This window comes from Peromyscus eremicus, chromosome 20 (genome assembly GCF_949786415.1).
Source record: "Peromyscus eremicus chromosome 20, PerEre_H2_v1, whole genome shotgun sequence".
Classification (NCBI taxonomy): Eukaryota; Metazoa; Chordata; class Mammalia; order Rodentia; family Cricetidae; genus Peromyscus; species Peromyscus eremicus.
In genome coordinates, this window is record NC_081436.1 from 60,393,811 (window position 1) to 60,447,320 (window position 53,510).

Consider the following 53,510-nt stretch of genomic DNA (forward strand, 5'->3'; position numbering starts at 1 on the left):
CAAGAGACTGCGAACCCCCAAAGTGACATTTCACAGTGGTGAGAAACATGCTATGTCTGGATCAGTCTAGGCTCCAATTACAGGAAATTGCTCACGTCTCTGACTAGTCAGGCTCTGTAAAGTGTGGGACGCTGAACTATCACCATGGAAACCAGGTGGTGGCAGGAGGTAGTGCCAGTGACTCAGCAGGCAGCACTTCTCTCCATCGCTGGAGCGCCCGATGCTCTGGCCGGACACCGGGCACCCACCACGGTGGCTTCACTCACTACACAGTGAACTGACAGCTGACTGTGTGCTACAGCAGTCCTTACATCAGCCCAAACGTGAGTGCCAACGCAGGGGAAGAAGGGAGAGAAAAACACACGACTGCAGTGTTTACTATAAACCAGAGCCAGGACTTTTATTTACAGAGTTCCCAAATCCGAAGTAGCAAATAATTATAGATCAAGCTTGGTAGGAAGACAAAACATTATTTCACAACTGCCACTACGTGTTTCTTCCTCTCTGACACAACTGGCACAGATCCAGGCTTGCTATGTTTACGACGATTCATTTCCCTAGAAATAAACAAAATACATAAAATATGAGCAAGTACATAAGAAATCATCTCAGCCAACGGAAAAAAATTTAAATCATAAAGCATTTTCTTTCACTAGAAAATCTACTGGAAAAAAGAATTTCTCAATGAGAGTAAGGTAAAAAGTTCAATTCAACTTTTGTTATTTAGTTGCTTTGTATTTTATTTTGTATTTTATGCATGACCAGTGTCTAAGGACACATCACCTTGAATGCACCCGATCTTGTCTGATCTTGGAAGCTAAACAGGGTCAGGACTGGCAAGTACTTGGATGGGAGCCTGCCTGGGAATACAGGTACTGCAGGCTTTTAAACCAGGTGTGGTGACGCAAGCTTTTAATCCCAGCACTCAGGAGGCAGAGGCAGGCGGATCTCTGTGAGTTCAAGGCCAGCCTGGTCTACAGAGTGAGTTCCAACACAGCCAGGCTACCACACAGTAAGACTGTTTCCAAAACAACAAAACAAAAACAAAAACAAACAAAAAAACCCAGCATCCTTTATGAAGTTTAAAAATGTAGCACAGTTAGTTACTGAGACATAAATATGATTAAATCCCAACTAGTACCCACAGAGCAGAATAACAGTAACCTATACAGTTGAATAAAACACAACCCCCAAGGCTCTAAGAACTCCAACACTGCATTAATCTACAGGTTCCAAGAGTGTATTCCACAGCAGGACGGGTGGCTGGAGAAGCTCTGCTTTGGACCACCTGAGCCCAGGAGCTGAAGACACTTTAAAAATCATAGTGAGTTCCTTACCTCAAGAAACAAGACATTTGATCTCGGATATTATGATAAAACATATGAGAATGTTTTAAAGAAGTGATTGCTAAATACGAATTTTTTTAAAATTTTAAAATTCTTTGCAGTCCAGGCTTTGAACTCATGATCCCAAGTATTGGGATTGTAGGTATTTGAATTCATTTACAAAAAAAAAGACAAGATTTTGTAATGACAGCTACATTAGGACTGATTTTTAAAAGCACTTTGTGTCTGTAATTAGCACTGGAGAGTCAGAGACAGGAGGATCCCCGGAGCTCACTGTTCTACGGCGGTCAGATGATGGTGATATGGTGGGACACCTACCATGGGCCTCTGGCCACATACTCACAGACATGTGCACATTCACTCACACACATGCACAGACCACACACATGCACGAGAGAATTTGTCTGGGTGGACATTTCATGAATTTGTGCACCACCCTCGAACAGGAGCTAGGCTAAAGTTCTGTGTTGTTCCCATATTACAACACCCACCGCCAAAACAAGCACAACAAACCAATTTCAACACCACCTGAAATAGTTTAAAATATGAGTTCTTCCCTCTATTCCTTCCTTTCTCTCATCCACGCTGGCAACTGAACCAGGGTCTCATGCCCCAGGTACTTACTCAACAACTGCACTCTTCCCAACTGAGAAGAGTTTTCTGATTTTCTTCATCTGCACTTTAAACATGTTCTCAAAAGTAAATAATGGGAATTCTCATATTCTTAGATGATATTTCCCCCTTTTGGTAAAAGAGGAGGAAAGCCCAGAGCAGTTGATAGAGGTATGTGCCATACGTTAGTATACAGACCACTCTATAAGAAAGCTTCTGTTTGGTTATGTGATGATAGAGAGGGAGGCACTTGGAAGGACTGAGGTGAGGGTCAAATGTTCTAACACGTACTTTCGGCGACGAGCCTCCTTCATGACACGCTGCTCCTGAATCTGGCTGTAGATAGGTTTCGGTAGATGGCGATGTCGAGCAATCCGCTTTACTTGCGGATGATACTGAAACTTTTCCTTTAACTTCTGGTTATAATCATTCGCTGCTTTTTCTCGTGATGTAAGCTGAAAACAAAGTACATTTGGTATCTTGAATTCCTTAGTTTTTTTGAGTATAAAAATCTAGGAAGCACCCCTTTCACATAAACACGCTGCACGTTCCACACAGAAAAGTGGAACATTAGAAATTTCATCAACAGGGGCTGGAGAGATGGCTCAGAGGTTAAGAGCACTGGCTGCTCTTCCAGAGGTCCTGAGTTCAATTCCCAGCAACCACATGGTGGCTCACAACCACCTGTAATGAGATCTGGTGCCCTCTTCTGGCCTGAAGTCATATATGCTGTATACCTAATAAATAAATAAATCTTAATAAAAAAAAAGAAAAGAAAAGAAATTTCATCATCAACAACAACAACAATAAAACCACAAGTCAACCATTGCCGTACAACCAGATGTAGCTGTATTTTTATGGCATCTACTTTAAACTTAGGTTTTCAGGTCTCTGACATTAGATGATCTCTCAGGACTTGCAGCCTTTGACGTGCTCAATCACTACTGTGTAACAGTAGAGGTGATCTTCCAAATCCTAAATTTCTAGTCTTTCTATCATCTCTCTCTCCCAACAAAGACGAATAAGAGCCAGGAACGCACAAGTAGGACCAATTTGAACTGATAAAACGTTCCAACGCTGGGTGGTGGTGACACACACCTTTAACCCCAGCACTCAGGAGGCAGAGGCAGGCGGATCTCTGTGAGTTCGAGGCCAGCCTGATCTACAGAGCAAGTTCCAGGACAGCCAGGGTTACACAGAGAAAGACTGTCTCGAAAAAAAACAAAAAACCCACAAAAAACAAAGACAAAACCCCCACAAAACAACCACCCCCACCTTCTGAAAGTGCCTTTGTGTACGTGCACATCTCCAGCAGGTGCCTGTGAAGGCGGACGTCCACATGGGGTCCTCCTCCACCGCTCTCCGCCTTATTTATTGAGACAAAGTCTGACTCTGAACCTGGAACTTGCCAATTCAACTAGCTGGCCAGCCAGCCTAGACAGTGAGCCCCCCTGGTCTTCTTGCCTCCTCCAGGACACTGAGTGTACTGGCCTGTTGCTATGTCTGGCTTTGAAAAAAAAGACAAATGTGTGCTCTAAGGATAAAACTCAGGTCCCCCAAACAAGACATCGCCCCAGCCTTGCAAGAAAACACTACCAGTAATTTGTCTGTTTTGTTGCTAACTTTCGATCACAACGGTGTTAATCTGATTAATTATAAGTACCTCAAGAAGCTTTTACAGTGATATTCACTAAAACTGAACCCCTGTCTTGTGGCCATCAAAGGAAAACGGGCCTTACCACACCGAGCTTTTCCGAAGCGTTGGCCTTCCATAGGCGGATGTTCATTTCGTCTGATCCACACATGATGTACTTGCTGTCAGAGGTCCACTTGACACAAATGACGTGCTGCATTCGCTTTGTGTGGTACACTTCCCTGTAGAAAGGAATTAGGTGAACATCTTCAGGATTTTCACAAGACTTTTTTTTTTTGAGATCGTAATTACATCATTTCCTCCTTCCCTTTCCTCACTCTAAACCTTTCCATATGCCCTTTCTTTGCTTTCAAACTCATGGCCCCCTTTTCTGCTGTTACATGTTATGCCACATTCTTGACCTGAAATTTACCCTCTAATCACAGCACGTCCTTCTTTTTAAAGATTTATTTATTATGTATACAGTGTTCTGTTTGCATGCATCCCTGCAGGCCAGAAGAGGGAGCCAGATCTCATTACAGATGGTTGTGAGCCACCATGTGGGTGCTGGGAATTGAACTCAGGACCTCTGGAAGAGCAGTCAGTGCTCTTAACTTCTGAGCCATCTCTCCAGCCCCTATTTTTTTTTTCCCCTGAGGAAGTATACAAGGAAAATTCAATTGCATTTCATTGTATTTTCATTGAACTTAACTAATAAGGTTCTACTCTAAGTACTTGGAATTAAAACAAACAAACAAAAATGGATGAACTAATAGAATATATAGAATAATAACATATATTATATATAATAATAATAATAGAAATAAATATAAACACTAAGAAAAACCAGACATAGAAAGCTTCGCAAAACTGTTGAAAGCATAAGATACGAACAAAATTTAATTTTCATTCAGGGATAACTTTGACCCCCTCCCACACCTGTTTTCAAGACAGGGTTTCCCTGTGTAGCTCTGTAAACCAGGCTTGGTCTCAAAGTCAGAGATCAGCCTGCCTCTGACTCCTGAGTGCTTGGGATTAAGGGAGTGAGTGTGCTACCATGCCTGGCAAGAAATGGCTTATTCTTAGTAAATACTTTCTCATCCCCAATTTAACTTAGGTCAACAGCCACCATCCCCTCAATGACATTTTACTGGAAAATAACATGAATGCAATGGCCTCCAAAGAGCATACTCCAGCACTCTGAACCTAGCTCTGATTTTTGCTCGGGCACACTGTTTTAAATGCCTAATTGAAGTGAGAGTTGATTTCCATGTGTGAAAACAAGGGAGGGCTGCAAGAGTGTCTGATAAGCTGAGGTAAGAATCATCTAATAAATGGCGACGTCAACTCAAACCTATTTGGAAACACTGTGAAACATGCTAAGTGAATTCACAGAAGATACTATATCGGGGAGTGTTAAGAAGGGCATTTCAAAGCAAGTAAAAGGTCAAAGAAATTAAGATGAGACTTCTTAATTCCAAATATGGAAAAAATGAGTCAAAATGCAGACAGCATGATAGAAAGGAAGCAAGTCCAACAAATTATTCACAGTAAAATAAAAACCACAGACAACCAAATCAGATACAACTCATATTTACAGACTATCTCTAAAGTGCACTCATATACTAGCCTTGTTCATTGCTTTTAAGATATATACTAAACACTAAAACTGCAAGAGATTTAATTTTAAAGAGGACAATGGTTATTAAACGAAGCTCAGATGAGACTTCTTCTAAAATGCCCAGCTTTTTAAAAAAACATGTTGATCTCTTATGATTTCCACTTTCTTAAAAGCCATCTGCCACACACACAAAATTCTTCACAAGGTGGCATGAGTTTATGTCTGGAATTTCAATTAAGTTTCAGTAACAATCAAAAATTACTTGCTCAGGCCCATCAGTCAAATCTATGGCTAGGCATTGAAGCAACTCACAATCCTGCTTAGTGGTCAACTATGTGGCTTCAACCTCTTGTTTATGCTAGATGTATTATTAAGTTCACTAAAAGTTGTATTAGGAGGCATTTTAAAAAACTTAAAATAGTCTAAATAAACCCATTTTCTCTTGTGAATGCCACTGACTTTATTTGTTTGCTTAGTAAAGACTGAACTGAATCTCATTCACGTGAGAGCAGCGTGATGTTTCAGTGGGTAAAAGAGCTTGCTGCCCGTCTGACAACTGAGTTCAATCCCTGGAACCCACATTGTGGAAAGACTGAACTGAGTCCCACAAGCTGTTCTATGACCTCCACAGGCACGCCATGGCAGACGCACAGGCATATATATACACAACAAATAAACAATTTTTTTTAACTATTAAAATAAATTTCCTCTTTGAGGACCAGCATGATCTATATACCCCACCCCAAATTTATGCAATGGGCTGGGAAGATAGCTTGTCTGGCACACATGAAGCCATATATTTGCTTTCCAGCACTGCATAAAACCAGGCATGGTGGTACATGCCTGTAATCTCAGCATTTGGGAGGTAGGACTGGGGAGTTCAATATCATCTTTGGCTACATAGCAAGTGTAAGGCCAGCCTGGAATACAAGATTTTTTTTCCCCCCTTTTTTTCTGAGACAGGGTTTCTCTGTATAACCTTCCCTGTCCTGGAACTCGCTCCATAGACCAGGCTGACCTTGAACTCAAGAGATCTGCCTACCTCTGCTTCCTAAGTGCTGGAATTAAAGACGTGCGCCACTACTGCCAGGCACAAGAGACTCTTAATTTAATACAAGACAAAACTAAACCTCAAAGCTAAAGAGTGAACTTCAACCACTTTAAAGTCTTTCAAGAGCAAACACTTTTAAAATAGAGGCATTCAAAGTGTTGTCTAAGCTTGGTTACACATGCTCTGTAATGTCAGAAAGGAAGAACAGACCATGGAAAACGAACCAGAGCTGCTCTCAAGCAGAAGGAGGAGGAGTGGCGTGTATATCTAGACAACAGGAAGTAACACTCCCAAGAGTGCATCTTCACATGACACCAGGGCAAAATCCTCCAGTAAGAATTCTGTTTACAATTCCTTCATCAGCTGAGCTTTCTAGCTAGACCTGCATTAATTAGCCCATGTGGCTCTGAAATAACTCATCCTGAACCTGAGCCCGTGGGCTCCTGATCTACACCTAGCCCAGCCATTCCACTTCTCTGACTCTTTCCGTCCATTCTTTGCTTACACATCATATTAGTACAATCCCACTTCCTTTAAAGGACAAATGCCAAACAAACCAATGGAGTCTTCTGGTTCGTCATACTGTTACAAGTGTGAGGATCTTGTAGGAAACTGTGCATGAATGTGGGGGAGTTCCAAGGTCATCATAAGAGCCAACAGCAGCAGTGTACAGGAGAAGTGTGCAATGGAAACGGAAACCATCGGGGCACTCTCATTAGTATGCATGACTCAATCATACCTGCAATCGCAATTATCTGCTGGTACTGAACACAAGCTAGAGTCATCTGGGAAGAGGAAACCTCGACTGAGAAATGCTTCCATCAGATTAAGCTATAGGCAGATCTGTGGGGCATTTTCTTGATTACTGACTGATGTGTGAAGGCCCATCCCATTGTGAGTGGTGCCATCCCTGGAGAGGTGGTTCTGGTGGTTAAAAAAAAAAAAAAAAAGCTGGCTGATCAAGCCATTGGGAAGTAAGCGCAGTAAGCAGCACTCCTCCATGGCCTCTGCTTTACTTTTTGCCTCCAGACTGACTAGGATGTGTAAATCAAATAAACTCTTTCCTCCCCAAGTTGCTTTTGGTCATGGTGTTTCACCACAGCAATAGAAAGCAAACCCAAACAGCCTGGAACCTACACTCTTCCGGCTTCTACCTCCTGAGTACCACCAAGCTCAGCTGTCATAATTCTGATGGGATCGTTTGTGTCACTCTCCTTTGGTTTATGTGTACTTACAGCACATGTCTAAGCATTACTAAAGGACAGTGAGAATGTGCATGCAAGTTCTTTGTAAACCACAGCACATGAGTCAGGCTTTAAGGCGGAGTAAATGATCTAGGGGAAGAACTCACTGGTACAGCACTTGCACCAAGGGCCCAGGCTGAATCCTCAGCATCACAAAGTCAGCCAGCAAAGCAAAACATAAAGTACAAAATTTCCCTGAAGTCTCTGAAAATGCCACAATTTTCTATAAATTACCTCAACATAAAAAAAATGCATGTATAAATGCTACACTCAATTACATATAATAAGTAGTAAAGTTAAGCAGTAGGAAACACTCAAATCTTAAAAACAGCAATCCTACTAAGCATGCTCACAGACTGCGATATACAAATGGGATGGGTCAGCACTCACATCTCCCACCTCTCAGTTCAATAGAGGACAGAGGTAACACGACCAAGTAAATGCCATCTTGTCCCCACTATATTTCATGTCTACCCAGACTCTGCTTCTTAGCCTTCCATCCCCGTCAGCAGCCACAGCAGCCTTGGCAGCACTTTGGGGACTGTCCATGACCCTAACCGTGGTCTAGACATATTAAACAAAATATCTGGTGTTTGTGCAAGCTTAAACATAAAACTAAAATAAATTAGAAATGATTGTCATGTAGTGTCTGGAATATACTGAGCTTCGCAGGAGAGCAGATGTTACCAGGTAATATAACCCCTGCCCCCAATGGCACTCCCTACGCACTGATGTAATTAGGATTTTGTCTTTTAAAATGTTGTACCTCTGAGCTTGGTCACCAAGAGATGTTTCAGAGACACAAGTCTGCTCTTGGTCTGGCCATTAGTAAAATGTCTTAAAACTTTTAAACGGTTTAATCAGCCTCATAACGACCTTGTATGGACCTCTTCACAGGTACTAACTAACCTAGGAAGGAAGGGAATGAGCTCAACAATCTAAACTGTTTCTTCCCCTCATCTTTGCCTGGGAGAGTAAGTTGGATTTGAATGTGTAAAAAACAATGCCAAGAGTATTATTCATTGCTTTTAAAACTACTTTAGAAAAAAAAAAATCTGAGTTCTTAACCATCAAACTAAATTTTTTAGTAAATTTATGAATTATATGGAAATAATCTCCTACTCAATAAAACAAAGCACCTGATTTGCCCTGACATGATTCAGCAGATGTCCACACTCCATGTCACAATACTTGGGTGTAAGCCCTATCATATACACACAACTACCCACCTTCTAAGGAAAAATCAATGATTATCAGGACTAAAGAAATACCATGCAAAAATAAGTGGCTTGCTGGCAGTCACATACCTGCTTCGGCTTTTGTCGACAGGAAAGATTCTAATAGATTTATCAAAACTAGCAGACACAAATTCTTTCCCAGTGGGGGAGTAGTCCACATCTAGTACCGCAGAGACGTGATCCATGTGGACCATAACAGGAGTGTCCAGGGCACGCATATCAAAAGTGTACAAGCTGTAAAACATTGTCAAATATTTCATTCAAATTTATAAAGAAGCCACAGGTAGTATTACAAGACATTAGTAAAAAACAAGAACATCAGCTAAATGATGACTCTCTCAATAAGCAGTCTGATTCTGAAAACAGTTAAGGCAGGTAAGACACAGAGAAAAACACCAACGATTCTTACTGCTTTGTAATGACACTGAGATGGCGGAGTAAAGGTATGCATCAAGACAAGTGGACCTGAGTGCAGCCCCCAACCACACAGTAGGAGAGAACCAACTCCCACTAGGTGTCCTCTGACCCCACACATGCACTATGGGCTGTGCGTGTGCACACGTGTGCCCCCTCTTTCTCTCACACAAATGTGGAAGAGGCCAGAGAGCAGCCTGCCCTGTGAGGACAGGAGTTGGTTGCCTGCATTCTGGAGAGGGCCCTCAGTGATCCTGCTTATGTTGGCAATTCCCAAACTAGTACAAAATAAATCTCTTTGCTTAAACCACTCAATCTATGGCAATTTGTTAGTTGTCTAGACCAAGATAATGACAGAAGACAATACATGCAGGCAAATGCTTACAAAAATTCCTAATATTCTTCTCCCAAGACAAACCACTCTGGGTAGGGTACTTCCTTCCACCTTCATGCCTGTAGCCTCCATAATCAAGAGACTGAAGCAGGAGTTCACAAACTGAAGGCAGGCCAGCCTGAGGTAGGGAGCAAGGTCTAGGCCATGCCGAGCCTGTCTCAAAGATCAAAACAAACAGTCCAAAGCACTGCTCTTTTCAGAGCCTCCAACAACCCCTAGGTGTGGGAGCCAGGGTCTACTGATTCTGAGGTTAACTTCTGACTTGACAACTACAACATACTGCCTGTCTAGTAGAGTGAGGCTCAAAATTTCTTTTCTTTTAGCAAACTGCTTTTTAAACAAATTGTATCAACAATGTGTGGAGGAAGAAAAACTGCAAATTCCAAGCAAAACAATCCATCTGGACAGGCGTGCCTACCATTGTGAGTTACGACAACTCTTCAGGCCGACATCTACTCTTCACTGTCCTACAGACAGTACAGCCACAGCACTGAGCGGGGTTGCACGGCCTGCCCACTGCTACAGCAACTGAATGCCTTCGCTCTGCATCTGAGTTGTAATGAAAACTTACTGTACTACTCAGAGAAGTACAGAGACACAGGAGAGAGCTACCACAGCAGAGCCTTCTGTCTTAGGGGCTCTCATGCAGCCCTTGAGCCATGGAGCCAACTTTCTCCACAGCAGATAACCCTAAATTCCTCACCCTTCTTGCCAGTGCCTCCCCAGTGCTAGGATTACAGGCATGCACCATCATACTCACCAAGAGGTTTTAAAAATAAGGACAATTAGGAAAACTAGCAGTCATTTCTTATAAGAGCTATGTCTTGTTTTAGGAACCGTATATAACTCTTCCCAAGGCAAGAAATGAGAAATTCCAAGAAGGCTCTGAAAAAAGATTATCTGGGCAAAACAGCTAGTTCACAATGTACTTTAGAAATCTTAGCAGAGAGGGCACTATGCTGCTGAATTATTCTTGTCTTTTATTGTCTTCAATTGCAACAGCACCATTTCATTTCAAAGCATCTATTACAGTAAGTAAACTTCAATGTGGTTAGTACTGCTAATGACTCAACTGCGCTTGTTCTCAGTACAGGGATCCTAAGAGAACTTCAGGCAGTGCCACTAAAGCACCTGTAGTCCCATGTATGAGCTAATACACCATTTACACTCTCACACACCGGATACGTGAGAAACAGCCTTCTTACTTATGTGTCTGTGTGTGCACTTCCTTGTCTGTGTGTGCACTACATATGTGCAGATGCCTCCAGAAGCCAGAAGAGGGCATCAGACACCTGGAACCAGACTTACAGGTGGATGTGAGCTGCCCAGTGGGCACTGGCAACAGAACATGGGTCCTCTGCAAGAGTAACAAGTACTCTAAACTGCTGAGCTATCTCTCTAGCCCCTATGGGCAGATTTTAAATACAGACAATCTAAAGTTCAAATCCACCAACAAGCTTGTACCTTCCCAAAAAGTATATATTAAGAATGTACTTAAAGCCAGGCAGTGGTAGTTCAAGCACTCAGGAAGACAGAGGCAGTCAGATCTCTGAGTTCAAGGCCAGCCTGGTCTACAGAGCAAATTCCAGGACAGCCAGGACTACACAGAGAAACCTTGTCTTGAAACCTCCCCTCACAAAAAGAATGTACTTAAAAATAATAATAAAATGCATCAAAATATAGCAAGACTAATATATAATTTTTGCTAGATTGACCTCTCTGGTTATACATCTTACCTGACAATACTAAAAAGGTGAAATGAGACAGCCAATGTATAATACTTCAACAAGAATAAAGCATTACATAAGGAATCATAAAATCTCCTAGTTTAAAGTCTGCTGTCAGTTTTGTTTGGTTTTTTATTTACTGAAAGAAAAAAGACAGCAAATCCAAGTTATGAGTAGGGAGGCATTAACTAACTTGGTGTATCTGAATATCTAAGAAATTGTCTGCCCCGTATCTGTCCATGACGATTTCATTCAATTCGTCCTGGTCATCGAAAGGCAATTTATTCTGGGGAGGTCTAGTGACAATCAGAGCAGTACTTCTGCCCAATCTGTGTATCACTCTCCCAACGCTATGTCAGCTTTACAGGCACAGAAAACACATGCACTATTAAGCTAACAATGTAAACTATCACTTTCTGTTGGCTTTAATAAAGACAGCAAACAGTTAGACTACATGAGCTTCAGCTATTTGAGGAGTCACAATCACCTGTAAAGCACATATTGCTTCCAAGAAAACATGTATGGGCCAAGCATTACTTGCTCATGTTTGTTTGTTCTGAAACAGTGTCTTCCTATACAACCCAAGGTGACTTTGAACATACCATGTAACCCTGGGTAGCCTCACACTCAATCTTCCTGCCTCAACCTCTGGAACACAGACATGCACCACCGCACCTGCTGGTCCAGTCATTATTTAAATGGCCTACATCAGAGATCATCCCATTTCTTCTCTTTGGTCAAGTGAGCCATCGGGTCTTTACTGTAACTATCCAACACAGGCATCACAACATAAATGCAGCCATACCAGTAAACACACCCAAGTAAACAAGCATGGCCATGTTCACAAACTACTGTACAAACAGTGCTTACCCAAAGATACCAGTTTACTATTCTTTGTCTAAGTTACTTTAAAATCTGAGAAAATATTTTTTCTAAAAACCTCTTCTCCAATTTGGGAAATTATTTTTAGCAAAACAAATGAGAGCTTCCAAACTTGCTTATGAAAATGTACTTACCAAGGGAAACATACTATATTAACAAGGCAATGCAATGCAATGGAGCCATTTTTGATAGGAGTAAGTTTCTAAAAAGAGAGACACTTACTTATAATCTTCATTTGCTGCAGTAAAATTGAAAGCTTCCATAGGGTTCCAACAGATTGTATTTGTTCTCATATCCAAGATAACCTGAGAAAGGAAGCATACATTTTATCTCATTACCACAAAATTAACATATACAAAATGAATACATTTTCTACTTTCTTTTTTTTTCTGATTTAAGCAAATATTTTCATATGCACAGTACACAATTCAGAGTAGTCAGGAAAGAAATCAAGGATTGTTTTCCTGAGAACAGAGTGGTAACTACAAAAAGACAAAACAATGTTTAACACCTAGCCCCTGACCTTCAAATGACTTATTAGTTAGGAAACTGAGGCATATATTTAAATAACAACAACAAAATGAAGATACAAATAATAAAGCAACAAATGGTAACATAAAAGGCACAAAATTAACAGTGAGCTTAGGGTTCAGAAGAAATGTTTCAAGAGGGAAGCAAGATTTGAAAGACCCTTTGATGACTGGTCACTTCCAGTGTTTCATCTACAATGGTGTTGGTGTGCGGGGAGGAAGAAAGTAAAGAAATCCGTATCTACTGTACAAAGCTTAGCTCTCAGCTTCTTTCCCAAAGATAGAGAAAGGTAGCCTAGTAGATTAAAATAATAACAACAATAATAAAGTTGCACATAGTGGTACATGCCTTTAATCCTAGCACTACGAGGCAGAGGCAGGCAGATCTCACAGTGAGTTCCAGGACAGCCAGGACTACATAGTGAGATCCTGTCTTGAAAATAAATAAATAATTAATTAATTAAAAGAAAAGGCAAACAAGATAAAGTAGCAGTGTCCATTACTATCTACATGTGACAAATCCAATTAAGCATTGTTTTACTGTTTAAAACAACCAATAAATGCAATGTAAATTGGGCTCAGACTTTGAGGGCACTGACAGACTACAGTTATTTCCTTCAATTACAGCTAATATAACTCCACTAAAAATGGACTGTGTGTGAAGATGTGTGTACTTGTCAAAGACTACTATTTAGTAAACCAGACCTTCATGTCAGCATTCTGGTAAATGCTAAAAAGCATCATATCTCATTTCTATAAATATACTGCAAGGTACTGGTTAATACCATCATTTTACAAAAGAAATACAGACAGCGAAGTTCACATATCACACGAATAAATAGCTAAATTTGTACTTTTAATGAATATACTAATCTCATTCTTCCTACTTTTAATATCTGAATCTATCAACACATTACAAAAAAAAATTTTTTTTTACATTCTTTTGACAAAGTCTCATAAGCCCAAGCTGGCCTGGAACTCAGTGTGTTTCAAGGATGACCCTGAAGTCCTGATCCTCCTGCCTTCACCTAGCAAGTGCTAGGACTACAATCCTGGACCACCACATCCAACTGACAAAGATTTTATACGTGAACTGTGCCAACGGACTCATGGTGCACGAATGACATCTAGCCCTTCTTGTGCCCTGACAATACTATAAATGCTTGATACCAATTTCATACTCTTCTTAAACTGGTGGTCCATTCCATGTACAACAATATTTCTCTCTCTTGAAAGTCAGCATAAGAGTGAATTAGCTTTGATATCTAAGTCCTGAAATGACCATGGTGAATGCAAAGACCTGAAAAACCTCTCCTTGACAAGATAGTGCTTGTCTAAGCAAAGAGTCAAACTGGCATCAGCATGTAATTAAAATAGTTGGTTATATGAATGAGTCCAAAAACTGTTTTGAATAAAATAATGGATATGTCATATGATAATCAATCCTCCCCCCAATTAGTGCATATTAAGCAATGCAATGAAATACCTTTCATTTTACAAGTTTCAATTTAGCAAGTACTAATTAGATGTCTAAAATGTACTGGCATTATTGAAGTCACAAAGAAAGAGAGTCTAAACCAATGGAGAGTTGAATGTTATTACCATCATTCTGGGGTTAAAGAACAGCTCTATGAAGAAAAACCTAACTGTGAAACAGTGGTTTCATTTTTTCAGTCACTTGATACACAGAATGCCTTAACAATTGTATAAAACAAGACAAGACTAAAACCCACCTTTTTCAGAGGAGTAGCTTGCCGCATATCATACAGTACTATATTTCTATCAGAAGCACAACTTCCCAAGAGAAATGTCTGAAAATAATTGTAACAATCACCAATTAAAAGCCAGGCTTGGAAGCAAAGCACAAATGATTTATCTTTAATATTTACATTAAGCCTTCAAACTGTAACACTGAATATACCCCATTTTATGAGGATATAGTAAATCACTCATAATCTCAGCTAAATCAAGTATTTTCATAGTTAAATCTCCATGCATGTATTTAGGCACCAGCAATAACAGTGTGTCCTATTTATACCAGAACGTATTTTACTTACCTGCTCTCCAAAGTAAGAGTTAGTTACTGCTTTTGACTACTATAAATAACACTTCAGTAAACATTTTCAGACATTTAAACTCTTCTTCTGAATTGTTCCCTTAACATAAAATTTCAGGAGTGGTATTAGTGAATCAAAAATGTAAACAATTTTATGACTTTTGACATTTAAGGCTGCTTATTTTTTAAAAGTGATATCAATATCACTGTAATGTGAGAATGGACCTTTTATTACAACTGGATGAATCAGGCAGTCATTTAAATGCTCTATATGACAATATATCCTAAACACTCAAATTTTCTGCTTCATTAGAAGGTAAACATTTCCTTTTATTTGTGAATGCTGCAGAAATTTGCCCTGTCCTTTGTCCAACTCTATGTGTGTGTGTGTGTATACACACGTGCGTACACTCGTGAGCTTGTGTGTATCTATGTTTAGGTACACATGTTGTCTACATGCACGTGTGAGTAAAGCGGCATGTGGAAATCAGAGGTCAATGCTGGATGTCTTCCTCTTGTTCTCTACCTTACTCTTTGTAACAGGACCTCTTCCTAGGCCTGAAGGTCACTGTTTGGCTGCCTGGCTGGTCAGCAAGTTCTGGGATCTGCCTGTCTCTGCTCCCCACAACACTGGGGTTTCAGACATGCACTAGCATTCCTGGCTTTTCCATGAACACTGGAGATGCAAACTCAGGTCCTCATGCTGCTCAGCAGGCACTTGACTCACTGAGCATCTCCTGAACCACGGTTATGTGTCCTCCCTCCTTCTGTCCGTCCGTCCCTCCCTCCACAGGAGTCTCTAGCTCACTACGTTGTCTAGGATGGCATCAAGCTTGTGAGCCTCCTGTCTTGGTCTCCAGACTCTTGATTACAGGCATGCACTGCCACACCTTGCTAAGTCAACTCTGAGCACACAAAGCCCTTACGACAACCCTTGCCACTGAGTGAAAACCAACTACCGTCCAGCAGAGCCCTGATCCCACTTATGCGGTGTGGGGTGGACTTGCCCGGCCGTGAATGCCAGAGGCAGCTGTGTTCCTCTATTGCTCTCAACATCATTTATTTAGTGCGTGCACGTCATCTCCAAGGGTGTGGTCATCAGGAAACAACTTTACAGGAGTAAGTTCTCTCCTTCTGCCGTACGGGTTCCAGGAACTGAACTCAGGCTTCAGACTGGTGGCATGTGGGCAGCGTGCTTACCTACTGAGCCAGCTCCCCATCTCCTCAGCCATATAAACATCTTTGAAGATTCATTTTTTTAAATGTGAACGACTGTTTTGCCTCCATGTATGTCTAAGTACCACATGCATGCCTGGTGGCAATGGACGCAGAACAGAGTGTTGGAGTCATTGGAACTGGAATTACGGATGGCTGTGAGACACCATGTGGGTGCTGGGCACCAAATCCAGGTCTTCTACAAGAACACCAAGTACTCCTAACCACTGAGTCACCACTTCAGGCCCTCTCCCCACCTTATTTTCTGAGACAGTCGTTCACTGACCCTGAAGCTCACCATTTTGACTAGAAGAGCTGATTTGTGAACCCCTGGGAACCTTGTCTCCATGCCCTAACACAGGTTACAGGCGCGCCACCATGCTCAGGTTTTACAGGGGGCTGGGGATCCAAATCCAGTCCTCGTGCTCATACAGCAGGTAATTTCACCCCCTAGCATCTCTCAGCTCCTGATCCCACTCTCCGCAACACTATTCTTTCTGATTCACGGTTCTAGATACCACACTCTTGGCTTCTGCCTAATGTTATTTCCCATTGCAAACAAAGCAGGAAGAAAGAGTTGTTTACTAAACAGCTGTATGGCCAGCTAGTGCCTACTGTGTACACACAGTTTAATGGAACATCACAGACTAACATTAAAAACACGATCTGGATTCCACTCCTCAAAAGCCTGTCTTAACTGCTGCTTCTGAGACCTCTATTAGGTGCCCCTTAACCTCTTAACCTTTAGTGGCTTTTCATGATGTTACCTTTGTGTAAGACCATAGTCAATTTCTAAAACAAAGACTTTGATCTAAACAGCAAAAAGTTCCAGCTAGACTGAATTAAAACTTTCACACTGCAAAACGTGGCAATCCTCAGTATTAACTTCTGCCTTTACCAGAATTTTAGGTTTCAATATTTTAACAGACAATTAATTATTAATGAATAAAGGAAATAACTACTCTATTTGTTCACAGCAATCTGCCCTGCCCTTTCCATTAGCTATAATACAGAGGAAGAGACATCATTTGCTTTTATCACTAAGTCAATTCATAAGATTAGAAAAAAACAGGCGGTGGACAAATAGAGCTACTAAATAGGCAAGTTTGAAAACCATGGTCGACAGGTCATGACCAATTATGGTTTTACAATTAGCCATTAGCTCTTCTGACATGTTCATCAAAATAGGAAAGCAAAACATCTGTCTGTCCCTTCAAAAAATGGCAATCACTGTCTGTCTGTGTTTACTGTTGTGTTGATGATGACAACCAAAGTGAAGACAGATGGAAGTAAGATGCAGGATGCACCAGGAACACAGCTCAGACAGAAATCAAGATCAGCGAACCTTTCCACTAAAAGCCAGAAAGAATTTTAGGCTTTATGGGCATGTGATTCCCAGAGCAATTATTCCAATTTTCCACTATGGTCTACAAGCAGCTGCAGACGGTATAGTAAGAGGGTCTGCTTGTGTTCTAGTAAGCTTTTGTAACGGCAGTGGACACACTGGCAGCCCCTGCTAGACCTGTATAAAGTCTCATGCAGCAGTGTGTACACAGGCACACGCTGGCGGCTGGGGAGCCTTGTCCGCTTGCCTCCTGGCAATACTTGGAGCCCGAGTTCACACTGTACTGCAGCACATCATGTCCCAGTACATCACATGAATATTGTTATACTCTGCTACTCTGGCTTAACCTTTCCTCCCTCTCTTACCACGCTGGGTCTCAGAAAGTATGAAATTTGCATTTCAAGTTTCTCTTACAGAAATTAACATAATAGCTTCCTATAAACACTGAAAGAAAAAGCATCTTGACTGAGTCTTCTGGACAATGAGGGTAATTTATTGTCATGTATTTAGAAAAGATCAGGGAAAGGTCTGGAATCCAACAGCCATATTAGCCTCCAGGCCACCCTCTCTTCCCAAGTTCACATACAAATAGATAGTATGCAACAGCCTACCTCCACCTCTGCACTAGACCAGGAAGGAACTAGGAATAAACTCAGATTTCAGAGCAGAGCACAAAGCACCTATAATTGTAACTGCCATGCAGTCCAAGAGTGGCTATGCATATGACTGTGAGGCACAGGCACCCATATGACTTACAATACAGAACAGCATGTTCAGTGCTCATTCTCGTGATCTCCAAGAGGGTTAAGAAAAAGAGACCTCTTCCTCAAAGTACAATGGTACAATCTGATGGAACACGAGTGTGGAAAGCATGTAAAGGAAAGCCAAGGCTTAGGCAAAAGGATCACAAGTTTAAGACCGTCGGAGCTAGCCAAGGCCCGTTTCAAAACCAAAACCAAAAAGAGGCAAGTATTTACTTGGAGTCTACTCTGACGACCAGCTGAGAGTTCACAGAACCCAGATAAAACCTGGAAAATTATCAAATGCTTGAAAACTGTTCAAATGTAGAAAATGGTTCCTAAACAGAGCTAAAAGTTCATGCTAAACAATAAACAGAACATAATAATAGTTTAAAAAGAACATTACCTCAATGGGGTTAAATTTAACACTGCTTATACTGTCAAATCCCCAGTTCATTGAGCATATAGGGCTGGTTCTTTGTTCATCCCAAATGTCTACTTGCTGTCCACATGTGGCAAAGGCAGGGTCTTTCCAGTGATGATCAATGCCAGTGTACACTGTCTTTGAAAGCAAAGAGGGTGTTATACATGTCACCTCACTAATTCTTTAAATCAGCATATTTTAAGTGGTTTGGTTTTTTGGTTTTTTTTTTAGAAATTCTTGCTACAAAGAAACTTCTTTCCTCTTCTCCCACCACTCTTCACCACAAACTGTGCAACCGAGTTTCCTGTATTTGGGGGAAGTCACAGGTTGGCATACCCAGAACATAACAGGTAAACTTTACTCTGGGAAGGCCACCTTACTTATCATGCTATCTCCCTTTTGGGTAAATCTAAAGAAACTTCTTTGAAGCTCTTCATTAAAGGGCAAAAAAGTGCTGGATGGTGGTGGTGGTGGTGGTAGCGCCAATCCCAGTACTCGGGAGTAAATAGGCAGGAAGATCTCTGAGGCCAGCCTGGTCTACAGAAGGAGTTCTAGAGCAGCCAGAGCAATACAAAAAAAAAAAAAAAAAACCCTGTCTCAAAAAATCAAAAGAAAAAAAAAGTATCATAGAATGCTAAAAACATTTTATGCAAATGAAGTCAATTTTGCTTTTTGAATTACTAACTTATTATCACTTGGAAATTTTTTCCATCTTGTACACATATCCTACCCCCATCTCCCTTTAAGAATATTCTGAGCCTGGTGGCGCTAGTGGTGTACACCTTTAATCCCAGCACTTGGGAGGCAGAGGCAGGTGGATCTCTGTAAGTTCAAGGCCAGCCTGGTCTACACAGTGAGTTCTAGGGCAGGCTCCAAAGCTACACAGAGAAACCCTGTCTCGAAAAACAAAACAAACAATATTCTGAACTTGTTGAAACCTGAAACAGCACCTAAAGAAACGCTAATATGTGCAGCAGCTTTTAAAATGCATATATTTAAAGATTAAACTTAGCTTCAGAATTTTGTCTGCTTAATGTAAGAATGTCATCAGCATCACATGTATAAGCTAAATGTTCTAAATCACACTTAGGCTGTAACTTAGAGAACAACTGTCACAAGTGTAAGATTATACAAGAAGCACACACTACTCATGTCTTCACAGCCTAATCAATTCTTTAGGAAATTCTGAGCTCTGTATAAGATCTATGATGACATAAACCAGACAGAAACTAAGCCATTGTTCTTCTAACATTTATTTTACACAGTTCTCCCATGGCCTTCCTATAAGAAACCCTTCACTACATCCTCTCTATGACCTATACTGTCTACTATGGCTGGTCTAGCTAAAGAGAAATCAAACTCTACTACAGTAAGAACCACATCACAGCATCCTCTCTATAACCTGTACTGTCTACTATGGCTGGTCTAACTAAAGAGAAATCAAACTCTACTACAGTAAGAACCACATCACTGCATCCTCTCTGTGACCTGTACTGTCTACTATGGCTGGTCTAGCTAAAGAGAAATCAATCAAACTCTACTACAGTGAGCACCAAAGAGCTGGTCATATTCTTAATCCTTAAGCTTCAAAGGACTGTAATTACATAAAATGTTGCTTTTAAACATTGCTTTCGCAGGCCAGTTATTAAAACTAACCCCTCTTGGTTGTTACATTATTTTTCCTTTGGTAATTACAAACAAAGATAAATGATTCTAACAGGCTAAGCACTAATCAATGTATCTGTGTACCTTTCCTAATATTGTATGCAATGGCTCCTCTTCTTCTCCATAGGCTGGTCCATCCATTTTCCACTGCTTCACAGTTTTGTCATCACCAACCTGGAGACAGTTATTTTACAATGACTAAAGACCAGTAGTTGTAAACACATCTATCAAATTATATGTATCTCATTTCAAATAGTAACACATACCATTCTTTCATTTTTACATTTACTGACACATTTATTTTCTACTACTTTATCATAACAAAAATTTGTAACAAATACATAAAGCATATAAAACCAAAACCAAAAACAGTATGAATAAAGCAAAAAGCTAAGAATAGATCAAAGTTAGGTCACACAAGAATGGTATTTCAAATCAGGAAGAAAAATGTATTATAATAAAATGGGTATCAGAATAAAAGATTAATTACTTAGAAAGTTTTGAGCCTGGTAATGGTGGCACACATCTATAATTCCAGTATTCAGAAGGTAAAGGCAAGAGGATGTGAGCTGGAGGACAGCTCACTATCCTATCTCAAAAAACAAGCATGGCGGGGGCGGGTTTCCAGTACCCGTGTCAGAGAGCTCACACCTGCCTCTAACTCAGGGATCAGATGCTTCTTCTGGCCTCACCTGCACGCATGTCATCCACCTGCATATACTCAAGGCACACACATACACAGAAGATAGTTTTCCTTTTCAATCTCTTTTGCCAGTGTGGGGGAACACACTTTTTAATCCCAGCTCTTAGGAAGAGACAGAGGCAGATGGATCTACCTGAGCTTGAGGCCAGCCTGGTCTACATACTTAGTTTCAGGCAAGCTAAAGCTACATTGTAAGACCCTGTGTCAAAAACAGCAAAACCCACTCACACAAAGCAGGGGCTGAGGAAAGAGCTCAGCAGTTACAGCATTACCCTGCAAGCAAGACCAATCCCTAGAACCCATGTAAATGCTGTGTGGGCACGGCAGCTCGCTAGTTATTTCAGCCTTAGAACTCAGAATCAGAGGATCCCGAGAATAAGATTGCTAGTAGGACTAGTCCTTTAGTCAGAGCTATTGAGGAAGATTCTTAGTATTGATACTTTATGATACTGAGCCTCTACACATATGCTAATTCACATGAACACACATACTTGCACACCACACACACACACACACACACACACACACACACACACACACACACACAAACAAGTTTGAACCAATAAGATGCCATATACAATAAATTACAGATTGTTTCAAATGCAAAGAAAAAGGAAAAAAAAGATGCAAAATGCTTGCTAGAAGGCATTTTATAATCTTAAGGTAGACAAACGCTTCTCTTCAAATCACGAAACTCCAGAAACGATTAATTTAGAAGCTTTCAAACTGAACTACAGACCTCTGGAGAAGTTCTCAACATCCTACAAGATCATTTTTTTTTCACTGTGCTAAAGTTACAGAGATACTGAAAACATGATGACATCACCAGTGTTACCTCAGCCCAAATTAGTGAATCAAAAACTGTGGTGGATTAGACTTGGATATCTGGCAGACATGTTCAAGACAGATGAAGTAAAAACTCAAACTAGAATGTGTACTCTAATGTAGCTTGTGGTTAACAACGTAAAACCATCATGTATGTGGTACTACACAACACTTAGTAGCCTTTGGAGCACTTACACACAGGTCCCTAACGAGGTATTTGGGAAGGAGACTCAAGGCCCAACCTCACACCCATTACCTGCAGACAACGTCATACAATCGTTGTATGCTCTGTATCTGAAGCAGATTTCAAGTATTTGGGAAGGAGACTCAAGGCCCGACTTCACACCCATCACCTGCAGACAACGTCATACAATCGTTGTATGCTCTGTATCTGAAGCAGATTTTAGGTATTTGGGAAGGAGACTCAAGGCCCGACCTCACACCCATCACCTGCAGACAACGTCATACAATCGTTGTATGCTCTGTATCTGAAGCAGATTTTAGGTATTTGGGAAGGAGACTCAAGGCCCGACCTCACACCCATCACCTGCAGACAATGTCATACAATCGCTGTATGCTCTGTATCTGAAGCAGATTTTAGGTATTTGGGAAGGAGACTCAAGGCCCGACCTCACACCCATCACCTGCAGACAATGTCATACAATCGCTGTATGCTCTGTATCTGAAGCAGATTTTAGGCACGAGTCTCCTACTGGCATCACGCTGACTGTTCCAAAGATCTGGGGTTTTTGAGTGTTCTAGACTTCAGATTTTTTTTTTTAATTAGAGATGTTCAAAATGTACCATATTCCTGCTTTTAACTTAAAATGTGCATTTCTATTAATATATTACACGCATTTACTCTTTCTGCCTATCTGAAAGTTTATATTGTTAAAACAACATCTTCTCAGTCTCTTCCTCTCTAAAGCCACTGGAACCTAGGAGTAAGATGTTTGATCTTCCACAGTCTATTTAAAAGTGAGATTCTGGCCAGGCAGTGGTAGAGCACGCCTTTAATCACAGCACTCGGGAGGCAGAGGCAGGCAGACATCTTTGATTTGAGGCCAGCTTGGTCTATAAAGTTCCAGGACAGCTAGGACTGTTACACAGAGAAACCCTATCTCGAAAACAAGAACAACAACAAAAAGAGATTCTGTAGTGTTCTTTTTGTGCCTGGCTTCTATCACCCAGCATCACATCCATCTACACTGCTGCACAAGACAGGATTTCCCCCTTTCCTTATGGTTGAATAGTACTGCACTACATCTATACATCAATTTTTCTTTATCTATTTGTTGATGGACACTTAGACTTCATTCATTTTGAATGCTTAAAAAAAAGCAAACCACACAAAACATCATACAGTAGGGTTGAAAATGATGTTTAGTGAGAGCCTTGTGTGGCATGCACAATGCTTGGTTTAATCTCCAGCTCCATAAAAAAGGGAAAAACGTATTGTAAATATTCTGGCTGGGATACTATTACTCTATCAGTTCAGATATCTGAACGAAAGCCACCGGAAGAACAGAAGTCTTAGCCGCCAGCAGCTCCAGCTTGCCACCCAATTCCGTCTACCACATATGGTATATTCACTATGCCATGCAGGTCTATCTGCTATACTGCTACGATGTTCTCCCACTCAGAGGCATCCTGAAGTGCCACTTCCATGACACCTTTCTATTTTTACATGTCCTCATACCGACGTCACACTATAATCTCAATCATTAGTTCTATACTGATGACGCCATGTCAGTTCTGACTTTTCTTCTGAGTCCAGAAGGACAGTCAACTTCACTCAGATAACCTGCAGTGAGCCTAGCTCATCTCAGTGGAGCGTTCCCCTCCTCTAACCAGCTGGTAACTGCTGACTTCTCCTCGTCCATAGCAGGAACGGCTATCTTCTGATGTACCTTTCAGTCATCTGACAGGCTCATCAAGCCTCCAAAATGTTTCTCAACCTGACCACTATTTTTTACAGGTTTTATTCACCAGGTAGGCCCCCTATTATTTTATGCACACAATGAGAACTGCCTACAAGCTGAGCATTCATTGCTTTCAAAGCAATCATCTCAAAGCACAGCAAGGAATCTGCCGTTCACCTGTTAGAAAACCATCAATGAACTTGAACTAGTATTTATACACCAATATTCATAGCCGTATTACTCATAATAGCAAAAAGGTAGAAACAAGCTAAAAGTTCATTGGCAAGTGAATGGGTTAAAAAAAAGTGGTATCTATACATCACTGTTAATATTATGCAACTTCAGAAAAGAAATTATAGCATATGCTATATCACGGATAACCTTGACTTCATCATGCTAAGTGAGCAAAGGTTAGGCAATTATGCATACAAAGATCGTATGGTTCTACTTATGGGGAGCATCTACAATAGTCAAATTCAGAAAAACAGAAAATAGATAGTTGTTACTAGGGCTGAGAGGAGAGCACAGGAGCTATTATTTAATGAATATAGTATGGCAAGTTAAGTCTGAAAGTGGATAATGATGACGATAGCACAATGATATGAACATACTGAATGTCACTAAATTGTATACTCAAAAATGGCTGAAACAGCAAATATTCTATGAATTTATTCTTCCCCATACACATATTTTTCAGTGATCCCTAACCAACAAAATACAAATTATTCATCTTAGCACTAAAAATTTTCCATAGTAAGTCACGTGATCATTCTCATTTTAATTTCCATTAACTCCACTTCTCAGTGTTCAGGATAACAGTTCAATGGTATTACATACTTATTTATAAAAAGGCAAAAAATAGTAAGTATGGGTAAGGCTAGATTAAAGAAAAGTAGGACTTCTCAAGGTTTAATAAACTCTCCGAAGGTCCTTGGAACAAATAAATGAACTTGAAAATAACTTAAGCAATTAGATCTCCTGTGCATGTTGGAAAGACTGACTGAGCCAACAGTATACTTACAGTAAAAAAGGAAGTCCCACAAAAGCGAGTGCATATCCCTCGTACAAAACCTTCATGTGCTTGTATTGTTCGGACACATTTTCGTTTAGTCAGGTTCCAAATTTTAACCTATAATAAAACATTGAAAATTTCAGTGAACTCTAAATGTGAAATATTTCAGAAACCCCACACTGAAAGGCTATGAATCACTCTACTCCTTTGGATTAAAATAATGTACTGCATGTGGATAAATGTATCAACAAGCAGAAAATTCAAACTGCCAAATCCTCTGTTGACTCTAAAGCATTTCAAAGTCTTTTTTCCATTACCAGAATGGGAAATGAAGTGTCAATCATCATTAACAACTTCTGTGAAAAATTCAAATACCTTTAGCAGAAATATGATCAGTTTATGTACTGTCAAATTGAACCTTACAGCACTGAACTGATACCATGTTAAGATTAGATAAAAAACTACTAAATATTATTTCAGAGTTTAGGCTCATGAATTAAACTGAAGTCAAATGAGAGTAGCCAAAGGAAAGAGTTGTTAGAGAATGTGCCAGTTTGAAACAGCAGACTCAAAGTGGAACTTGCCTCTCCATCACAGGCCCCAGAAAGGACGGTAGTCAGGCTCTTTGGATGCTTTGCCAGGCAATTGACTCCATCACGGTGACCATCCAGGGAAGCAAGGAATGGTTTTGCAAACACTCGTTCCAATTTGGTAGCATTTAAAGCTCTTACATATTCTCGTGGGACTTCAAAAGGATGTAAGGTAGGATCATAGTTTCTTGGAACTGGAATAAGAATAATCTCTCTTAAAATAATTCACATTTACTATTTCCTGTGAAAGGCCCCAGCTAATCATGTAATCTGTTACTCAGTAAGTCTTTAATTAGGGATATTGTTTTCTGTCTAGCACTATGAAAGATACAAAAGTACACCTGTTACCTACAAACCTTTTCAAAACTACGGGAAAATCATGGTATATATAGTCTTGTACAAGTAGACTATATATATATTTATATATATACATACATAGCAATATATACATACATACATAGACTATAAACACACGCACACAGCTTTCCTTCTATACATCCTACCATATTCAACCGGGTTGTGACCGTCATGGGGAGGGGGCTCCAACACACTGTTCATTTGGACTCCTATGCCTAGCACAGTGTCTGGAGCAAAGCCGGGTACTCTGATGAACTATGCTCCACTCCACTGCCTGTGCTAGCTGCTCCAGGACACTAACACTGCACTGACACACACAGGTTCTGACTTTTAACTACACAACACAGCGACTAGTGATTGAACACTTCCTACATTTGTTTACTTACATGAAAAGCACTGAAATAAGAGTTCACTGAGTCCCAGACACTATTCCAAATACCTCATCTTAACTCACATAATCTGCACAGCATCCTACAGGTTATGCTCTACTGCTATCTTCCACTCTATAGTTGGTGAAACTGAAGCACACAGATGCTAAGTAACCTGCCTGTACGCATGTTCTTAACTAGTCTGCCAAACAAATTGTCTCGTTCTAAGCCTGTGGCTAACCAAACTCAACGTGTAACAGGAAACACATTGCAAACCTTGGTTATTCCCCAATTCCACCTTCCACAGTCTCCAATCCCCAAACTCAAACACTCTTCCTCTTTGAAAGTCATTCTTCCCTTTCCCGTACATCTACTAACTTAGTGTTGGGCCTTAACACCTTATACCCAGACTACTCTACTATCACCTCTACTTGATTTGGCAGCAGAACTGTCACCAGATTAATAATTAATCATGCCAATCCCACAACTAGACATTTCTAAAGGCTCCCTGCAGTAGTTGTCAAGCCTTTAGATTTGTCTCATTGTAACATGGTCCTTGAGAAGGTATATTTAATATAAGCATGTATTAAAGATGCTTTGTTTTCATTAAAATTTTATTTCCAATTAAGCCTCCTGAGAGAAAAATTAAAGGCCCCCAAATGTGTGTTTCAACACCTGGTTTTAATGGACAAAGATTCACTGATTTCCACACAGTGCCATGTTAATGGTATACAAACGCACTTACATAGTATTGACCTCTGGACAGTGCCATGTTAATGGGATGCTAACATACTATAACCAAGCGCATGCTGGCACATTTTTCTGTGGTGATACATGTGACTGCAGTCACTTTGAACCTCTCACTGGTTCAGTTAATATGGTGCTGGTCAAAGTGAGGACTGTACTTCACAAAAATAGGCAGATCCAAAGAGAAGATGTCTAGAGCTGGCAATATTCATTTAGCTATATTTACTTTTTGGTCATATCCACCAGGTTTTCCAAAGTTATTTTTGAAGTATGTTTTGGAATGTTCTATCTACTCTTATTCCTACAACTAACTGATATAATATCTAAGTTAAAAAGAAGGTAGATCATGCTGTTTCCAAGTATTTTCACATAGACAAAATCGATCATCATTATAAACAACACGTTCAGTATGAGTTTTTAAATAGTAAAAACATTTCCAAACATATATTCTCAAAAGAATCTCTGAACAGCCCAATTTTTAAAGCATTTCCTCACTTATCATTAAATGGACTTGGAAAAGTTGACCATGGTGCTGCACCTCTAGTCCCAGTGCTCCAGAAGCAGAGGCAGGCGGCTCTCTGAGTTCGACGCCAGCACAGTCTATATGGAAAATTTCAGGCTGGCCAGGGTTAGGGATGCTGTCTCAAAATCAAATAAACAACAGGGGAAAGGGACTTGGAGCAGATTATATGCTTTATTTTCTTTTAAAAGTTAAAGAAAGCATCTTAGTTAATATCTATAACTAGAGAAAAGTTTACCAGTTTCAGAAATACTTAATTTTTTTGTTTGTTTGTTTGTTTTTTTGTTTTTCAAGACAGGGTTTCTCTGTGTAGCTTTGCGCCTTTCCTGGGACTCACTTGGTAGCTCAGGCTGGCCTCGACCTCACAGAAATCCGCCTGCCTCTGCCTCCCGAGTGCTGGAATTAAAGCTGTGCGCCACCGCCGCCCGGCAGAAATACTTAATTTATAGTTAGGTTCTTCAAGAACTTTGCCTTAATAAAGTCAAGGTACTTCTGTGAGAGTGAACATTTTTATAGTCTTTCCCTTCATTCTACAAATTACTACACCCCACAATAAATAGAAACTATAATATGTTACAATATTCAAAAGGTAGAAGCAAGTCCTCCCTTGTCTGCTCCCGTGCCCGCCCCCTCCCCATACTTAACATTTGGCTGAAATGAGGTTGTAAGTTCATTATTACATAAATAAAAATTAGAGGATCTTGTTTGTTTGTAAACAGGGGTCACTGTGGAGCCCTGGCTGGCTGGGAACTCACAGAGACCTGCCTGCCTCTGCCTCTGTTTGTTTGTTTGTTTGTTTGTTTTTTCAAGACAGTTTCACTGTGTAGCCCTGGCTGTCCTAGAACTCGCTCTGTAAACCAGGCTGGCCTTAAACTCACAGAGATCCACCTGCCTCTGCTGAGATTAAAGGCATGTGCCACCATGCCCAGCTCTTGCCTCTGCCTCTGGAGTGCTGGAATTAAAGGCTTAAACCACCAAGTCTGGCTCAGTTTGTTTAAGATAGGAAGTAGACACTGATGTTCTAATTGTTTTCCCCATATTGTATTGGATACTCTAAACACCTGCTTTTAGAGGTACAGAGTTGAGTTCCAACCCCTTTCTGGTCTTCTAAAACTTGGTCTCACTGTTTCATCAGCTTCAAAGCCTTTTGGAAGTTGAGCTCCAACAGGTTTATTCACTGTCATTTAAAACTACCTGTGCAGGCAGGCGGTGGTGGCGCACACCTTTAATCCCAGCACTCGGGAGGCAGAGCCAGGCGGATCTCTGTGAGTTCGAGGGCAGCCTGGTCTACGGCTCGCCTTCCAGGACAGGTTCCAATGCTACACAGAAAAACCTTGTCTCAAAAAAACAAAACAAAAACCAAAAACCCTACCTGCGTTTTTCTTCTGAACATCCCTTCCATTAAGACTTAACTTTCATATAAATTTACTCCAACCTCATGCACCCATTTAAAATATTCACTTGAAGCCTTCTAAATCACAACTACTGTATCCACCTCCAACTTCATTCATCCAGTCAAGGACAGACTACTAACACTAATGTAGCATGTGACATACATCATAAGCACATGACAATACAGTTTAAAACTCCCATAAAAACCACATATATTTGTGTAAGGTGCTCCTACACATGAACCACCCACATCAGAATTATGGATATTTTAAAAATTAAGGCTCAACAGTACTTACCCCAGTATTTAAATACTGCATAAAATTTACAAAGAAACAACACTAAATAAAAATAGACAATAACAAATGTATTTCTTGTTTTACATTTTACAGTACTCCAAAAGTTCTATTTTTCCATTTTACTATTAACATTTCCATTACAAAACCAAAATAGGGAGACATTGTTAAAAAAAAAAAAAAGTTAATAACAAAAATGGCTATATCACCTAGAATAAGATTCTGTGCCCAGGCTGTCACCCGCTCATTCATTCATTCAGACATTTAGGAAGCAGCTATTTATGTGATCCACTGTCTAAACACAGTGCATATAGTCAGATGATTCTCCCCTCTTTGTAAGCTTGGTCTGATAGGAAAGCCTGCTAACCAAAATATAATCATGAGACAATGTAATAAGCACTGACAGAAACCAAAAAATATGTACTGGAAACACAGAAGAGGTACTGAAATGCAGGAGGGCATGTGCAGGGTATAAGTATGGAAAGATTATGGTTGAAAGAAAGCTCCCATAGGTACAGCTCAAAGAGAAAGGCTGAAACGTACCGGTGCTGGCAAGGGTAGCATGAGCTACTTACCAGCTATACACTGATTGGTGAACGTGGTGAAGAAAAAACCAGTGAGGTTTGAAGACTCAAGATAATATCAAATCCAAGTAACAAATCTAGTTTGCATTTAAGAAATATTATCTTGTTAACTTACCTTGGGTGCAGAGACCATATACCACATTTTAGCAATGCTCACACACACACACAAGACCATAAACCACATTTTAGCAATTCTCTCTCACACACACAGACCATATGCTACATTTTAGCAATTCTCTCTCACACACACAGACCATATGCTACATCTTAGCAAAGCTCACACACTCACACACACACACTCACACACACACACACACACACACACACGCACGTTGATAACCTCTAGTAACAAGCTAGCTGTTCCAGCTCCATCTTCTATCACTTACTCTCATTCACTCTAAAGACATGATACTTCTTTCCTATGCCTTAGTTATCATTATTCCCTTCAGTTAGAATGATCTGTTCACACAAGATTGGTCTCCTGTCATTTACGTTACCAAGAACTAATTCATAAAGCGTCGGCATGCTAACGGGGAGCAGACCAGGAAAGATAAATAAAACTCACCAACTTCACTGTAACCGTTCTCTCCTCAAACTCCCAAGAGTAGTTATGGGAAAACTGACCGCTTTCAATCTCTCATCTTTTTTCCTTTCCTTCTCCAGAAGTAGATAATCTAAGTGCCGAAAGCAGCAGCTAAGTTTTAAAAAAGTCTTGAACCCTTAACTCACGAGTTTGGCTCAAACTCCACTTTCCAACAGCTAGAAACCTGAACACGGAACGACGTAGACGGGTTGACAACGGGAAGCACTCCTCCTAGACGTAACTACTTCCCACTAGAGGAAAATGCTAAAAAGGTTACTGAGATGTCGTCTGCCGCTCAGTTCCTCAATAGCCCTGTGTGGACATAGCTCGAAAGCTGCCAGATCCAGGTAGTCCGGGAAGGCGCCCCTTCCTCGGCTTCAGCTCGTCTCACCTCTTTGTATGTCCAGCTTGGTTTCGCGGACATAGTTGTCGGGGTTCCGGCTCAGCATTTTCACCTTCATCTTGGCGGCTGTGAGTCTCAGACTCCACGGAGCCTTTGGCCGGGCTCGGCTTAAGGCGGCCTCCTCGCAGACACACGACTTCCGCCTTCCGCGGGCTTCTTCCTGTCACGTGGCCCCGCCGCGCAGCAGCCGGCTGGCTCAGCTGGACCCCGCGGCGTTCCGTAGTGGCTCCGGCCGGGGCTGGGGGCGGTCCTTCCGCTGTCGCTGGCGTGACGTCCTGGGGGCGGGCCCGCGGCAGCTGTGGGCGTGGCCGAGCGGGCTGGCCTCCGCTCGTGCTCCCTCCCGCCGCTCCGCCCGCGGCTCTCCCCGCTCCGCTCCGCTCCGCTGCCGGCTCCCGGGCTCCGGTCCCGGAAGTGGACTCGCGTCCTGCGTTCCTGGCCCCGGGCCGCCGCGACTGTCGTCACCGTGGCAGCCACCACATCTCGCCCCACGTCGGCGGCGCTAGGCGCCGTAGTGCCGACGAGCCCCGAGCCCATGACAGGTCAAAGCCAGTCGGCGGCCGGGTCGGCGGCGTGGAGCACGGTGTTCCGCCACGTCCGGTACGAGAACCTGGTGGCTGGCGTGAGCGGCGGGGTCTTGTCCAACCTGGCGCTGCACCCGCTGGACCTCGTCAAGATCCGCTTCGCTGGTAAGAGCCCGCCCACGCCGCTGGCGGCTTCCCTGGCTGTCAGCCCCCGCGAGGCGCTGAACCCCCAAAGGAAACTCGGTCTCCCCGACCTCCGTGCTGCAAGGAGGAGGGCCCCGAAGATGATGCTGAGTACTTGCGGTGCCTGGAGCTAAGATTTAGGAAGGGAACCCCAGTTACTGTACCTGGCCTGGGCTTTCCCCGAGTCCCGTAACCCTAAGGGATAGGGAAAGTGAGCGAAGTTGGAGAGAAAGGAGAGCGTCCCATTTGACCCTGGTGCGTGCGAGTCATTCGCTGTTGAGGGTAGTTTGAAGTCTTAGGGCAGCCACGTGTTGGGCGGTGTAAAGTCAAACTAAAGTGCAAGTCCTTGAGCGGGAGCATAGTCCTCCGCAAAGAGTAAGGACTAAGTTGGGGATAAAAATATTCTTGAAGTATGCATTGTCCAGTGAAGGAAAGAGGAGCTGCTGTACTCTAAATAACTGCATTCAAGTGCGGATTAAGTATTTGGAAATTAGCACGGCATTTTAGGAATTAACGCCAAGTCGAATTTCACAGGTGTTCTTTGGTAACTATTTAGAACCCATTTTCTGTTATTTTAATTATTACAAGCCATGGGGACAAGATCATGATGGGAAAAACCACAAAGACTGCTGACCCAAGCTAGTGGGAGCCCACGGACTCTGGACTGATAGCTGGGGAGCTGGCATGGGACCGCACTAGGCCCCTTGAATGAGGGTGACAGATATGTGGCTTGATCTGTTTGTGGGTCTCCTGGCAATCGGACCAGGACTCATCTCGAGTACGTGAATTGGCTTTTTTAGAGCCCATTCCTTACGGTGCCATGCCTTACTCAGCCTTGATGCAGTGGGGAGGAACCTGGGCCTACCCCAACTTGGTATGCCAGCCTATGTTGAATACCCAAGGGAGGCCTTACCCACTATGAGGAGTGGGTGGGAGTGGGATGGGGGATGGGGGGGGCGGAAGAAGGAGAGGATGGGAACAGGGGGTGGCATGTAAAAAAAAAAAAAAAAAAAAAAAATATATATATATATATATATATAAAAAGCCAAATTCTTCCTTGAAAAATAAAAGTTTTATAAATGGCTTTAGTAGAGTATTTTAATTTCATTCAATCTACTTGATGTATGTATGTCTTACTGTTTGAACAATAGTATCCGAGCTACAGAAGTATGAACAGTTTCTTGCTGTCAGGGAACTTAAAAATCTAATTGGCCTAACTTACATAAGAGAATTCTACACAACATAAAATCAAGAGCAAAGTAGAATAAATTCGAATACAAAATAGCAGCACAAATAGACTATATATAAGGAAAGTTGGGGCTTAGCACTCCCGCAGGACCCATGTTGGGTTCCCAGCACCCACTTTGAGTAGGTGACTCCAACTGTCTATAACTCCAGCTTCAGGGAAATCCAGCACCTCTGGCCTCTGCTCACACCTGCACTCACATATACATACCCACACAGGGACACATATAGGCAATTTAAAATAATAAAGGTAAATATTTTAAAAAGAAACATAGGTGGCTTGTATGTATCTTTAAAGGTTCTGTGACTATTAAAGTCTTCAACAAGATTAATATTTTGGCAGCCAGAGAGAAGACAAGACATTCTGTGGTGAAAAATAGGTGATACTTGGGGAGTGTGTCCTAGAAAAGATACCACAAAGCCGTATAATTCCATGGAGTTTGACATGCATCTGTAAATATTTTTTTGTTGTTGTTGTTGTTTTTTGAGACAAGGTTTCTCTGTGTAGCTTTGCGCCTTTTCCTGGATCTCGCTCTGTAGACCAGGCTGGCCTCGAACTCACAAAGATCCACCTGCCTCTGCCTCCTGAGTGCTGGGATTAAAGGCGTGCGCCACCACCGCCCGGCAATAATTGTTATAATAAACAGTTATGACTATTGGCAGTAACTTTCGTTGAACATTTCCTAGGACTTTATTATCCCCTCTATGCAGATGATGGCGGGAGCTGTTGAGTAAGTTGCCCAGGTCACAAGGTTGCAAACACCAACCTGAGGTTTGAGTTCAGCAACTTCACTTTAAAACTGTCGTGCACTTAACCATGCTCCACATTAACTCCGCATCCCTGCTTACCGTGGCTTGAACATGAATCAAGAATTTCAGACTTCTGGAGGTGTGGGTCTGTGTCCTGGTGTCCCTCTCACACAGCCTCCTCTAGGAACAGAAGGAGGAGTTGACATTTTTATTAAGGAAAGGGTTGGTCAAGCCGGTGTTCAGACATTGCTGCGAAGCTGACCGAGCCTGAGGCAAAGGGAAACCTCCGTACCTGAGAAGATTCATTATCTTAAATCGAGCAGAGTGTTGGATGCTTGTAAGACAAATAAGGTGGTTAGAGACAGAATGAGGAAGTAAGAGTAGATAGTAACCCCTAATTGAAGTCCTTCCCACATCAAAGCAGGCCTGTGTAGTAGTGCAGTTGGGATGGTGATAGGAAAGAGAGGAATTTGGGAAGATGAGAAGTTGAGTTATCTTAGTTAGGGTTTCTGTTGCTGTGATAAAACACCATGACCAAAAGCACCTCAGGGAGGAAAGGTTTATTTCTTCTTAAAGCTTTATAGTCCATCATCCAGGGAAGTCAGGGCAGAGAAATTCAAGGCAGTGACCCAGAGGAGGAGCTGATGAGAGGCTGGGGAGGAGTGCTGCTTACTGGCTGGCTTTTCAAGGCTTGCTAAGGCTGCTTTCTTACACAGCTCAAGACTACCTGCGGGGGGTGGGGGAGGGTGGCAGCCCCCCTCCACACCGTGGTCTGAGCCCACCTCCACCATTAATCAAGAAAGTGTCCTACAGACTGGCCTACGGGCATTCTAGATGAAGGCATTTTCTCAGTTGAGGTTGCTCTTTCCAGATAACTAGCTGTGTCAAATTGACATAAAACTAACCAATACATGCATCAGGACTGAGTAATTCCTAGATTTTGTGCTTTCATGGAATTAAGCCCACTTAATAAAATTATTGTCTAGCAATGAGGAGGAAGGTTAGTCCTAAATGTGTGTGTTATGAAACCAAACAATTCATTGACTCCCAAATCAACTGGAGTGCCAGTGTCCCCGGTTTAAAGAGCATAGAAATGTTATGTAAGAAAGGTGAAGGAACTATTTGAGTTTCATGTGGAAAATGAACTCCAGTTGTGAGTTGGTCCCGAGGTCAGGCATAGGTCAACTGGAAATTACAGGAATGCAGAATTAGGCCTGGCAAGGTGGTGGTATTCTGCAATGAAACTCATAATGACAACGTGGCTGAGACATGCTGGTTGAAAGAGGTTAGATACGTGATATTGTGGATGAGCTCAGGGTTGAGTGTTTGCCTAAGCACCCGTAAGTGTTAAGCTCAACACCTAGTATCACAAAAGAAGTAGAATTATCTATTTAAACACAAGTAAAGGGAATGTATTAATTAGAGAAACAAGCTCTTCAGTTGTGACTGAGCCAGCACCTCAAACAGTTTGTCCCGAGGTGGTAAGACTCCATAGTACGTATAGCCAGTATACTTACTGTCGTTCCTCAGACTGATTTCAATGACTGCCTTCTGTCTCGGCTCCTTCCATATACCAGCTTCTTTCTTCAGTTACTGTCTTTGGCATCTTCCAGTGTTACTACCGGCTGTTTCAGTGATGTGAGATCACTGCTTGTATGAAATTCCTCAGCTCATTTAGACTAAAACTCACTGCTGGTGTAACAACTTCTATTTGACATTAAGGAGACCCTCATTCAGGTCTTCATCTCAATAGTCTCTTCTTCTCTCTGTCTTCAAATTTATTCCACTTGAGGACACCACAATTTCCTTTTCTTTGTGTGTATATAATGAAATTTTTACCCTGATAGTAGGGCAACTATTATATTTTTTTCTTTTGTTTTGTTTCAGTTTGGTTTTTTAAGATAGGGTTTCTCTGTGTAACTGCTATGGCTGTCCTGGAACTCAAACTCAGAGATCAGCCTGCCTCTAGAGATCAGCCTGCTTCTGCTTCCCAGTGCTGGGATTAAAAGCGTGCGCCACCATGCCTGTCTGTTTTGTTCGTTTTTTACATGAGGAAAGGAAAGGAGGAAGCAATTTCCTTTCTCAAAACATCTATGTGATTCTTTTAGACATAACTGGACACAAGTTTGAGAAGATAATGCCTTGAAATCATAGCCAAACTTAGGTGGGTTTTTGATTTTTGGGTTGGTGGGGGGGAGTTGTGTTGTTTTTTTGTTTGTTTGTTTGTTTGTTTTTCCTTTAGAAACTTTGTAGTTAGGTGAACTGCAGCAAAACACCACTAACAGACGGAATGGCTTAAACAACACCAGGAGTGTTTTCTCCTGGGGATCTGGGGACCAGAAGTCCAGGATCAAGGTGCTAGTGGGATTGGTTCCTAGTGCGAACCTGTCCTTGGCTTGCATGTAGCCTTTCAATCTTCATTCCCCAGAAGGGCCGGCTGCAGGTGCTGTGACATTGAGAACTAGGCTTTTACGTGAGCTTTGGAGATAATACAGTTCTCTCCACAGCCCCTTCCCCCACCCACCCTTGCTTCCACACTAATTCCCTACCATTTCTTCCTCCACCAGCCCAACATTGGTGCCACCAAATCTCCAGTTCTCCTCCCAGATTGCAGAGTGTGGGGCAGCATGCTTGTATTTGCTGTTAAGTGTCTAGCTGTAAGCCTTTCCCGTCCTTCTAAGGACCAGCACCTAGTCATCGTTTCCTGTTATTCACCGTTATTGCTAAGATTAACTCTCCAGCAGTACAGCAAGCACTGGTTGTACCTATGAAAAGCAGAGGAACTTGGTTTTGCTTTTGTCGCGTGCTATGTGAAAGTTTGCATCTTGTGTAAAATGTAGGAAATAGATGGTAGTATACCCACTTCAGAAGGGAGCATGCTGAAACTCAGAGGGCTTCAGACCATGTACTTAATAAAGGGAATCAGGTTCCCATAGCCCCGTGCACTTTAGTCTCAACTTGTAGTGTGACGTCGACAGGTTAATGATGAGGGTCACTGACTGCTTGCTCCAGCTTTGCATGGCACTGGTAAACAGTAACGGTTCTTCTTTGCCGGGCTCCAGTCTGCACAGTCGCAGGTGGGGGCAGTGAGTTGGGCATGCTTACATGTAAAAGACTGTAATTTGTGTGGACTTTTTGGAAGGCACTTTCACTGTGTATTTCTAAATTTACATTTATACACTTTGACCCATATTACTTCCCTTTCTAATGGCTGATGGTAAAGAAGTAATAAGAAACCACACAGGATATGTGTGGTTTACAGAATATTCTTAGGAGAACTTTGTATTAGGAAAAAGATAAACAGAACACCAGTCGGTGATGTTACTACATACCTTTAATCCCAGCACTCTGGAGGCAGAGACAGGCGGATTGCTGTGAGTTTGAGGTCAGCCTGGTCTACAGAGTGAGTTCCAGTACAGCCAGGACTACACAGAGAAACCCTGTCTTGAAAAACCGAGAGAGAGAGAGAGAGAGAGAGAGAGAGAGAGAGAGAGAGAGAGAGAGAGAAGCAGAGAGAGGGAACGGGGCATATGAAAGAGAGTAGTGGGAGGGAAGGATGAAACAGAAACAGTATAATGACGCGTTCATGTAAAAATGCTGTAATGAAACCCATTTCCTTACATGCTAAACCTAAAACATTGATTTAAAAGATGAGAAATGGTTCATTGATCAGAGAGGAGAGCGAGTGTAGAAATGATAGAATGGATATGTGATGGACAACAGAGAGTGTAGATGTGATGTATGATACATGTATATGTATGATACATGGCTATGAGATGGACAGTAATCACATTTTTTCAACATCTTATTTGGGGAAGTCTGCCAGGAGAAATGTCTAAGTTCTAGAGTGGAGAAGAAAGGAACAGGTGAAGCTATATAAAATAAAATTGTTACTTGTATCGTAGAATTGTATAATGTAGAATGTGGTTTTGTAATTTGGTATCATATGCGTGATATGGAATGTTCCCTACTATTGAGAATACTTAATATTCTGCTTCCAGGATTAAGTGACTTCTTAACAATAAAGCGATTGTTGATACTGCATTGTTCCATATTGTTTTCCTACAACCTGCCCACAGTCCTGTTAAGCATCCCTCATTCCCCCAAATTATCCTGTTTCAAATGTATTTTTCATTTCCTATAGAAGCAGAATAAAAATAAATGCCAAATTTACCCAGGCATAGTGGCACTCTGTACTTCAAAATACTACTGCTGCTTAAAAACAGATGGCAGCATTTTCTGAGATGTAGACAGGTCCAAGAGAGCTTTATGTGGTAGAAAAGAAAGATAAAAAGGGCCTCTCTTTCTTTTTAAGATGGTTTCAATTAAAAGGAAAGAAGAGGCCGGGCGGTGGTGGCGCACGCCTTTAATCCCAGCACTCGGGAGGCAGAGCCAGGCGGATCTCTGTGAGTTCGAGGCCAGCCTGGGCTACCAAGTGAGTTCCAGGAAAGGCGCAAAGCTACACAGAGAAACCCTGTCTTGAAAAACCAAAAAAAAAAAAAAAAAAAAAAAAAAAAAAAGGAAAGAAGAGGGTGGTGACTGGTCCCCAAAAGCGCATCTGTAAATAGTAGTGTCATTTGTTGAGCTGTGTGGGACCTGGAATAAGAACCGTTTGGGAAAGGATGGAGGAACCTGGTTCAGTTTTAGAAAATAATGTATAATGTTCAAGTGAAGTACCCCAGTACTTTATATTCTGACTGTGTAGGTGGTGGTAAAGAGAGAATGTCCAGGAGTAGCTTGTCCTTGCTCCAGACCCCTTCCCTGCTCACCCTCAGATCTTGCTGGCATTCTTGGTAGAATGAAGCAGCTGACTAGTTTATTTTATTTTTTTTTTGTAATATTTTTATTTTATGTGTATGTACCATTTGGCCTGGTGCCCACAGAGTTCACAAGAGAGTGTCAGATCCCCTGGAACTGGAGTTACAGGTGGTTGTGAGCCATCATGTGGGTGCTAAGGATCACACTCAGGTCCTCTGCAAGAGCAACAAGTGCTCCAAACCACTGAGCAATCTCTCTAGCTCCTGAGTAGTGACTTTAAACATTTGAGTTCATAATCATGAGTATCTGTAACAAACATACAGGTGTTTGGGGCTGTTTGAGGGGCACTTCCTGAAATGCTAGAGGTTTTCATATGCTCTTGGCTGAGTACTTTGATAGGTGTACTAATTTAAAGATACTAATATCCTAAAAAGAGTTTCCTCGCCCGGAGATTTTTCTTTTACCTTACTTCCTTTACGGACCTGATTGTGTGTTGTGTCTGTGTGTGATTCGTGAGCAGCATTCTTCTCACCTGTGTGTTCTTCGATGCAGTGAGCGATGGACTGGAAATAAGGCCAAAGTATAAAGGAATTTTACATTGCTTGACTACCATTTGGAAAGTTGATGGACTACGAGGACTTTACCAAGGAGTAGCCCCAAATGTGTGGGGTGCAGGTTTATCCTGGGGACTCTACTTTTTCTTGTGAGTAGATCTGGGGGGCTTTGACATTAAAAGGAATCTTTGCTTTAATGTTTTCTGCTTACTACCTTTTTTCACACCTGTGATTGATGACTCATTTAATCCTTTTTTTTTTTTTTGATTGGAAGGATTAGAAAGCAAAGTAGCTTGTTAGTTTCCTGTCTGCCAACTGTTATCAGAGACATTTAACCTGGGACAGAGTTGCTAACAGGAAGAAGGAAACATGGAGAGATGGACAAACATCCTCAGAAACTGTTGCTTTGGGCCAGTGGTGGTGGCACACACCTTTAGTTCCAGCACTCAGGAGGCAGAGGCAGGCCTCTGAGTTCGAGGTCAACCTGGTCTAGAGAGTGAGTTCCAGGACAACAGGGCTACACAGAGAAACCCTGTCTCAGCAAACCCCCTCCCTACCCCCACCCTTCCCAAAAAAGGAAACCATTGCTTTGAAATGTATTCAGGAAAGTTAAAGGTTCAGCTGATCGCTGTGGGCAACAGCATTAAAGAGCTTTTTGTTTTAGTTAAAGCCATTGGAAAAACTGCTAATTCTAATTTACAGTGACCCTTTACAACCTCTTCAGGAATTCTGAGGTGCTGTGACCATATTAGTACTCTGGTGCACTTTTAACAGCCAAAATAGACTAGAAAGAGATGAATTAACTGGTTATTTATTAGTGGTTTTGTAAGTGTTACAGTAGTAACCTGAACCTGTTTTTTAAGATGAATCCCACAAATTTCAATCCTTGAATTCAGTCCTTTAAGGAAACTATTTTCTTTGTGTATAAGAGATTAGTTCCTGAATACTCCCCAAGTAGAAAATGTCATAAGTACTGAAGTATCATATATGGTTATGTATGATACATGGTTATATATTTATCCTCAGCGAGAATCCCAGTCGATGCATAATGAAGTTTAAAAGCAGGAGGGATAGACGTGGGAGTACGTATAAGAACATACGTACAGAAGATCCCTGTTGGGAAGGGATAGCTATGGCCGATTCCCACAAGAGTGGGGATACACTCCACAGGCCTCTTACTTGACTTACCCCATCATCATCTCACAGTTCATTTACCTGTCAGACACTGTCACTCTTTGGAATAACACCTGGTGCGTTCCTCGTAAAGAAACCGCAGCAAGCTCCTGAGCAGGAGTACATTGAGTATAAAAGGGCATGATCACAAAGCATGACACTGTGGTGGAGGAGAGTGCTGCGGCTGTGAGCTTCTGGCCTGGACAGTCCACTGTGTGTCTTAGTCACTGTTCTAGTGCTCTGAAGAGACCAAGGCAGCTCGCTCGCTCGCTCTTTCTTTCTTTTTTTTTCGAGACAGGGTTTCTCTGTGTAGTTTTGGTGCCTGTCCTGGATCTCACTCTGTAGACCAGGCTACCCTTGAACTCACAGAGATCCACCTGCCTCTGCCTCCCAAGTGCTGGGATTAAAGGTGTGTGCCACCGCTGCCCAGCCTTAAGACAGCTCTTGTAAAAGGAAGCATTTACTCTATACAACTCAAATTTATAATGCTGTGTGTGTGTGTGTGTGTGTGTGTGTGTGTGTGTGTGTGTGTGTCTGTGTCCCCAAGAGTATCTAAGAACAGGCTATGTGAATAAAGTATTATATGACAAGGATTTCTTAGAATAGGTTGCTCCCAGCCCAAATCTTTGCAGAGGAAAGTGGACATTGGGTTAAAGAAATTGGGGCCTGGTAACACATCTCTAATCCCAGGTAGATAGGGGCAGGAAGATCAGGAGTTCAAGGTCATCCTTTACTCATAGTGAGTTTAAGGCCAGCCTGGCTCACAGAAGACCTGCCTCAGAGAACAGGATAGGGACTGGAGAGATGGCTCAGCTTGCTGATCTTCAGAGAGTCGGAGTTTGAGTCCCACTCCTACATTAAACAGCTCACAACAACCTGTAGTTCCAGCTCCAGTTTCTGTGGGCACACATAATAGAAATTTTTATTTACCATATAAATAACAAAAACAAACAAACAAAGCGGGCTTGGTTTGTCTTTCCTGCTCAGAAACATTTAGTGGCTGTTTGCTGCCACACAAGACCTAAATCTCAGCCTGCCCTCTGTGGCCTCTTTCTCCTAGAGTGCTTCCTCTGGTTATAACACTTTCCCTGTTGAAACCCTGCTGCCTCAACACCCAGTCAACACCCAGTCCGTGACACTTCTGCACAGCGACTTCTGGGATCTCTCAGTCGGTCTCCGAACACCTCAGGACACTGTTGTTGACACTTACTTTGTACGGCTGTTAGTACGCCAGTGTCCTCGTCAGTCTGTTAAAAGATCCAGTGCGTGTTCACCTCTCTGCCCATCAGAACGCTGATTACTGTTGCTGAGCATGTGTTCGCCCGGTGCCAAGGTCCATATCACCATAGAATCTTTTCCTTCTCCCTCTTGTCTTGTGCTGCTGTTAATGGCGGATGGTGTAACTAGACTATTTCACATATATATATATATATATATATATATATATATATATATATATATATATATATATATATATATATATATATATATATGTATATGTGTGTGTGTGTGTGTGTGTGTGTATTCCTAGGTGTATTTGTTTATGGGAGGGTAGTGTAATCCACTGTGAGCCATTTCCGGCATATCTGTTCTTAAATGAGGTCTCAATTTGTGGTTTCATTATGTGTTGACTTTTTCTTTAGAGATTATGCTTTAAAATGGACGTTTGCTTTATGACTCGTGTTCAAATTAAACTGTGTTTAATGTTTTTAGTTACAACGCCATCAAATCATATAAGACAGAGGGAAGAACTGAACAGTTAGAGGCAGTAGAATACCTCGTCTCAGCTGCTGAAGCTGGTAAGGCAATGATGACATCACCTTCCAAACTTAATTCCTTGGGCAGGGGCAGGAGCTTGAATGTCCCTCTGTAGCCCAGGTTGGGCTTGTGACCTTTTGCCTCCAGGCTTGATTTTTCTTTCTTTTTTTTTTAAAACCTCCTCACCCTCATTAAACATTAGAGGTTTAAATGTGTTCATCTAATCTTGTGAAGGTAGGAGTCTAGACTAAGATGGTTTGGGAGGGGCTAGAGATGTGGCTTGGCATGTAAGAGTATTGGCTGCTCTTCAGAGGACCGAGAGTAGATTCCCAGTACCCGCGTGGTGGCTGGGCCATCTCTAACTCCAGTTCCAGGGGATCCAACACCATCTTCTGACCCCTGAGGGCAACACACACACACACACACACACACACACACATACACACACACACGATGCAAATACATACATGCAGAAATGACGTTCATATACATAAAACAATTTTTGGAAAAATTACTCTTAAGAGATGATTTGGATAAAGTGTTTCAACTTATGTAACTCGGGACCTTTATTCTCCTGCTCCTGTGTGTATGCCATCAAGAAAAACAGTGACCCATGAGTGCTCATAAAGCCTGTTTTGATCCCTTGGTTTCTCCATGTTTACTGGGTATTCTTTAAAGCAAGAACCGTCTATTTTTGAATACTTACCTAAGTTATGATAGAATTTGATATTTATTTACTATTGCAGGACACTCAACAAATAAGAAAATTAACCAGATGTATTTTTTTGGTGGGGCAGGAGATGTTTGGCTGGTGTTTGTTTGTTTGTTTGTTTTAGATAGACTCACATAACACACGCCCAGTCTGGCCTTGAAATGACCTTCCCGCCTCCCACCTGCCAGCAGATGAAACTTTCAGCAAAGTGATCACTTCTGTAAAGATGATAAAAATGTGCCTTATTCTCTGTGATGTGGGAAGGCTATGGTGACTACCTTTGAAAGGATTTGAGGGTGTTGTGGTGGAACTTGGGGGGACATACATGTGCACATGTGGCTTGAGGAGCCACATTCCTGGTTCTTCCAAACCCCAGCCCCTCTGTTTTATGTGCGTCTCCTAGGGCCTAGCCTCTACCCGGGGCTACATTGGTTAGGAGTCTAGATAGCTTGGCTCTATCCTTACAAGGAAACGGTTTAGTCTACCTCTCACTAACTAACCACAGGAGGAACTTTTTGACCAAAGTTAAGTTTTCCCTTTGACTGTTGGGCGGCGTCTCAGAGGCCATATCTCACTGTCCCAGATCATCTCACTGTCTCAGATCATCTCACTGTCCCAGATGATCTCACTGTCTCAGATGATCTCACTGTCCCAGATCTCAGATCATCTCACTGTCTCAGGTCATCTCACTGTCTCAGGTCATCTCACTGTCTCAGGTCATCTCACTGTCCCAGATGATCTCACTGTCTCAGATCATCTCACTGTCCCAGATGATCTCACTGTCCCAGATGATCTCACTGTCTCAGATCATCTCACTGTCCCAGATGATCTCACTGTCCCAGATGATCTCACTGTCCCAGATCATCTCACTGTCCCAGATGATCTCACTGTCCCAGATCTCAGATCATCTCACTGTCTCAGGTCATCTCACTGTCCCAGATCATCTCACTGTCCCGGAGCATCTCACTGTCCCAGATGATCTCACTGTCTCAGATCATCTCACTGTCTCAGATCATCTCACTGTCCCAGAGCATCTCACTGTCCCAGAGCATCTCACTGTCCCAGATGATCTCACTGTCTCAGATCATCTCACTGTCTCAGATCATCTCACTGTCCCAGATCATCTCACTGTCTCAGATCATCTCACTGTCTCAGATCATCTCACTTTCTCAGATCATCTCACTGTCCCAGATCATCTCACTGCCTCAGATCATCTCACTGTCTCAGAGGCAGCTGCTTCACCACCACCCGGCTTATTTTTGTTTTTAAAATCAGAATTCACTGTGTAGCCTGGCTGTCCAAGAACTCACTATGTAGACCAGGCTGGCTTTCTGATTCATACAGATCTGCCTGCCTCTGCCTCCTGAATTCTGGGATTAAAGGTGTGCGTCACCACACCTGGCTTTACCCCAACTCTTGATCAAGTGGGCCTTCTTTATGCTATGTGCACACTGTTGAAAAAATGTTCTTTTCTAATGAACTATTCTTAATTTGGATTAAGTGAATGAGTACCTGTATGCTAATTAATCTTTAAATATGATTTTAGGAGCCATGACTCTCTGCATTACAAACCCATTATGGGTGACGAAAACTCGCCTTATGTTACAGTACAGTGGTGTTGTTAACCCCTCGCAGAGACAGTACAAAGGAATGTTTGATGCACTTGTGAAAATATATAAATATGAAGGCATTCGTGGATTGTACAAGGTAACAAATTATCATGAATGTACTTTGAATAACTGGAAACAACAATTAATACTGGGTTTCGCTTTTGCTTCTGTTTTGGGGACAAAGTCTTGCCGTGTAGCCCAGTGTGCCTTCGACTCACCCTCCTATCTGAGACTACTGCTCTGTGAGGTCACGGCACATGCCACCATACTGGCTGCTGCTTGTCCTTGCTGCCCGGTTGGCGGCTCTTTTGTTCACTTCTGAATGGCCTGTGTTTGGTCCTAAAAAGAAACCAAACTTATGCATGAAATAATTGAATGAAGTGGAAATTTTGTTTATAATTTTGAAATTGTTCTTTAAGCTGTGTGTCCTCTGTCTCCATGACTTTGATTTGTCAGGTGTCTTTAGTGAGTCATGCAGTTAGATCACCCTTTGCTTACTGTCGCCCTTGGAGGTTGTCTGACAGTGTGTGGAGAAGAGGTCGGGGGTCTCAACAGGGTCTTATTTTTACTGACTGTGAGTATAACATGACTTTAAAAATAACCACCAAAAGGAAAAGTCAGCCCTTACCTGTTGGTTGGTTGTTTCTTCAGCGCCGGGAATTGTGTGTGTGTGTGTGTGTGTGTGTGTGTGTGTGTGTGTGTGTGTGTGTTTGGTTTTTGAGACAGCGTGTCTCTGTTTACTCATGGCTGTCCTAGAACTCACTCTGTAGACCAGGTTGGCTCCAAATTCACAGAGATCCTCTTGTCTCTCACTGCCCAGTGAATGTAGTATATTTGAAATTTCTTCCTAATGGCAGCAAAATCTGTTTCCAGTTTTGTCCTTTTTTCTCTTGCCTTAATTTCTCTTTATATTAGTTACTTTGTATCACTCTGGGCACAGTGTGTGAGAGAAGGAGAACTTACATGGCTTGCAGGGTCAGAGGTGTCGGTCACAGTCTATGGTGGTGACGGGCAGAGCAGCCCCACGCTCAGGAAACAAAGGACCGATACGCAGGACCTCCACTGGCTTTCTCCTTTTCCATCTGACCCGACTCCAGCTCTCCAGCTCACAGAATGTGTGTCTGTGCGCTGGGTGTGTGTGTGTACCACCCTCACATGCACACCCACACCGTGACCCGACTCCAGCTCTCCAGCTCACAGAATGTGTGTCTGTGCGCTGGGTGTGTGTGTGTACCACCCTCACATGCACAACCACACCGTATCTCCCCGGTCACAGTGACAGCGAAGATTAACCATCACGGTCCTTTTCTGTCTTTTATTTAGGCTGAAGGTTGGAAAAGTAGGAAATTTTACTTTATTTTTTAAGAATTATGTAATAGCTTTAAAATCACTAGCATTATAAACTTGAGGTTATGGATTACTTACTGATCTATCTATAGGCAGTTTTGTTTGGAATTGTATCATTCAGTTCTGTATTTTCTTTCCTCACTTCTTACCCTTTTCTCTGAGAATACCTTTGCACAATCCTTTGAGATATCATTAACTTGTTTCTGTTTTTATTTTTTTTACTAAATTTAACCTCCTATTCAAACCCCAATTCTTGATAGTGTGGGTCTTTTTCATGTTTGTGTATATAGTATTTAAAGAAAAACAACCCATGAAAAAAGAAGGCAGTACTGTTCTACTGTTCTTTTTTTTTTTATGATTTATTTATCCTATGTGCATTGGTGTTTTGCCTGCATGTATGTCTGTGTGAGGGTGCTGGATCCCCTGGAACGGGAGTTAGAGACAGTTGTGAGCTGCCATGTGGGTGCTGGGAATTGAACCCAGGACCCCTGGAAAGAGCAGACAGTGCTCTTAACCACTGAGCCATCTCTCCAGCCCCTGCAATACTGTTCTTTCTTTTTGGCGTTTTGAGACAAGGTTTCTCTGTGTAGCTTTGGAGCCTGTCCTAGATCTCGCTCCAGGCTGGCCTGGAACTCACAAGATCCGCCTAGCTCTGCCTCCTGAGTGCTGGGATTAAAGGCGTGCGCCATGACACCCGGCCTGCAGTACTGTTCTTAGTACCATGTATTAAAATGGGATTTATGTAAAATGTAGGTGAATTTACATAAAATAATATGAAAATATTTTAAGTCTGTCTTTCATTCAAGCTGTTTAATTTTGCTTTTCTTTACCGTTCCCTTTAGGGATTTATCCCAGGGCTGTTTGGAACATCACATGGCGCCCTTCAGTTTATGGCGTATGAACTGCTCAAGTTGAAGTACAACAAACACATCAATAGATTGCCAGAAGCCCAGCTGGTGAGAGGGTCCCTTTACAGTAACGTGGGCACTAAGTGGGTGGAAGATTTTTAATATGTTTACTTTGATGATATTGCTATCATAATAAATACTCTGTCACTAATTTAACTAACAGCTAAATATTTTATAAGCTAATGGCACAAATGTTAAATAGAACCCCATATTAAATAAACCTTGTGTTAAAGAAGGAACAGTATTTTTATTTATTTAAATGGTTTTTGTATATAATTTTTGCTTTTAAAGAAATGCTATTTATGTTCTCATTTTAGACCACAGCAGAATATATTTCTGTTGCAGCACTATCCAAAATATTTGCTGTAGCAGCAACATACCCGTATCAAGTTGTGCGAGCCCGTCTTCAGGACCAGCATGTGTCTTACGGCGGTGTGATGGATGTGATCATAAAGACGTGGAGGTGAGAGCATGCCTAGACTGTCTACTCCATGATAGGTTTTTAGGATTGACCAGTTTGCTGTGGAAAAGGCACGGTTGGCCGTCCTTACTTTCCTGTTTCCTGTATATGTCACAATACGTCTCTGAAGCCTGATTTCTTGATTGGTAAAATCAGACTGTTCAGGCCTACAAAGTTGTCATAAAAACAATGAAGCAGATATCAGTGCTTTGAAAACTTACCAGCACAGAATTTAAGTCGTGAAATATTTAATTGACATTGGATATAAGAAGTCAGAAAGCTAGTTAAATATGTTTGAGGCCCTGTACCTGCTACTGGCCCTGTAACTTTTGCAAGTGCTTGTCTCCATATGTAGAAGAGACTATGCATGAGAATAAATGATTTTAGGCATTAAGGAAATAAACTTTTCATGTGAGCTATATTTAGTTTTTTGTGTCACTGATACCAGTTATGAGATTGTGGACATACTGCTGCTTGCTGGTTTGTCTGAGAGAGTCTCTGGATGCCGCTCTCACTGGCTCGCTATTGTGGTACCTAGTGCCTAGTCCAAGCCAACTTCAGAGACTTCAGACTCGTCACAGTCCCTCCTGCCTCAGCCTCCTCCAGGGTGCTGGAGTTATAGGCCTGAACCCCCACACCTGGCTGCCATGAGAGAAGGCCAAGTGCCTGCCTTCGATCTGCTCAATCTCCAGCACCACCGTCCTTGTAAAACATTTGGGTGCCTCACTAAACAGACGACACTGTCCATTCTCCTCTGAGGTGTCCTTACCTCTTCTTTCATCCATGGTTTGGATGAGGCTTGACTGCTTATCTGTGTTAATGAAATGTTGGTGTGTTCACACTGGCACTTAGGAAATTAAGGTGTCTGCTCCTCCTTTAGGAAAGAAGGCATCAGTGGATTTTACAAAGGCATTGTTCCCAATTTGATCAGAGTGACTCCGGCCTGCTGTATCACCTTTGTGGTTTATGAGAACGTCTCACACTTTTTGTGTGACTTCAGAGAAAAGAAAGTAAGGTAAAAGAAGATTCCAGTGTATCTGCTTGAGGCAGCAACCAACTCCTTTGTGTTTAAAACACAAAACTCAGAAGAATACAACAGCATCACACCTCATGCTCAGCGTGACTATATCAGAAGTCAGAGGACTGAAAATCTTGATGTTTTCTGCCCTGGGCTTCTCTTATGTGTGGAGCTTGGCTGCCTCTGCCTGCAGTGGACACCATCAGCATAACGTTGACGCTGATAGCCAGTATGAGAATGGACACGGCCTTCCATTTCGTTGTTGAACTAGGAGCTAATTTGCAATATTTGTAAATAATTAGATGAATTTTTTTTCTGAACTCTCTTGCCTGGATTGGCTTTAAAACTGACCCATGTGCAATAGCAAGGAGCTGACTTCTTACAAGAATGGCTGCATTTCAGGGTAAATTAGACACAGGGGACTTAGGAATAAGGTGTTATACAGATCCAACCCATTCTGAATGGAGATGTTTTGTTAGAAATAAAGTCCATTATAAATGTGCTTTCATTTGAATCCAATTGGAACACGCTAACTACAGAAACTGGAGAATTCATGTATTTACTCTGAGAAACATCTGCTATCTTTCGCCGTTCCATTTCTTAATTATTTAAAGTGTGATTCTGGATCCCAACCGTGTTTTTTGGCCATAAACAGTATGTGCTTGGAGTATATAAAGTCTGAGCTTCCGGGATCCAATGAAGCCTTCATGTAGCATGTGTGGTTATAAATCACTCATCAGGAATGCCGGGTTCCATTTCAGAGAGGGCGTGTTTGCTGTGAGCTTGTTAAAAAACTAAAGAAATAAACATTCTTTTTTGTCTTAATTTTTAGATTTGTGGATCCCTCTACATTGGTTGCTCAGATTCAGGTTGAAATACAAATTAGGTTTAAAGTCTCCAGGTTTAAAGGCCTACCCCCAAAAGGCTGCTGAAGTAACACTAGTTTCTTCTCATAAGCAGCTGCAATGCTGTTGTACTAACATCTATTTTTTTTGTAAATAAAACATTATGATCAAAGCTATATTTAAAGGGGTCTTTGAAAATAAGCCTATTTTCTATATTTGGAAATGGCATTGTTTTTAAAATAAAAATGAAAAGATAATTTATATTTACAAATAATTGTGTTTACTGTAATATTTTTACCCTTTTTTAGTGTGTTTTTTCAGTGACAATGGTGCATTTTTAAATTGTGACACACTGTAACAAAAAGCAAGTTTCCAGCAAGTTTTCTAAATTCTTGGTGTGTAACTCTTTAAGATTCAGGGACAATAAGTCAGTATTCCCAAGAATTCTTAGAAATTTCAAAATTACTATTTTATACATAGTCATAACCATACACTTTAAGCTCAAATTCTTGTTTAAAGAATAAAATACACTGAGTTTAGTAGTTTATAAAAAACTTTAACCTATGGGAATATTTAAACAATGGAAAACATAATTTAAAATTCATATCTCCCAGCTAAGGAAACTAGAATTTTGGTTTTTTTTGTTTTTGTTTTTCAAGACAGGGTTTCTCTGTGTAGCCCTGAATGTCCTAGAACTTGCTCTGTAAACCAGGCTTGCCTCAAACTTGCAGAGATCCACCTGCCTCTGTCTCCCAAGTGCTGGGATAAAGGCTGTGGCACCACCACCCAGCTAGAATGTTTTATAAATCATGCATTTCATCTGAGTTATACTATAATTTGCATAAGATTCACCCTGATGCCTGTGTCTGTATGGAGAGGCAAGCTACAGTTGATGTTAAAGTTTTAGAGGTATCATAGTCATTCGAATCCTCCTAAGTACCCTAAATTAATAAGACAATTCTTGTCCTCTGAGAGCTTATAAGCTTGCATAATAAATGACTGGGAACATGAAGGGTCATACAGTGCTCTGCAAGAGCTCTGTTAGTCATTCAGCAACATTATGGAGGTACCTCTGTCAGGAGTACTGATGACATAGTAAGCAAACCAGTTGGATTCACACCATTAAAAACATTTACACAGAATACAGTTGTTGGTTATTGAATGCTATGAGGCAAAAGCAGCAGTGAGGGTGATGTGAGATGTAGGACAGTGAGAAATAGGAGGCCTCAAAGCAGGAAGTAAGTTGACTAAGAGGAGAGCAAATTGAAGATGGGGCCATTGCAGTGTGGCAAGGTCACAGGTTGGAGAACCTGACTGGCTTCTTAGTTTGGCTTTGGTTTTCTGTTTGACCTAAGACAAACAGTTTCGCTCCTGTCGGAAGCACCTTTATCTGTAAAATGGTGTTAGATCAGTACTAGTGATTCCCAAGGAGAAACTACTTGTTGAAGTGAAGGAGGGTGTGCTCTAAAAAATCTGTAATCTAAGACTGGGCCCAGTGGCACACACTTTCATTCCCAGCACTCAGAGATCTGAGTTTGAGGCTAGCCTGGTCTACATAGAGAGGAATAGATAGCTCAACTTTAGCCTGACACTACAGAACATGAGGAATGGATTGGGCCACAGGTTGTCTCAAACTTGCAAAGATCCCCTAACCCTGCCTCCAGGTGCTAGGATTAAAGGTATGTGCCACCATGCTCAGCCCATTTGGTTCTCAAAGCAAGTGGTCATTGACTTACGAGAAGCAAGTTGTGTGGGGGAAGGTGTCAATGTATTACTAACAAGGATAATCAAAGAGTGGACATGTATGTTGTGGGATATTTTGATTGCACTCTGACACTCCCCAGACTGCCAATAAAATTAAACCTTCGACCAGGGGGAGGAGCCAGTGACTAGATGACCAGAATTAGCCATAGAGAAGCCAGAATTTGGATAGAGAAGACACACAGGAAGAAAGGGGCAGGGACTAGAGTTTGAACTTGCTTTTTGGTTCTGGGATGAGGGAAGAGACACATCCCCTTGAAGTGTCTCTGGCCCAAAAGCAAGGTCAGCTAGTTGCTACTCAACTTCTCTGGGCTAGCAGGTTTTCACTGCAGCCTTTGACTCCCGAGTCTTACTGATAAATGCAACGATAGAGATTTAATTTAAAGCTACATATCTCAGTTGCAGCAGAACCAGGGCCAAGAGACCAGAACCCCCACCAGGCCTTGGCCTGAGTGGCCGGTGGGATGCTGACTGTGGGGCTGTGGGACAGTAGACGATAATTAAAGTATCAGTAGTTTCATGTGCAGCTCCTAAGCTGACAGAAAAGCATCAGATGTGAGCTGTTAGCTAGTACCCATAGCCCCGAAAAGGGGATCTGGATGTGTCACCAGCAGTGTGTGTTGCAAATGAACAAGTTTAAAGTACATAGCTGTACTTCAACAGAATTAAATGAATCCAAATAAAGAGCATAATGCAGTAGCTGGGCTAATTAACATTAGCAGAAGCCAGATCTTGCCCAGTCTTGTAGCCTGGTAAGAAATTTAGACTGGGAGATCTGGATTTAATGGACAAACAAGCAGGAGATAGCAAGAAAGCCACCAGTCAGGATGCCTTGAGTAGCTAGTCAAGAGCTAGTGACCTTAACCTGCTGCATGGAGTCAGAGATGATTGACAGCTTAAGGAACTGGAGCAAGATTTCCAAAGGACCATGGGTCGGGCTTAAAGGAGTTTATTTTGAAGAGAACTCTGGCAGGTGACAGCGGAGGTGGTCTGTTCTGGGTGGTGAATTATCAGTATGATAAGTGGAAGAGCATGCTAAAAGCTTGAAAGCAGAACTTGAGAACTCTTGGAGCCTTACTTAATAAACATGCTGGCTTCTTAAAATGCCATGCTGGGTGAAAGGGGACAAAGTAAGTGGACCAGAGAAATGTGTCTTAGAAAATAGGAAAACACATCAGAAAGGAACAACTCAAAAAGAAGAGTGTCACTGTCCCTCTTCCTTGGAGTTCAGCAGATAAAGGTGAAGAACTGTAGCTTGAAACATAATGGACTAGGAGAAGGTGGAAGTTGGGGAGGTTGGCAAAGGGGTGAGGGGGTGCTTTTGAAGGTAAAGGCACGGCCAACACACCAGCAAATAGTAGAGGTATGTGTGCCAGGGAACAATGATAACCCATTGATATGCCTAGCCATGCACTGAGAAAGGCTGTTCTACTTGAGAATATACTTTTGTGGCCTGACATTTAAGTTTTGTACCTTGAGGGATTTGTTTCCACCATATCAAAAAAGGCGTTTTAAGAAGCCAGCGTGTTTATTAAGGCTCCAAGAGTTCTCAAGTTCTGCTTTCAAGCTTTTAGCATGCTCTTCCACTTATCATACTGATAATTCACCACCCAGAACAGACCACCGCCGCTGTCACCTGCCAGAGTTCTCTTCAAAATAAACTCCTTTAAGCCCGACCCATGGTCTTTCGGAAATCTTGCTCCAGTTCCTTAAGCTGTCAATCATCATCTCTGACTCCATGCAGCAGGTTAAAGTCGTCACTAGCTCTTGACTAGCTACTCAAGGCATCCAGTTAGGGTGGCTTTCTTGCTATCTCCTACTTGTTTGTCCATAAAATCCAGATCTCCCAGTCTAAATTTCTACCAGGCTACAGGACTGGGCAAGATCTGGCTTCTGTTAATGTTAATTAGCCATCAAAAGAGTATATGTTTGACTTCAGGAGTTATCAGTTTTCCTTGGGATATGGGCAAAGAATATTTCTATTTTCAATAGAAAATAAAATCCCCAAGATAAAAATATTTATTCACTTTGGCAGCAAAGTCAAGCACTTGCAAAATGGCATGGAAGTAAAATTATTTGCTTAACCTTTGTGCTGTTTTCTGAAATGTGTTAGGTAACATGTAGAAACTATGCAAGGTTTTGGGTTACTTGAAAGTCTTACCTTTCTGAAGGATTAAACAGAAAGCAGACCCTGAAAGCACCTGTAATGAATATATACCGATTATTAGCTTCCACTTTCCTTCCTTCCTGAAGTAGCCAAAATTTCCTATGGGAACCTCCCCTCTCCCTCCACTCAGCTTTGTGACTGAGGTGTACCAGCCTTCCCTGAGCTGGAGCTGAGCCCTGATTGGCCGAGCCTGTCTGGATGTACATCTCCATTTATAGTCATGAATGGCTTATAAATGACAGGTAAAGCAGTCCAGTTAGAGTGGCTGAGACAAATGTTTTTCTCAGTATCCTGGCATAGATTCTGCCCTTCCTGCTCCATTCATGACAGTGCATGTAACTTAGTCCTCATGAAATCCAGTTTAGGATGCTGATCGGACAAAGTAAGTGTTTAAAATGGAGTCAGCATCAAGGATGTAACAAATTTTAAAAAACAAACTGTGTCCTCAGTCACGATTGTATTGGATTCTGGATCAACTCTCACACTAAGCAACATGTACCTGTGGAGTTCTCATCTAGGTGAACAATAAATTTATTTAAAAATAAGAGTCAATTTGGCTCTTCAATTACTGTAGCTAAAACTTTCTAGGTAATACAGAACCCGATGTTGACATGAAATTCTGTCACTTTCCAACCAACTGTCATGGTGGGCCCATACTTACCATGTTAAAACGTTTATGAAGACCTCTGTGTGATAATGTCATTTCTCCAAAATCACGGTAGTGGCTGAGGAAAGCTGGCCCATCTACAGTATTTGCCCTTGTTCATAAGAGAGTGCACATTGGTAGGCATTGGCAGGAGACACAGACATCTTCATAGTCAATGAGATCCATCCACATATCCCTCCAACATATCCCTCAAATTCCCTCCAGCCGTTAACTATCTTAAAGTGATACAGATCTGAATTCTGACCATCCTCACTCCAGATAGTGAATAGTCCATTGCTTCAAGTTGCACCCAGTAAGAGACCTTTCCCTTCACTCATCTGTCAGGACTACAGTACTACAGCCTTGGATTTTTATCAGCATATCTCTGTGGGCCAATGTGCAGATTTACCTATAAACCAGGTTCATTTTTTTTCTTCTCCAATCACCTGTTGCAGGAGCATTCCAGGAGACCATAGCATGAACTGTAGAAGAAACAATACCGCAGGAGTTTGTCTTGAAGCTGTGTTAGCCACCTGCTCATGCATCTTATTTGTACCTCTGGACTTCCTGTGGGGGTCCCTGCAGGTGTCAGACAGGGAAGTGAACCCCACGAAGAGATAAGAATGAAAACCTGGTGCAGATTGACTTTGTCAACCTG

At 41.8% G+C, this 53,510-nt stretch overlaps 2 protein-coding genes and 1 non-coding gene across 3 annotated transcripts; 1 reads left to right on the forward strand and 2 right to left on the reverse strand.

Moving 5' to 3' along the window:
- Window positions 1–374: 374 nt before the first annotated feature.
- Window positions 375–30,620, reverse strand: Dcaf13 (DDB1 and CUL4 associated factor 13). Its single transcript, XM_059247330.1, has 11 exons — window positions 30,425–30,620; window positions 25,184–25,383; window positions 24,609–24,716; window positions 20,222–20,311; window positions 18,455–18,610; window positions 14,426–14,503; window positions 12,385–12,467; window positions 8,815–8,979; window positions 3,698–3,833; window positions 2,250–2,413; window positions 375–557 (listed from the first exon to the last, which is right to left on the reverse strand). The coding sequence occupies exons 1-11, from the start codon at window positions 30,492–30,494 to the stop codon at window positions 470–472; spliced, it is 1,338 nt and encodes a 445-aa protein (XP_059103313.1). The 5' UTR covers window positions 30,495–30,620; the 3' UTR covers window positions 375–469.
- On the reverse strand, window positions 11,497–11,627 carry LOC131897241 (small Cajal body-specific RNA 8). Its single transcript, XR_009375603.1, has one exon. It is a non-coding gene; the product is annotated as a small Cajal body-specific RNA 8 (non-coding RNA).
- A 123-nt stretch (window positions 30,621–30,743) lies between the features above and the next one.
- Slc25a32 (solute carrier family 25 member 32) lies at window positions 30,744–48,258 on the forward strand. The gene is made up of 7 exons (XM_059247329.1): window positions 30,744–31,122; window positions 38,446–38,596; window positions 41,334–41,419; window positions 43,637–43,797; window positions 45,890–46,003; window positions 46,273–46,418; window positions 47,296–48,258. Exons 1-7 carry the CDS (start codon window positions 30,969–30,971, stop codon window positions 47,432–47,434), a joined length of 951 nt encoding a protein of 316 aa, XP_059103312.1. The 5' UTR covers window positions 30,744–30,968; the 3' UTR covers window positions 47,435–48,258.
- Window positions 48,259–53,510: the final 5,252 nt, after the last annotated feature.

Bases quoted from the DNA above. Each gene is read 5' to 3' on its own strand.
- Slc25a32 (XM_059247329.1), top strand. From the start codon at position 30,969: ATGACAGGTCAAAGCCAGTCGGCGGCCGGGTCGGCGGCGTGGAGCACG. The intron at 31,123-38,445 runs GTAAGAGCCCGC...TCTTCGATGCAG, and splicing joins CGTCAAGATCCGCTTCGCTG to TGAGCGATGGACTGGAAATA. The intron at 38,597-41,333 runs GTGAGTAGATCT...TAATGTTTTTAG, and splicing joins TGGGGACTCTACTTTTTCTT to TTACAACGCCATCAAATCAT.
- Dcaf13 (XM_059247330.1), bottom strand. From the start codon at position 30,494: ATGAAGGTGAAAATGCTGAGCCGGAACCCCGACAACTATGTCCGCGAA. The intron at 24,717-25,183 runs GCAAGTTCCACT...GTTTTATTATAG, and splicing joins CTGGGGCCTGTGATGGAGAG to GTTAAAATTTGGAACCTGAC. The intron at 8,980-12,384 runs GTAAGTGTCTCT...AATGTTTTACAG, and splicing joins GCAGCAAATGAAGATTATAA to CTTGTACACTTTTGATATGC.